This window comes from Centropristis striata, chromosome 21 (genome assembly GCF_030273125.1).
Source record: "Centropristis striata isolate RG_2023a ecotype Rhode Island chromosome 21, C.striata_1.0, whole genome shotgun sequence".
Classification (NCBI taxonomy): domain Eukaryota; kingdom Metazoa; phylum Chordata; class Actinopteri; order Perciformes; family Serranidae; genus Centropristis; species Centropristis striata.
In genome coordinates this window covers 33,799,617-33,871,319 of record NC_081537.1, presented here as the reverse complement: position 1 = coordinate 33,871,319, position 71,703 = coordinate 33,799,617, and the positions used below count along the sequence as shown (strand labels likewise).

At 40.6% G+C, this 71,703-nt stretch overlaps 5 protein-coding genes and 1 pseudogene across 6 annotated transcripts in view; 3 read left to right on the top strand and 3 right to left on the bottom strand.

Moving 5' to 3' along the window:
• LOC131959155 (monocarboxylate transporter 9-like) overlaps nt 1-6,888 on the bottom strand; it is a 13,021-nt gene extending 6,133 nt beyond the window's left edge. The window contains exons 1-4 of the mRNA XM_059324254.1: nt 6,664-6,888; nt 3,746-4,145; nt 3,517-3,660; nt 1,104-1,199 (exon numbers count right to left, since the gene is read on the bottom strand). Coding sequence (XP_059180237.1) covers nt 1,104-1,199; nt 3,517-3,660; nt 3,746-4,145; nt 6,664-6,888 — 865 coding nt within the window. The remainder of the gene's footprint in view (nt 1-1,103; nt 1,200-3,516; nt 3,661-3,745; nt 4,146-6,663) is intronic.
• A 1,495-nt stretch (nt 6,889-8,383) lies between these two features.
• LOC131959549 (microfibril-associated glycoprotein 4-like) lies at nt 8,384-11,695 on the top strand. The gene is made up of 6 exons (XM_059324756.1): nt 8,384-8,557; nt 9,834-9,990; nt 10,130-10,168; nt 10,294-10,390; nt 10,463-10,630; nt 11,188-11,695. The coding sequence occupies exons 1-6, from the start codon at nt 8,553-8,555 to the stop codon at nt 11,439-11,441; spliced, it is 720 nt and encodes a 239-aa protein (XP_059180739.1). The 5' UTR covers nt 8,384-8,552; the 3' UTR covers nt 11,442-11,695.
• Nucleotides 11,696-16,263: 4,568 nt separating this feature from the next.
• Nucleotides 16,264-32,769, top strand: asah2 (N-acylsphingosine amidohydrolase 2). 2 transcript variants are annotated; one of them, XM_059324938.1, is made up of 20 exons: nt 16,264-16,387; nt 18,094-18,167; nt 18,721-18,864; nt 20,153-20,329; nt 22,134-22,261; nt 22,366-22,443; nt 23,748-23,868; nt 23,977-24,102; nt 24,189-24,275; nt 24,535-24,639; nt 25,064-25,145; nt 25,300-25,415; nt 27,404-27,498; nt 28,658-28,697; nt 29,600-29,698; nt 29,805-29,900; nt 31,433-31,582; nt 31,773-31,829; nt 31,918-32,006; nt 32,131-32,769. In XM_059324938.1, the coding sequence occupies exons 1-20, from the start codon at nt 16,264-16,266 to the stop codon at nt 32,327-32,329; spliced, it is 2,187 nt and encodes a 728-aa protein (XP_059180921.1). In that variant the 3' UTR covers nt 32,330-32,769. The 2 variants fall into 2 exon arrangements, with proteins under 2 accessions (XP_059180921.1, XP_059180920.1); XM_059324937.1 differs by having other exon boundaries at nt 18,070-18,167.
• An 803-nt stretch (nt 32,770-33,572) lies between these two features.
• On the bottom strand, nt 33,573-54,600 carry fam13c (family with sequence similarity 13 member C). Its single transcript, XM_059325334.1, has 10 exons — nt 53,887-54,600; nt 49,286-49,601; nt 45,160-45,301; nt 44,670-44,751; nt 43,159-43,343; nt 41,678-41,761; nt 40,610-40,705; nt 40,195-40,406; nt 39,207-39,308; nt 33,573-37,680 (listed from the first exon to the last, which is right to left on the bottom strand). Exons 1-10 carry the CDS (start codon nt 54,098-54,100, stop codon nt 37,557-37,559), a joined length of 1,557 nt encoding a protein of 518 aa, XP_059181317.1. The 5' UTR covers nt 54,101-54,600; the 3' UTR covers nt 33,573-37,556.
• Nucleotides 54,601-62,507: 7,907 nt separating this feature from the next.
• Nucleotides 62,508-63,809, bottom strand: LOC131959153 (putative nuclease HARBI1). Its single transcript, XM_059324253.1, has 4 exons — nt 63,377-63,809; nt 63,190-63,305; nt 62,979-63,090; nt 62,508-62,878 (listed from the first exon to the last, which is right to left on the bottom strand). The coding sequence occupies exons 1-4, from the start codon at nt 63,807-63,809 to the stop codon at nt 62,508-62,510; spliced, it is 1,032 nt and encodes a 343-aa protein (XP_059180236.1).
• A 5,428-nt stretch (nt 63,810-69,237) lies between these two features.
• Nucleotides 69,238-71,703, top strand: part of LOC131959152 (GPI-linked NAD(P)(+)--arginine ADP-ribosyltransferase 1-like) — a 2,534-nt pseudogene continuing 68 nt past the window's right edge.

The following is a 71,703-nucleotide window of genomic DNA, read 5'->3' as shown; positions in this document are numbered from 1 at the left end:
TGTAGAGGTAAATAAAAAAATATATAAATGAATGCAAAAAATAAATGAAAATTCCATAGTTTTAAATTTTTTATTGTTTTATTGTTATTTTTATATTTTTACGTTATTATTTATTAGGTTATTTCTGTATTTATTAAGTTATTTCTACAATTTTCTTCTATTTAGTTTGATATTTCATGTGTATTTTTTACATGTATTTATTTAATTATTTATAATAAATAAGTATTTTGCTCTGTTTTATTTTTTGTTTTTATTTGTTCTTTGTAGTTTTTAAAATTAAGATTAATTTTAAAATTGAGATTAATTTTAAAACCCACTTTTATTTACTGTTTTTTGTTTTAGTTGTTTCTGCTTGTTCTTTGTTTTTATTGTTTTTATTGCTGGTCTGTCCTGCCATGTACAGCTAACGCTGTCTTAAAGGGAAAGATAAATAAAGTTGATTTGATTTGATTTGATAAATAAATGCAAAAAATAAATGAAAATGCCATAGTTTTACATTTTTTATTGTTTTATTGTTATTTTTTATATTTTTACATTATTATTTATTAGGTTATTTCTGTATTTATTAAGTTATTTCTACAATTTTCTTCTATTTAGTTTGATATTTCATGTGTATTTTTACGTGTATTTATTTAATTATTTATAATAAATAAGTATTTACTCTTTATAGTATGAAATACCTCAATAAAAAAGGTAAAAATATAGAACTTCCATCTATTCTTTGCATTTATTATGTTTATATATTTTGTAACTATATAATAAATAAACAAACTCACTGTGTTGTTCGTACGAGATTATTCAACTAATACAAATTAGAAGTGCTTATTGTTATTATAATATTACGTCCAGTCTGATATCTGTGTTTATTGATCTGAAAAACAATCAATCAGTAGATTTTATTAAGAAAAAAAACATTAATATATTGTTTTGTTGAAAAGTGGCTACCTTTTCTTAAATTATATTCCAAATGTGGAAATATAAAGATATAAATAAAAGAAATGTTATTTTTAAAAAAGGAGTTACATTACTAATCATTTTTTAAATTTCTGATGCCGTGCCAGAGTTGTTTTTATTGAGGTGAGGTGGTCATGTGACAGACGTACCTGTGTTGACTATTCCCAGCGCCAGGCCTCTCCTCTTGTCAAAGTAGAGGCAGGTGATGATGCTGAAGGACGAGTACAGCAGACCAGAACCCACACCTGAAACACAGACCACCTCTTTACAACACCTGAAACACAGACCACCTCTTTACAACACCTGAAACACAGACCACCTCTTTAACCTCTTTAGACTGGGAAACACACAGGACCTCTTTAAACTCTTTAGACTGGCCGTCCTGCAGAAACACAGGCCGGGACAGAGCCATGCAGTTTGTCCTCTGTCTTATTTACTAGGGCCGGGACTCGATTAAAAAAATGTATCTAATTATTTAGAGGCTTTGTAATTAATTGATTGAAATTAATCACATTTTAATCGCATATAAATATTTGACCTGAGAACAGTGAGAAGTAATTTTTTTCACATGGATTTTTAGTATACCATTGAATAATGACTGAATACATAAGCTTAAGCAACAAAAATATTGTTTATTTTTGTTCAAGTCCAACAGACCAGTGTATTTTTTGCCATTAAGTGTATCAATATCATATTTATAAATATAGAACATTTCATAAATCCAGGTAGCCTATAGGTAGGTAGACCTTCTGTAAACTAGAATACTTTGGTTTTTGAAGTAAAACACAATACTTTCAAGTACATTCAGAACATTGGAAACCCTATTAGACTATTAGAAAACATCTCTGGTGCTTCAGAGGCCATAACAGACTTTGTTGATTTACCAAAAAAAAAATCAAATTAATTTCAGTCTAACGGTGCGTTCAGACCGGACGCGTAGCGAATATTTCGCGCGACAAGATTACATACAAAGTCAATGCAAACACGCGAATAGACGCGAATTTTTGCCGGCGGCGCGAATCGCGGGTTTCGCGCGACACGAATGCCGCGATTGACGCGAATTTCGCGGCGCGAATGAAACAACGCGAATTCGCGTGAGTTCAATAAATTCAACTTTGGCGAAATATTCGCGTGACGCTGTGTCGGGACAGCCTATCAGCGTTGAGATTCTGGACGACAGTGTCCGAGATACATACATGAGAGAGAGGAGAAAAGAGGCAGGAAGGAGGAGTGGGTCGGCAGGAGGGACAGGAAAAAGGTGGAAGTACTCTGCGGTCCTCTCTCCGTGCTGAGTGCGCCTCCGGATGATGTCACTCACCCAGACACGACGGCAGAGCAGGTACAGGGACGCTATGCTTGTAATGTCAGCCATGGTTGATGACAGAATGAAATGGAGGCAATTATTTGGCGCTAAATAGTCTCTTGGGCGAAAATTCGCGTCGCGTTACTCGCGCGAGTGACGCGAATTAAATTAAATTCTCCCGCGTATCAATTCGCGCGAGTAACGCGACGCGAATATTCGCTACGCGTCCGGTCTGAACACACTGTAACTCTCTCGATAACCTTGGCCAAAACAATAAAGAGTTCAACATAAAGTGCCAGTTGCACCAACAACATAATACATAGTTCAACATAAAGTGTTCCACTTAAAATAAAATTTAAAAAAAGTGCCAGTGATCAACCTCAATCCCTTCTATTCATCCACGGGGCCAACCAAAGGTCTCATCAGCTTCTTCCTTCATGTTCACTGTGGTTTGTTGTTGTCTCAACTCATCAACGCTAGTTGGTGCTCCAGTATAATCGCTCCTCCTGAAACTCATCCAGGGAGAAACGTTCCGCGCTGCAAAAATAAGTGTGATTATCGCTTAAAGCGATTAAAATGAGTCAATTTTTTAACGCGTTAATTTTTGTGTAATTAATTCATCCTAATTAACGCGTTAAAGTCCCGGCCCTAGTTATTTTCTCAGATATTATCAAACACAACACAAGTGCTCTCCATGCAATCGCCAACAACTGGACTTTGTGGCGTTGCCATGCCGCTGTTCTGGTGTTCTATTGGTCGACGGGATCAGAAGAGATGATCTTTCTCTAACCCCCCCCCCCATATCTCCAATAGGGCTGTCAAAAGTATCCATACATACATACAATACTCATTTTCAAAAGTATCGATCCAACAACTTATTAAGCAGCTAAACCATACAACCTCAAAATATTGTTCTAGTTGTTGTTGTTTATTGTATTTATTTATTTTCTGCACTACCTCAGACCTGAAGCTTGTTATCATAGTTGCAGTTTCTTTTTGCACAACTGTTTTTATTATAAATATTTAACCTGTGGTTCTGTTCATTTTTACATGTTGCATTTTTCTTGTTAATACAAATATTTCTGTTAAATTTTGGGGTCTTTGTTTTTATCCCGGTGGTATCGAAAATGGTATCGAGTATTGAATATTTTCCTGAGTATCGGTATCCAGTTGAACATTTTAGTATGGTGACGACCCTAATCTCCAATGACATTTGTCTCAAACATATATAATATATATGTTAACAGCCTCCGTCTTACCGACCATGATGCCGTAGGAGAAGATGAGGAAGGTGACGTTGGGGGCGAAGGCACTGAGCATGAAGCCCCCCGCCACCATCACGCCGCTGGAGACGGCTACAGGCCGAACGCCCACATTCACCACACAGAGACTGCAGACCGGACCTGCAGGAGGAGGACCAGATCTCACAAACAGGGACTATTGACAGGAAGTCTCTCTCACACACACACACACACACCATCTCCTCACCCAGTATGAGTCCGGTCCCGGCCACCAGTGAGCCCACCCAGGCCGTCACAGCCTTCCCCTCCCCGAAGGCCAGCAGCCACTCTGGGTAGAGCACGCCGATGGCCTGAGGAGAGCCGTAACCCAGCAGCAACGCCAGGAAGCTGGACGCCACAATCACCCAGCCCCAACCGCCGTCCAGGGGCCGGGGCGGGCAGCCGGAGGGGCGGGGCCAGTCGGAGGGGAGGGGCCAGCCGGAGGGGAGGGGCCAGCCGGAGGGGCGGGGCCAGCCGGAGGGGAGGGGCCAGTCGGAGGGGAGGGGCCAACCGGAGGGGCGGGGCCAGCCGGAGGGGCGGGGCCAGCGCAGCACATGGCGAGGCGACGGGTGGATGACCTGCCAGGACGCGTCAGACAGCCGAGTGGTCTGTGAAAGAGGAGGCTCTAATTCAAGTAAAAATACTTCCTGTAAAACCTTACCTAGATAAAAAGTATATAGTACTCAGTTCTACTTCAGTAAAAGTACCAATATAACAATGTAAAATAATTCATTATAAGTAAAAGTACATAGGACTTAGTATTCAATCTTTAGTACTCAGTTTTACTACTAGGCTTGTCAAAAGTATCGATACTCAAAAAAGTATCCATACTGAAACGTTGTATCCGGATACGATACTCATTTTCAAAAGTATCGATAAGTTTACATAAATGTTGGTGACTGAAAAGTGTTATTTTCCAGAATGAAGCAGAGAAAAGTTGACCTGCAACCAAACAGCAACACACAGACGCAAATATTGTTCTAATTGTTATTGTTTATTGTATTTATTTATCTTTTGCACTACCTCAGACCTGAAGCTTGTTATCATAGTTGCAGTTTCTGTTTTTTATCATAAATATTTAACCTGTGGTTCTGTTCATTTTTACATGTTGCATTTTTCTTGTCAATACAAATATTTCTGTTAAATTTTGGGGTCTTTGTTTTTATCCTGGTGGTATCGAAAATGGTATCGAGTATCGGATATTTTCCTGAGTATCGGTATCCAGTTGAATATTTTAGTATGGTGACGACCCTATTAATACACAGTGGAAGTTCTCCGTTTGCCTTAGAAACAACAAACATAAGAGGTGAAATCCAGCCGGGTCCATTCAGAATGTGACAGATTTTAGTGACCAGTCTGTAGCTGACGGACATTAACATCACAGATTTCTTTCTGAATTACAACAGAATAAAAACAAGCATGACCCAGAAGAGATGATGTGGCCAGCTGAAGGTCTAAAGGGGCATTCACGCCGTGGTGGGTTAGCTAAAGGTCAGTGTTTTCTCAGAGAGTTGACCTTTGACCTCTGATGTGTAGATCACAGTGTTAAATGATCACAGTTCTAAGAAGTTGCCACTGGACCCCGAGCTCTTCCTTCTGGGCAGATATCAACTATCCCACACTTACTAAATAAAGAATCTAGATTTGTAGATATGTGTATATTACAAGCTAAACGTATCATTTCTCTTAACTGGAAAAACGTTGATGGACAAGAATTGGAAGATGGATTCAAGAGACGGCATCAAACATGACAATGGAAAAAATAACATACATTATTAGACGGAAACAACATGTTTTTAATAACATCTGGAGACTTTTTATGAGTTTTATAAGACAAGATGCTAATGTTGGTAACTTGCTTCAGCAGGAGGCTCTGAGGGAGCAGAATGTTTATTTATTAGAAATCTGTCAGTGTTATAACTATTTTCAGTATTTGTCTATATAACTACATTTAAATGTGTGTATATATATGTATATATATGTTCTTTTTGCTTTATTTACATCTTTTTTATAGGTTTACCGTGTTTTTCTTATACTTATTTGGTGAGGGGATGGGAGGGAGAACAGGGAGAAAAAGTTTGCTTTGTTGGTGTAATAATGTCTTGTTTGACTAGCTGTGATCTGCAAACAAAAATCTAATAAACACATGTTTAAAAAAAAAAAAGATCACAGTTGTTGTTGTTGACATGCAGTCTGTTGACTCTGCTCTGAATGAATCAAGAGTTTCATCAGCTTCAACAGAATCAGAACAGCTGATTAAAATCCTGCACCACCACTGAGAACACGACCTCTCCTTATCTACTTTACCTCGTTTTAACTTGAGTATTCCTACATTGTCGTATCAGTAGACCTCTTTAACTGAAGCAGAGGACTTCAGGAGAATCTATCCCACTACTTTTACTTTTGATAATGTGGGTACATTAAGCTGATACTTATTTATAATATATAATATGACTTCAAAGCCTATTTAACTTAAGTAGGATTTAAAATTAAGTATTTTTACTTTGTATTGTTAAACTGAATTAAGTACATTGATTTGAGTACTTCACCACAGAGAACTTTTACTTTTGATACTATGGGTACATTTAGCTGATAATACTAAATATTTATAATATATAAAACTATATAAATACTATATATATTTAATACTAAATACTATATATATCATGCACTTTCACTTAACTCTATGGAGTCTTGGGCTATTTTGTCCATTTTTTAATTCTTTTCATGTCTTTGTAAGTCATTTTGTGTCTTTTTTATCATTTTGTGTCCTCTGTGTTTTTGATTATTCTGTCTTCTCATTTTGTGTCTTTTTTTTAGTCATTTTGTGTCTTTTTGGTCATTTTGTGTCTTTTTTGGTCATTTTTTAGTCCTTTAGTCCAACATAAAATGTGATTTAGAATCTTTTTTTTTTTAACTTTCAAACACTATCATGCTCAATAAAGAATGTTAAATGTGTCAAATGTGACCAAAGAAGTCAAATCTACCATATAAGAGGGTTCCATCCAGTTCTATCATTTGATACTAAATCTATTTGAGCTTGTCTCCAGTTTTACTTGGTATATCATCATCAAACTGAAACTGGCCTCATGGAGTTTACAGCCAGAACTTTAGAGGTAAATGTACAGTAGTGCGTCCTGCCGCAGCACCACCGCCGACTAATAAACTCTCTTGGTCTGCAGCGTCCTCGCGGTGCGCCCTGCGCCGCCACAAACCGGTTTGAAGCGGTTCCTTCCTGCCGCTCTCCGGAATCCGCGAGCGACGCGCGCTTCGCTCTGCTCCGTCGGCGTGCGCGTGTCCGCTCTGTTGGCGCATGTCCACGTTTTCCGTGGCCTGGTGGCCCTGGGTCATAGACTGTATATAAAGCCCTGGGTCTGGTCTGCAGCTACAGTCTGTGGTCTGAAGGGTTGAAGAAGTGCTATTGCTGTATAAGTACAACAAGAAAATTGTGAAAGCAGCAGACAGAAGTAAAAAGCTAACTTTATGCTATTGTGAACTACAGCACAGTCTCATAACCGTCACTACTGTTAGCTTCAGAAGCTCTCCGACAAGCTAACCAGCCGTCTTGACAAGCTAGCGAAAACATAGCCTAATAAATTGTTTATTAACCAAATCGACAATCTATAACAGTTTGTTGGAGCACTGACAAACACAACTAGAGGTTGTGAGGCCGTGTCTGTGTCCAGCATGATGACGTTTAATGTCCCTGACAACCACTGTAGTCTCATTTAGCCGCTTGTTAGCAACCGCCTTTTTAAGGCCTTTTTATAACAAAATACAAACATCTCTTCAGCTTGTGATAATGGCAGATCTTATTTCAGGCATCTAATCGCCAACCCATTGAAAATCATCATTGGGCTCTAAAATGCTAACTTACTTCCTGGTTTAAGAATTCATTCCTGCGGCGCCATAATGTGCTATCACATGAACCAAGGCTAGGCTAACAGGCTACATGCAAGACCATTCTTGAGCTCTGTTATGACAGAACGTTACATAACGTTAAGTGTGTCTGTTGAGTCATATAGCTACACTCAAATTTGGAATGGTAACGCCAGAAAATATGTTCAGGACTTTTTAGAATTTTTGATTTGATTCTGTAGCTAATTTCTGTATTCTAGACCATATTTGTACATACAAAACTAAATTCACCCTAGTCCTGTCTAATTTCTTGGCTTCACCAGGAATCATTGGGTTGAGCCCTGTCAGCATTCATGGCAGTTCAACTGGAGCACTCAGGTGTTCAGTTGTCCGAGTGCATTCTTTGCATTCAGAGATGAAAGTTGACTTGAGAGGACAGTGAGCATCAGGAGACATGGATGGATGCTGCTGTGGACAATAAGCTATAATAACATAATATAAGCAATTACTGTGCATGTCCCTGATGTGGGTCTCTAGTTTTAGGACCATTTTTGCATGGAGCCCCAAGAGTAATAGTAGTGAATAGTTTCCTTGTGCACCTCATGATGATCTGTACCTGCACTGCAACCTGTGTGTGTGTTCGTGTGTGTGTGTGTGTGTCTACACTTTTCTCTGAGCCACAAACTCATTTATTATCATCTGAAGGCAGCTTAACACATGTCAACATATTTATTGTGTCCCCACACCAAACAGTGTGTCCCCAAGTTTTCAAATCAAACATGAAAACGTATAGGAGTTAAGTAAATAGTAACCCTAACCCTAACCTAAAAAAATAAAAGAATAATAATTAATTAAAGTCTGTGCTGAAGCCATTTCCTCCCACTAATATTAACTCACTGTAAATACGCCTTTAAAAAGTTAAAGAGATGTCTCTTTGTTCCCCAACATGTGGTAATGTGTCAATAATGTTGTGTAATCGGAACAAACTCAGCCTCAAGGACTCATGTTTCCTACTCGCTTCTCAAATTGTTTTAGTGGTGTGAAACAGCAACTGTTCAGTAATTTATTAAACTCTGGAAATATAAACAAGAGCGAGACACATAAGAGACACACTGGCATCAGGATTTTCATCAGATCACTTCAGCAGAACTCTGACCATGAGGTTTGTAACATTATATTTGTTTATACTTGGTTCAGTATGTTAACAAGTTCAGTGTGATCATTTAAAATATTGACTTTTACAATTTAATTCCCGTTTCTGAATGTAGCACTTTTTAAATATATATATATATATATATATACTAACTTTTTTCTTAGAGTGAAACGTAGCATCTTATCAGTTTAATAACTTGATGCTGTGAGATTGCCTGATTTCCACCAGGCGTGTTACAGCAGCGTCACGTCAGCGCCGCGTTCGCCGTTGCAAATAGGTAACACTCTAATCAATAATAGGTAACACTCTAATCAATAATAGGTAACACTCTAATCAATAATAGGTAACACTCTAATCAATGAGAGCGTTTCCACCGGGCGCGCTGCGTAACGTTACAGCAGCGTCTCAGCAGCGTCTCTACGCGAGCATTAGGTAGGACTTCTATTTCTCCGCGAGACGCTGCCAAACCGCGTAAATCTCAACAGAGCAGATCACCAGACAGGAAGTCCGACTCAGAATCAGTGTAAAACACTTCCGCCCCTTTCAAAATAAAACACAATACGCAGTTCATGCGGCCTAAAACTACTTCACATCAACATTATGTTATGACCGAGGCACCAGATCAGCAATCAATCAATCAATCAATCAATCAATCAATCAAAGGGTCTCAGAGGATCGGAGACACGGACGACAAGAGACTGATTGTTGAAGTGGAACATCATACAATCATTTATGACATAACATATTGTTTTTATAAGGATAGATGGTCAGATCAACATATCTTTCACCTCAGAGAAGCAAAGTAAGCTGTTGGTTGTTGTTGTTGTTGTTGTTGTTGTTTACTTTATACACACAGTTTATCCATAGACTGTATAAATAGAGTTTAGAGTTTATCACGGGATCTTGCGGTCTCCCGTATGGTCAGGATTATCGCGTGATCTCGTTATCTCGCGTGGATACGGCCGGCTCGCTAAGCTGACGTGCTGCTGCTGTAACGCGCCCGGTGTGAATCCCCAGTTACACAGAACCAACTGGAACACTTTACTTAGATATTCAGCTACAGATTCATTCAGAGATTATTTGTAACATTCAAAAGCTAGAAGCTTTGAAGCTCCATTTAGCTTTTGAATGGTTGGTTGGTTGGTTGGTTGGTTGATTTATTGGTTGATTGGATGACTGGTTGATTGATTGGTTGATTGGTTGGTTGATTTATTGGTTGATTGGATGACTGGTTGATTGGTTGGTTGGTTGGTTGATTGATTTATTGGTTGATTGGTTTATTCAGCTGGAACGTCTACGTCCTCCTCCTCCTGGCTCCCCCGTTGATCAGCTGCACGCCCCTCCTCCTCCCGCTTGACTGCAGTGACATCTATCACCATGACAACAGCACACCCAGCGGAGTGTACACCATCTATCCCATCGGATCCACGTCTGCTGTCCAGGTACACTTCATGCTCTCTGGGACGCAGGTCCACCTTTAGATGATGAAGCTCTTCTTCTGGTGAGACAGATGGTATAGTAGTAGTAGATGGATATAGTTTAAGAATCACATGAACCAATGACCATTGTGTGTGTGTGTAGGTGTTCTGTGACATGGATTCATTGGGAGGACGGTGGACAGTAAGTATTTAAACTTCATCAGAGGGCTTTTCTGGAAGAGCACTTCCTGTTGGACCTTCACAATAAACCTGATGTGTCAGATATGTGGTGTGTTGAGCTAGCTGACCCCCCATCCCGTCCCCCAGGTGTTCCAGAGGAGGATGGATGGCACGGTGAACTTCTACAGGGGCTGGGATCACTACAAGGTGGGCTTTGGTAGCGCTGCTGGAGAGTACTGGCTCGGTGAGGAACAAACCACACTAACAGTCAGGACTTCATCAAACTGTTTTTATATGTCTGTGTGTTTGTTTTCAGGTCTTGAGGCTCTCTTCCACCTGACTCTGAGGAAAAAGTACGAGCTGCTGGTCGACATGGAGGACTTCAGTGGGAACAAAGTGTTCGCTCGTTACTCCTCGTTCGCCATCGACCCAGAGTCCTACGGATACACACTGCATGTTTCTGGCTTCACTGATGGAGGAGCAGGTGAGTTAGTGGGAGCAGGACTTGTTTTATGTTTTGGCTCTTAAAGTAAAGTGGTCCAGGGGAGGGGCCAGACTTAGAGTCAATCACAGACCCTGTAGTATTGGCCAAGAAGAACAAGACCAATAAGTGATAGCAAACTGGAGGACTTAGAGGCATGGTTCACTATGAAACTAGAAACAGTTCATCTGAATCATGAAGCTCTTCGATAAAGAAATTAAGGAAAGGGGGAGTGAGTCAACTTGAACTGAATATTCAGCCGTTTTCCTATCCTGTGGAGTAGAGCAGGGAGTCTTTGTGATTACCTTTTTGTATCGCATATGACAATCTAACTTTGGATGAGGAAAAGGAAAAACTTAACCCTTTAACATAGAGAAAAACATTCAGTATAGTGAAAGTAATAAAACGTTGGTTGACAGTAAAAGGTTAGAGAAGTAGTCAGTCTACAGCTACCAGGTGGGATCGTGTGAGACTTTCATCAGTCCTACCCAAAATAAACATCCTTTAAAAGTATACTACTATCATAATGTTTTGATTTTATGCTTGTTGTGTTTCTGTAGGAGATTCCCTGAGTTTTCACAACGGACAAAAGTTCACGACCTTTGACAAAGACCAGGACCACTATCCAGGGAACTGTGCAAAAGTTGACCTGGGTGCGTTTTGGCACAACAACTGTCATAGAACCAATCCAAATGGGGTTTATCGTTGGGGGGCTGATGACACTATCGAATGGGCCGCAGTGATCTGGTACCATTGGAAGGGTAAAAACTACTCCCTGAAGACCATCAGCATGAAGATCCGTCCTGTACAGTAGTTGCCCATGTTGGCAACTTCATTATCTGACAGCACAACTCATACAAAAAACATATTAAAAAGAATAAAATCTCCTTAAGATCAGCCAGTCAGCATTGATGTTACCTTCAGTAAACACTATCTGCATTAAAGTCAAACTAACTCCCCTGAACACAATGTTTTATGGATGTGTGAAACCCTGATGTGATCATTATCTGCAGTAAACTGAAAATAAATGAGAAGCTGAGCAGAAAGCTGATGTCCTCTGATGTCTTCTCTTTGTCTCTGTGTCTTTCTGTCTGGACTCTCTCTGGTTCCTTCCTATTCACAAACATAAATGATGATGAATCACTGCCCTCTAGTGGTCACAGAGAAAAACTACAACTCCACATTTAGGGGAAAAATATACATGTTAATACTTCATTAGTTTATTAGATTTATCAACACCAGTATTAATAGTCATGCTAGTGTCAATCTCTGAATATACATTCAGTGATAAAACAATATGAACCATTCAAACTGCATTTAAACTACTGTTTAGCTGTTTGTGTAGTATGTGTTAGAGGTTGTCTGACTCTTGGCTGGAAAGCTACTGAGGAAATAGACAGAAACGTGTGCATATTAAAGGCATTGTATCTGGATAGGCCACCTGTGATTAGACCTCAAATATTGTGAAAACTCCCTTTATTTAAGGAATGGTTTGAATAATAAAGATTTCATCCTATGAAATAATGGTAGCAGAGAAATATATAATCAGTAAGTGGGACAGCTGTATCAAACAACTCACGTTATAAGAATAATGAAATAACCTGTACTGTAAAATAATATTTTATTTGTTTCTTCCTCTTCTTCTACTTCTTTGCCATCTTCTTTTATGGCAAGTTCAAACTCATCCTCATCTCTTTCATCATCTGACAGCTCCAAATCTGCCTCAACTATCAGTGTTCACAGTGTCGAGTTATTAAGTACATGAAGACGGTCTTAGTGTCCACTATAACTGACATTAAAAAAAGGCTATCATTTCAAAACATGAATAATATAACTGCTTTCAGAACTAAACATATCACTTCTCACATGTTAATAAACAAGAAAATATATCTTTATCATAGAATAAAAAACAATAGATAAACAATATTTGACTTACCTCTCCTCTTTCCATTAAATGAGTCTGCTGCTATGCCGTCTACTTTGGATGGAAAGAAAGAGGAGGAGTTCCCAGCATCTTTCATTTCATTTTCATTTCACCTTTATTTATTCAGGGAGGGCCAATTGAAGCAAGCTCTCATTTCCAATGGCGCCCTGATTACAGTACAAATACAATTTTAACACATTACACTACATAATCATAATAATATATAATCAACAGAAGCACAATAAATTCAATGAGTACATACACATTCAGAAATCATAAGATTAATAAGAATGTCTTTAAAATGATTAAAATGAATCATTGTATCGAACTGAAGCTGTGACAGTAAATTATTCCATTTAAAAGGAGCAAAATAAACAAAAGTGAATTTCCCAACCTCCGTTTTAATAGCAGGGATGTTTAGAGCCAAATCACAACATGTCAGTGGGAAGCCAGGATGTCTCTTCACAGGACAGTGGGGATCTATAGAGTAGTTCAAAACAGGAAAAGAAGATGCATGTGAACAAAATGTCCACTATGGAGGACACAAGTCAGTGGATCACTGGGTCACAGGAGGATATATTTAACACACACACACACACACACACACACACACTTATATATAAATATGTTTAGTTGTGCATCTTAAATGTGTGTACCCTCCATAATATATTCATTCAGTAGGCAACAAATATAGTATTTAATATCGTTCAAGTGTATAAGTATTTACTATGTCAAGAGTATTAAGTTATCAAAAGTATTTGGAGTAAAAAGTTAGAGAGCATTAATTATAATTATGAGAAGGGGAAGGGAAATGTATATGTGCACGTATAGGCTCATATATATATATATATATATATATATATAAAAATATATGTGTATATATATATATGTATATATATGTATATATGTATATATATGTATATATACATATATATATACCTATATATGTATATATGTATATATGTATATGTGTGTGTGTGTGTGTGTGTGTGTGTGTGTGTGTGTGTGCATGTACTGTATGTATGTATGTATGTATGTACCCCAGTAGGGATCTGTGACTGGTCCAAATTTCATTTCCAAATCAAAGGTTCTGGTCTGTGTGACTAAATGGGACCATCATTTTCTGCTGTATTAAAGAAGACTTGAAACCATAAAATCCCTATGAGAATGTTTACTGACATCACAGATCATTTCCCCATAGACCTCTATACAACCAGACTTGTTTGCAGCTGGTGGAGCTGCCCCCTGCTGGACATTAGACAGAATGCAGGTTTAAGGCCCGGAGGTCTGCCTGACTTTTTTAAGATGAAATGTGTGCCAGTTTAGAGGAAATCACAACTCCTGCAGCCTCTTCTTCTGAAAAGTAAAGATTCTGAACAGGAAGTGGATTGTTTGAACCCTTTAGCAAGACTCAAATTCTGGTGTTAGGATCGCTGTTATTCAAAAAAAGTTCTATTACAGTTCAAAGATCATGTGATACAGTCAAAGGCTCTGGAACAAGCCATAAAGTGGACCTTGAGTTGAGATCTCCTGTTTCCAGGGTCAAGAACAAACAGACAGAACCAAACCGCTTGATAAGTTTATTAATTTTATTACTTACTGTCGTCACTGATCTAATCTGTGATCTATAATCTGAGTGACGCTCAGGTGAGTGACCTTTGGAGTGAGAGAGGAGAATACCTGCAGGCTGTTTATCAGTTAGATAACAGCTCAAGTGTTCAGGTGGATCTGAAAAACACCACACCAACACTTTCCCTGCTGGTTTCACACTGAAGGTGAGTTTGATCATGTTGTTTAAATCCAGATTCTGACTGACTTCAGGTCTGTTTCCTCCATGGCTCCCTGGAGTCTGGGACGTTGTTGTTTCTCGGTGGAAACAGACCTCAGATCAGCTTTCTGAGCTGTAGGAAGTTGCTTAATGCCACTGTCTAACTTGTTTCAGTCCAAATGTAGTGTGAACGTTTCATGTATTAATCGTTTCAGATCTCTTCATCCTTCATGAACGTCATCATTTACTCACAGAAAGAATTGGATATTTCCTTGTTTACAGAGTTGCATGTTCTCTGATTGGACGCTGAACAGATGATGACTTAATGACTAACTCAGGGTCTTTTCACGGCAACCCTTCTGACTTTTCAGTTTGATCTACAAATGAATCCCTGTCAAGTTCAGCTCACTCTGGGTCTTCAGTGTGCTGGCACAATTGTAATGTTAGGCCTAAACTGACCTGATCAAGTGTATATAATTCAACAAAAACATGAACCTTGGTTTGGACACGCAGGTGTGATAAAGGACCAAAGACATATCTTATATTTGACTGGTGCTACCCAAGTTAGAAAATAGCTGGTATTTACTACGAACTCAAGAAGGATTTTATGTTGTTCTGATCCCGCCGACAGGTTTGAAATAAATGTTTTCTTTTTAAAAAATCCCAAATATTAATCTTTCATCATAGAAAGAAACTGTAAACAGACATTATCGTCAGAGGTTGACCTTTCCAAACGGCCTTGAAGGGATTATAAATGACGAAAGCTTCTATTAGGAAAAGAGTAACCAAATGAAGGTTAAAGTTGTGATATTTCTGTCAAAGTCACTTCATTCATGACATGAATTCACGACCAAAAATAAATGTTTGCACTAGCCAGATCCTATTAAAAACATTAAGTTCTGCACTCATGGTTGATTCTGCTGAGACGGATGTTCACGTGACATGAAGTCTCTTTACAACTTAAAACATTTATTACAAAAGCAAATGAACAGACAAATATGTGAAAAATATTACAAAATGAGGAGTAGATGTCAAATTTTTTTTGCCTCATTTAATGCACCTCTACATGGGCACCAGTAGGTGCACAATGCACATCAAGACGGTACTTGATGTATTTTTCTGTAGCAGAGCCTCATCAATGGTTGCAGTGATCTTGTGCTTTAGGTCAGTGATGTCCGTATCTTTGTTCAATAAACGAGATCTTTATCATAACTCCACAGGTCTGCATATCAATAAGCCATGGTACACATTGAGCCTTTTTTATAATAGGGTTTCATTTACCACTACCTATACCTATACACAAATGCAATGTGATTAAAAGCTTTGATAACCACTGACTACATACAATACTTTTTAAAATGTATTTTAAAAAATATTACAGAGACTTTATGGACACCCTGTATATTAACAAAGAAAAATGCTGGAAACATGGAAATAGTTCAATATATAGAATATGTGGAGCAAACTTTTTTTCAACCTTTGTGACACTTGGAAAAGTGTTGTATGTGTAGATTCCATTTTATTCCATTAAAAAAAAAAAAAATCAGGGTTATTGAACTTGCATCTTTTAAAAAAAATACTTTATGTCATGTGTTATTCTACACAAAGGATATATTTTATCTGTTCCCACTTCTGGCCTCTATTGTGCAGATTCCATAGAGCTTCAGGACTTATACATTATATTTATATTTTATATAATGCAGTGAGGTACAAGGCCACAGCAAGTAAAATGAAAAAACAGTAAAAAACGCCTGATTGGCTCGTTGAAACTCAGATGTATAACACATTCACACCTGGGACGGCTGGTGCAACACCTCGGGGATCATAACATCCAGTGAGCCGATAGTTTGGTTACATAACAGAGGAGAGACAGTTTGTTTTGGTGATTATTAAAAGAAACGGTGATAACTGACTCAGTGCTTCCCTCCAGTGCTGACAGACAGGATGGCGGGAAGGAAAAAGGTGTGCTGTGGTCTCTCTGCTCTGGAGATAACGCTGACGGTTCTGTTCATCCTCATGACGGTCGTCAGCGTGACGCTCATCACACTGATGGTTACCTGGGAAACAGGTGAGAACACACACAGTGGATGACATGTTTACATCTGGAGCAGAAGCCATGAATCAGGAACTGGAGAATGTGGATTCATCTGCCGATGAGAATAGTCTCCAACAAAGGCACTTTTCCTTCCCGTTTGTTTGATAAATGATTAAAGTGAGCAGCTTTAAACTTTTTAAAATGCGAAACTATAGATTTGTGGTTTTGAAGATTTGAGTCTTCTAGTAATTGTATATAAAATGTCTCAAAACAACAAATGTGCCCAGTTTAGTGAGTCTTGTGAGAGTGAGAACAGGATAAACCTGCTTTCAGATCTAATTTAAGAATCATACTTAAACTATATTTTTGTGAGGTGTAGTTGAAGTAGCATCATCAGTAGCAGCTAATAGGAGGGCTGTGTGTACTTTTTATTTAAAATGTGATTATTACAGCACCATGACAGTTATTCTGACAGCATACTGGTGCCAACTGGTGCGGTCTATAAGTGTGTTTTTCGGGAACTGCGTCTACCAGACAACAAAGTCAACATCAAATGGATGTTTCGTTATTTGTTTCAAGGATATAACCAGTGGTGTAGAGGTGGGTATACGCAGGTGTAAGGGGTAAACCCACCAATCAGTTAAAAAACCACCGTCATATACAGGAGAGTTAGCCTACTCTCGCCTTGATAACCTTCCTATCTACTAGCCTGGATAACGCCAGACTATATCACAGATGAGATCTAGTCTGGAGACCACCTATTCATTTCTCCGTAGAGGAGGTTTACGATCCTCCAGAGCCGTTTATTGGGCGATACGTATGTCTGTCATAAGCGTCTGTACTTAGCTCTCAGCCAATCAGATCAGTTATACCAGATGACGTATGTAGAGTGACAGAAATTCAACAAGGAAGCATCGAGGAAGAAGACGGCTGATGTTTACATGATGGCGCCGAACGATTATTGCCGTTTGTGCAAGATATATATGAAGGAAGAAGGACACTCCACATATGCACACTCTCCAGACATATATTTTTCCCCCAAAAAAATAACGAGCATATCAGAGAGGTTATTATTAGGAGTGGTAGTCGCTCAACAGTAGGGGCAATCAATTGCCAAATCCTGTTGGAAGCCCGGCTAAAACCTTTTTGGTGGTGATAAAGGAGTTTAAAACCAAACATGGTTCTTCTTTTTAAATAAACTTTTGCTCTAAACTATCTAGAACTCTGTCTACAGCTAGATCGAAAGAGAGCTTCCCGTCTGCTGCAGCCATGTTGGATCTGTAAGCAAACTACAAGCTTCCGGCTGTCGAATAGTACGCGTCATAGTCTCGCCGGGCTAAGAATCGGCCATGGACACCGTGCCGCCTTGCAGTTCCAAACGAAATCGAGCGCACAAGGCAGCATGGGTATACCCAGGCTACCTATCTGCCTCGTCGTTTACTCACCTCATCAACAACCATTACACCACTGGAAACAACCAACCACAAAACACGAGACATACCCCCTAAAATCATTCACTTTGATGTATTATCTCTCTGCAGAGTGGTTTAGGTCAGTTTTATGAAAGATAAACCCAAAAAGCCTGAAAATGTGAAACCCTAATCCTAACGTGAAAAATTCATATTTATATCACTAGAGAGTGGCGGTATTGTCCTTTGAAACTAACTTCTCTGTTGTTCTGTCAGACCCGAAGCCGACCCTTCCTCCCAGTCCAGGGCCGACCCTTCCTCCCAGTCCAGGGCCTCAGCACCAACCCTACCTGATCGGAGTGGGCCGAGCTGACTGCACTGGGCCTCCAGCTGAAATCCCTCTGGTCAGTACAGACAAACTGGATACCCCAAAAGCTAAACTGAACCTGAAGCCATGTATCAGACTGCGTGGGCACATATTTGGTCCTCTCACTGAATACTGAGCGAAAAAAAACAACACACAAATTCCTTTTTGATCTGCAGAGAATCAAACTCCAAAGTCTGTAGCAAAGGCCAGACAATTAATGTGCAACTGGGTGTGTTTGTATTGATAATCTTTATGATTTCTCTGATGAAATCTGAGAAATCAAATGGTCACGGGACCATAAACCCTTTAGGTCAAGCTGGAGGAAACAAACAGTCTGAATGAACGTCAAGTTTTAGCAACAGCTGAAGTTGTGTGGTAGTGGACAGGACCATAAGGTTCTGGTTTTGGGGACCTCTGAATCACTATTCTACTTTATGCAGATGATGTGGTTCTGTTGGCCTCATCAGACCTCCAGAACAAAGGAGTGATGGAATGTAACTACGTACATTAACTCAAGTACTTACAACTTTTCACAGGATTCATGTTTGTATTGTGTGTGTGTGTGTGTGTGTGTGTGTGTGTGTGTGTAGATGGGTTATGCGAACCCTCAGCAGACAGCTGCAGGCATACACACTCGCCTGTTCAGCCGAGCCTTCATCATCGACGACGGGAAGAAGAGAGTCGTGTTCGTCACTGCAGACATTGGGATGGTATCACAGAGACTACGACTGGAGGTGAACACACACACACACACACACACACACACACACACACACACACAATACTGCATAAATAAAAATGTTAAAATAAAAATATTTAACTACACTTTTTAAAACAAAGCTTCAAAGTTCTTTTCCTGTTCAGACCAGGATTAAAACACTTCTCAAATAAAATAAATTAAAATACAAAAATAACATTATAAAACAAAAACAACAACAATAATAATAATAATAATAGCAACAAGAACAACAATCCAATATTATTTTAATAATAATGATAACAATAATAATACCTTTATTTTTATAGCACCTTTAAAAACAGTGTTCACAAAGTGCTTTGACAGAACATCATGAATATATATATATATATATATATATATATATATATATATATATATATATTAGGGCCGGGACTTATTAAAAAAATTAATCTAATTAATTAGAGGCTTTGTAATTAATTAATCGAAATGAATCGCATTCTAATCGCATGTAAATATCTGCCCTGAGAACAGTGAGAAGTCATTTTTTTCACATGGATTTTTAGTATACCATTGAATAATGACTGAATACATAAGCTGAAGCAACAAAAATATTGTTTATTTTTGTTCAAGTCCAACAGACCAGTGACATGTAAGCCATTAAGTGTAGCAATAGCATATTTATAAATATAGAACATTTGATAAATCCAGGTAGCCTATAGGTAGGTAGACCTTCTGTAAACTAGAATACTTTGGTTTTTGAAGTAAAACACAATCCACGCTAGCTAGCACACTAGCCGCTAGCTGCTATATGTTTAGCATCCGTATATATATATACACCACACAAGTTAAAAAGACCAAAATCATGTCAACTATATATATATATATATATATATATATATATATATATATATATATATATATATATATATATATAAAACTTACTAACTTTTTAACTTGTGTGGTATATATATATATATATATATATATATATATATACCACACAAGTTAAAAAGGCCAAAATCATGTCAATGCAAAATTTGTTTTGAGAAGTGACTTAAAAGAATTCATTGATTCAGCGAGCCTTAGGCCGCCTTGAGTCAAAAATCACTCAAATAAATAATCAAATATAACAATAATTGTAACAATAACAACAACAACAACCCAATATTATAATAAGTAAATAAAAAAGAGAGAATCATTCAGAAATCTTTTAGAACATGTAAAAGTCCCCAGAGGGAGAACAAAAAAATAAAATAAAATCAAAAGAACAAAAAAACCCAATGTAATAAATAATGTGTGTGTGTGTGTGTGTGTGTGTTCAGGTTCTGCAGGCCCTGCAGGTGAAGTACGGGGACCTGTACCGCCAGGATAACGTGGTTCTGAGTGGGACTCACACTCACTGCGGACCAGCCGGATATTTCCAGTACACGCTGTTTATGATCAGCAGCAGCGGCTACATCAGGGACGCCATCCAGCCGCTGGTCAACGGCATCGTCAAGGTGTGTGTGGGTCTGTGTGTGTGTGTGTGTGTGTGTGTGTGTGTGTGTGTGATATCACAGCTGCAGAGATCAAATAAAACAACACACATTACAACATTTTACATCATGAGCAAAATCATTTTTAAGAAAATGTGTCCAAAACTTTAGTTTTCAGAGTACAGACATCACAACATAAAACTGTACTCAAAGTTGAACCTTGTTTCCAGAATATAGACATGTCCTTGTAATGTAAGAATATTCAGGATATAGACACAGCCGGTCTTTTAATAAAAAAAAAAACAAAAAAAACAATTGGTTTTGTTATTTTGAGATTACACAATAATTAACTTGTTAATCTCGAGACACCAAAAGATCATTTCCTTTGATTACTCTTAACGTTTGGTGTAAATCTGCCAACAGCAATAAAAGGAAACAATCTTTTGTTATCTCAAGATTATGGCATAAAAAAAGATGGGGAATTTGCCGACCATATAAAATTATTCCCAGAATATAGACTTAACACGATGTAACCTGAAGCTTAATTTATGAATACATCACTTTTCTCCAGGGTATAGACCTAACCAATCATAACGTTATCATTTATTTTAAAAAGTAAAACTTTGCTTCCAGCATATAGACAGAGCCCAATGTAGCATGCATCAATACCGTTAACTGTTATTCAGAGTATAGGCACAACCCATTATAACATGAAACTGTATTTCTAAAAAGTATAACCTTGTTTCCAGAGCATAGACACAGCCCTTCATAACATACAGGTTGTTGTTTATTTGTTTGTTTGTTTTTTAAAGTAAAACCTTGTCACCAGAGTATAGAAAACTCCCAAAAGAACATACAATTATATTTTTGAAAGTTAAACATTGTTTCCAGAATAAAGACAGACCTGATTTACCATTTATAATCTTATATATAAATATATAATATTTCTTTTCTCCAGAGTATAGACATAACCCCACATACAGGAGCATCTCAATACATTTTAATATGATGTAAAAGTCCATTTCCAGTAGTTCAAGTCAAACAGCTCCAACCAAGTATTGAGTCATATAGATGACAAACTGTTCAGAGGAAACATTTACGTATTAAACAGACTTTTAAAATTGGTCTTTTGTAATATTAGACTTTTTATTGACAAACTGGATTTTAGGTCTTCAATAAATGTAAGCCATAATCATTATAATTAATGGATCTATATAATGTGGTATTTCCACTTTTTGAATTGAATTACTGACATTAATAAACTTTTCTATGCTACTCTAATTTTTTTAGAGGCACCTGTAACATAAACTGTATTATGTATTATTTATGTATGTATAAAGTATTACCATATTTCCAGAAAAGACCCAACATAACATTAAATGGTATTTTTTTTTAAAGTTAAACCTTGTTTTCAGAGTATGACCCATCATTGTATTTATTCTCCTTGGCGTTCAGTCCCAGCTAGGCAAGAATCCTTGGCTTTCTTTTTTACTTTTTTACCCTTTTATTTGTCTTTTTTATCTCTAACTCTGTTTTGGATTGAGCTTTTATTACTATTTTATTCTATTTTATTTTATTGTTTTACCGTTTTTAGTATTTTATTGTTTTTCATTGTTTTTTATTTATATGTGTGTGATTTATTTTATTTTAATAACTGTACAGCACTTTGGTCAACTGAGGTTGTTTTTTAAATGTCTATAAATAAACTTTGACTTGACTTGACATTGTATAAAACTCTACTTCTTAAAGTATAACCTTGTTTCCAGTGCATAGATGTAACCCAACATACCATTAGACTGTATTTGTGACAGTAGACCCTTGTTTCCAGAGCATAGACATAGCCCACGGGAACATGAAGCCCGGCAGGATCTACCGGAGCAGAGGAGCGCTGGAGGACAGCAGCCTGAACAGAAGTCCTCACTCCTACCTCAACAACCCCGAGGACGAGAGGCACAGGTACACAACCATTATGTCATTGTTATCACATTTCTATTTGAACTTATAACTTATAACTTGACATCTAAAGATGTTATGGATGAGTGCTGTTATTGATCCTTCAGGTATAAGTGGAACACAGACAAACAGGTGTTGGTGCTCAAGTTCACTGATCTGGACGGAGACGGGATCGGCATGCTCAGGTACAACAACAGCTCCCTCCTTCACAATAATAATAATAATAATAATAATAATAATCATAGAGTCAAAGACTTCACATCAAACACTAAATATTAATGCGGCGCACATACAAAATCAATGCAAGATGCAAATATGTGCCGTTTCCTGCGCAGCAGAGCATTAAACTACATTCAGTAAAACATCATTTTAAAATGAGTTCTCTCACAAAGCATGAATTCAGACTTTTTCCATGTCAGCATCATGTTGTAGTTATTTCATCATCCTTTGATCCGTTTAAGGACATTAAATCACAGCTGACCAGAGACCAGCTGTTACTGAAGTGGATGCTGTCTTGGAGTTGTATTCTATTTTATTCTATTTTTATTTATTTAGTCAACCAGTTCTACTCTGTACTTGAGCCCCTTTATTTCCCCCCATGGGGATCAATGAAGGAATATCTTTATCTTTATATTTTATCTTTAACCTGACTAAGGCTCCGTTTCCATGGTGACGGTCTGAACAGAAGACTAAAGTGGCGTCGCGTCTTCACTTTTTATTCCTGGTTTAGACGAGCGTTTTCAGGAGGAAATCTGCTGATACGGTGATCTAAAGTGTGTGAAATGTGATTGTATGCAGCCAGGCGGCATCACTTAAAGCCATAAGAGCATCTTTGGGCATGCAGAAGTTTTCACGCCACACATTTTCATCAGCTACTCCTTCCACAAAGTTCTCCTCCATCACTAGATCTCCCAGGTCTCGTTCACAGCCGTCTGGCTCCTCCCACCAATCGCTGCATCCAGAATGTGATGGAGGTAATTCCAGATCCTTCTCTGTTCACTAATACTATCTGTACATATCCTGGACATTTGGTGGAAAGACTCCTGTAAGTTTATTAGAGCTGCCAGAGCAGCTTGAAGGTCCCACCATGGAAATAATCCCACGTTTCTTTATTTCCTGTCCTGGAGCATGTATGTGACGTAAACACATACGTGACGTGAGCAGATCAGATCAGAGTTTTGTGTCTTGTCAGTGTAGACGACACGCTACGGAGGAGCGGATTACACTTTTACACTTTGGAGGCTGGTTTCAGATTTTAGCGTCTTTAAGCCCCAAAAACGCCGTCACCGTCTAAACGAAAGGCACTTCCCATAAAATATTTTGTCGTTTTTACCCGCGAGCGTCCTGGTGTGAACGGGGCCTGGGTTCAGGGCAGGTAGGGGTTCAGTGTCTCAGGATGATGGTTTTATCTCCGGTCCCATTCGAGTAATGCAACATGAAAGTTCCCCCCCACGCTGACCTGACCGTGTGACTCCGCCCCTCCCGACAGCTGGTTCGCCGTCCACGCCGTCAGCATGAACTACACCAACCGCATGGTGAGCAGCGACAACATGGGCTACGCCTCCTACCTGCTGGAGCAGGACAAGAACCCCGGAGAGCTACCTGGACAGGTGAGACAGGGCCTGCTGACACCAGGAGGTGGTCGCCATGACGACCAAAGATCTCACCACGTTTCTCTCTTGATTTGTGTGTGTGTGTGTGTGTGTGTGTGCTGTCAGGGAGGCTTCGTTGCTGGTTTCTCCTCCAGTAACCTTGGCGACGTCAGTCCGAACATCAAAGGGCCTCACTGCATGAACACTGGACTGCCCTGTGACTACCTGAACAGCTCCTGTCCTGTCGGAGGGGTAAACACACACACACACACACACACACACACACTCAGAACATTCTCCCATCAGCAGACAGTAAACAGGAAGTGTGTGTCCATCAGACTAAGATGTGCAAGGCGTTTGGACCTGGAGACGACATGTTTGACAGCACGAGGATCATCGGACACAACATCTACAGTAAGGCCAAGGTACCTGTCTGTCCTTATTAATACTGTTTCATTTAATAAAAGTGGATGAATGCAATTCATAAAAAGTCCTCACAAGTATCATTTTTTGTTTTAACTACATTGTGGAAACACTAGATTTTCTCCTTAGTGCTTTCTGGGGACAAAAACTAATGTCCCCACAGATTTTATTCTAAGATTAGGATCTGTTTTCTGGTTAAACCAAAAGTCAATTCAGTGTCTTCGCATCTGACAAATTGTGTGTGTGTGTGTGTGTGTGCAGGAGTTGTATGCTAACGCGGTGGAGGAGGTGACAGGCGTCCTCCACTCGGCCCACCAGTGGGTCAACATGACGGACGTCACCGTTCAGATCAACGAGACACACACGGTCAGCAGCGACTCAGTCTTTAGTTGACCATTTATATTTAGTTTGTTAGGTGCAGTTTCTTTCTTTTCTTCTTCTTCATTTATCCTGGGAGAAGTTGCTGGGCAGCTGCTGCAGTACAACGTGGGCAGGAATACAAACAAAACAAAATGTAAATGATTATGGTGTTGTTGAGAGAAGACTTTGATCTCAGGCTGAATATTAAGTGATTATTATTATTGTTACATGTGATATAGAGTTTTTCTTATTTAAAAAATGTGTCTCTGTGAATGCAATTAAGGACAACGCAACGCCTGAGAATTGATTCTGCTTTTCACCGTGTTCATTGTTGTTTGTTATTCAAATTAATTTCAGAACATTAATATGTGAAATATCTGTGTGTGTGTCTGTGTGTGTGTGTGTGTGTGTGTGTGTGTGTGTGTGTCAGGTCAGTACATGTAAACCAGCTCTTGGTCACAGTTTCGCAGCAGGAACAACAGACGGAGGAGGAGACCTCAACTTTACTCAAGGTGATCTGCTCACACTGTGTTTCTCCACCGTTATTCAGCCGATCCTTTTAATAATCCTACTGTATTTATGGTTTAAATCCATAGAAACCTGTCTGTCTCTCTGTCCATCTGTCTCTCTGTCCATCTGTCTCTCTGTCCATCTGTCTCTCTGCAGGCGCTGTGGAGGGCGACCCGTTCTGGGACGGCATCAGAGACGCGCTGGTCGGCGAGCCGTCCAATCAGACGCAGGAGTGTCATCACCCCAAGCCGATCCTGTTCAGCACCGGAGAAGTGAGCACAAGCTTCAGTATTAGTGACGCCTAACTGTAAAACTTTTTACTGTAAAGTTTATGGCGTCATATTTGAGTCAAAAGTTGCGCGAGCAATAACACATCTGCACGCGCATTTATTTCGTGTCACGCGCGCACTTTTTTGATCTTCGCGCAAATATTCAGCAACCGCGTGAAGCAGATTCTCCCCGTGCTCGCTCGTGGTGGAGCTCTGCTCGCGCGGAGCGAGGACTTTTGACACATTGGGGGCGGGGCCAAGGCTGACCCCAGGCCTCTTATGATTGGTCATTTTCCAGCCCTCCACGTGATAAATTCAGCACAGAGCAGATCGTTCGGGACAGGAAGTCGTGCACAGACACAAAATAAAACATTTTCAAAATAAAGTACCTCAGGTTAACGTATTTCACAACTTGAAGATGTCATGATGGGCGGCGACAGAGCTGAAGTTTATTTATATAGTCTATGAAACAGAGATCGCTAAGTGAACAACTCCTGCAGCAGCAGCACATACACACTGTACTGCTACAGAGCTAACTGTTAGCCTGTTAGCACATACACACTGTACTGCTACAGAGCTAACTGTTAGCCTGTTAGCACATACACACTGTACTGCTACAGAGCTAACTGTTAGCCTGTTAGCACATACACACTGTACTGCTACAGAGCTAACTGTTAGCCTGTTAGCACATACACACTGTACTGCTACAGAGCTAACTGTTAGCCTGTTAGCACATACACACTGTGGTGCTACAGAGCTAACTGTAGCTAACTGACGCTAACGAGGTCGGCCGGCTTGTTAACAAGAGGCTCTTGCGGCTCCGGCCAACCTCGTTAGCGCTCGTTAAGACGGAGTCGCTGGATTTGTCTCCAGTCGTTAATGAGGAGATGTTGATTCTCTTCCGGTTATAACACTTCATTACGCGGACTGCGGAGATACTGTATGATCATTTAGAAACAAGAAACAGCATTTTTTAACCTTTTTATTACCAGTGATGAAGCGTAGAGTTGTGGTCGTGAACGTCATGAAACAACCGTTGTTGTTGTTTAGATGATGCCGCCGCTACCAGCTGTCAGCAGTAAACTGAAAAGGCCACGTGGAGGGCTGGAAAATGACCAATCATAAGAGGCCCGGGGTCAGCCTTGGCCCCGCCCCCAATGTGTCAAAAGTCCTCGCTCCACGTGAGCAGAGCTCCACCGCGAGCGAGCACGGGGAGAATCTGCTTCACGCGGTTGCTGAATATGTGCGCGAAGATCAAAAAAGTGCGCGCGTAACACGAAATAAATGCGCGTGCAGATGTGTTATCACTCGCGCAACTTTTGACTCAAATATGACGCTATAAAAGTTACAGTAAATTACTGGCAGCAGTTTCTCCAGTGAGTCACTGTGAAATGTAGAGTTCCTCTACTGTTTTATAGAAATACAGCTCCGTCTACTGACAAACTGTCTCGTAACGAAGAGAAAAAAATAGTAATAGTGTGACATTTAAATGTTTAACTCTAAATTATGTTACAACTAATCCATTTAAACTCTATATTAGTATTACTGAAAAAACAACACATTGTGATTATTTCAGCCCTGACAAAAAAATAAATAAAACAAAACTTGTCTTATTCTCGAAAATAATGACTTTATTTTCCTGACATGCTCAGCTGAAAACAGTAAATTCCTGAAAAAATATAATTTTGTCCGTTGGAATGCCTGAGCAATCATGATAACTCCCACAATGCATTGCTTTCACAGCAATATACAATCATACAATCATAATACAGCAAGTTACTGTTAGAATCTGACTGTAAATTTACAGCAAAGTCTTACAGTGTGTCTAACTGTGTGTATGTGTGTGTGTCTCTGTGTGTGTCTCTGTGTGTGTGTGTGCGTGTGCGTGTGTCTGTGTGTGTGTGTGTCTCTCTGTGTGTGTGTGTGTGTCTGTGTGTGTGTGTGTGTGTGTGTGTCTCTGTGTGTGTGTGTGTGTGTGTGTGTGTGTGTAGATGAACTGGCCTCTGCCGTGGCATCCTCAGATCGTGGACGTTCAGATCATCTCCGTTGGTTCTGTCGCCGTGGTCGCTATTCCTGGAGAGATGACGTAACAACACTAAACTAATATAACTGAATTCATTAATATAACTAATACTACTAACACTTAACACTGCTTATTTAAATAAAAACTGCTGCTAATATATAAACATAATACTGCTAATATAAATACACTGTGAATAATGGCTGTGAAATCTACAGTTATTGACTGTATTATTCAGTTCATCACTGTGTTTGATTTTTACAGTATAGTTTTGTATAATTTACAATAAAAATCAGTCCTTGTGACAAAATTACAGTAGTTAAAACATTACTGTAGAAAAAACCCAGTAGACAGTGTAGTACTGTGAAAAGTAAATTAGACTACTGTATTTTTCCATTTTTATCATAATTTTGATCAGAATCAGTCCCTTACAAATGCTGTTTAAATAATCAACTTAAAGTAAAGCATGGAAATCTATTGTAAAACAGTAAATGTATAAATATTATTTTATTTAGTGTATAGAGTAATTACTTGCAATTACTCGTTATTTCTATAAAAAATAATGACGAAATTATTATCAAATTAACAGCAGTTTACTGTGCCGTATTGCCATATACAGTACCATTAAAAATCACAATATTTAAGAGTTTTTTATTCTTACAGTAAACAAATCAGTACTGTAAACACAACTAAAAAAATCTGTGTTTATTTTAATTTTATTTTACGGTATAAAAAACTACTGTAAATAAAAACACAGTAGTTCTACTGTAAATAATAAACATAGTAAGTTACTTGTTAATTGCTGCCAATAAGTTGCTGTAAAAATCACAGTAAATTCTTACAATAATACAAAATACAAAAATACAAACATACAATACAAAATACAAAATACTAATACTGCTAACATATATCCAAAAAAATACCAATATGTACATAGTACTGATATATATACATATTTCTACTTAGATAAATACAAAATACTACTAATATAACATAATACTGCTAATATCATTACATAATGCTACAAAGAAAAACACAAAACATTGTTAATATAAATATAAAATACTGCTAAATTTGTCATTTATATAATGATTACAAAAAGCAAAAAAGAAAACACAGAATGCAAAATTAAAGGAAGAGAGCAAATTATAAATATAAGTATTTGCAATTATAACCTTCCTATATATTATATTAACTGTGATGTCTCCTGCTTGTTGGCTGACAGCACCATGGCGGGGCGGCGGCTAAGAGAAGCTGTGAAACAGGTGAGACACACACCTGCACTGCCGCACACCATAGACTGTCTATGAATAATGGAGGTCGTCATGGTGACGTCACCAGCTGGTTTGTGGCCCGTTGGAAGCATCAGTTCAGCGTTCCACTGGTCTCCATCTTTCTTTACGATACGTGGAGGAGGAGAGGGATCTGATCACTGACTACAGCCTGCTAATTCATGTTAGCATTAGCTGGAGCATTAACTGGGATGTTAGTTTTGGCTAGCAAAAAAACAAAAACAAAATGTATCTTTCTTACCTCAGAAAACTGAGCAGCGACTCCTTGGAGTGTCTGTTAGTCCAACCAAACACTGAACAAGACATTTACTGAACAAAACGTTCAAATAAACTGTCATTAAGTGGAAATACAGTGAAAGGGTCAAAGTTATGAGACCAAACCGCTAAACGTCCTTTTTAATATCTATATAACGTTATATATAACTTTATTGACTCGTTGCCGTGGATACGCATTGTTCTGCTTCTCTCCTGATGACGGCTCGCCTTGTCAGTGACCTGTCAATCAAAGGTAGCCCCGCCCCAAATCATACGATTCTTTATCTTCTATTTTCTTCTAAATGGGGCCATTATTAGAACTATTGACATCAGATTGTCTTGAAGAAGATGTTTTACTAGCGATTGAGACCATAGTGTTGTCCTGAAAAAATGTTCTGAGGTAATAAATCAAGTGAGAAGTTTTCAAATTTAGCACTGAAATGAATGGGCAGATTTTTTTTGCAGCCAAACTTAGCACCCCCTGCTGGAATTTCCGGTGAATTGCAGCTTAAGGCACTTCCTGGTTGGCCTCCATGCTCAGACACGGAGGTTGCCGCCTGCTACACACCTGCAGGGTGTCATCTGACCTGATACTGTGTGTGTGTGTGTGTGTGTGCTAGGAGCTCCAGTCTGAGGGGGCGTTCAGGGACTCAGAAGTGGTGATAGCCGGGCTGAGTAACATCTACACTCACTACATCACCACCTATGAGGAGTACCAGGTACAGCAGCTGAGGCTCATGGGTATATATATATATATATATATATATATATATATATATAAAGTATATAATATATATATAAAGTATATAAACACCTGTGTTCCAGGTGCAGCGGTATGAAGGCGCCTCCACCATCTACGGTCCTCACACGCTGACTGCCTACCTGGAGAAGTACCGCGGCCTGGCCAGAGCCATCGCTCAGGTGAGACGGGGCGGATCACACCTTTACCATCAAACATTCAGCAGTTTTCTTTCGTAGACACCTTCCTTTTATGATGTGTTAAATCAAATTTCACTCTCTGAACTCACTGTATTGTTCTATAAAGAATTGAACCGAGATGAGCAAGTGGGTTAATATAACCCCGATTACCTATTTTAGAGTTAACAAGGTGACAGTTGCAAAAGATACATTACGCCTCTTAACGCTGGCTTATAAAGAGCTATAGCATTAACAGTTACTATGAGCTCTGAGCACCAGCCTGCAGACTGTAATAAACATTATTTATTTAACAACGGTGTATATTTATCATTGTAGTTTGTGCGAGCTCGGCTCAATCTTGAGTGTTTTATTTGGATTACACCTTTAATAACTGATAATTGTTTATTGAGTACTTGGTCAATGTAGTGTGACGTATTTCAGTTTTACTTCTTTTATTTGGAAGGAGTCGATGGAAAACTGTTTTCTTATATTAAACTTAAACTGTTTTACTGATTGCTGCAGTTTGTGTAAGAAATTGCACTCCTCATAGTCATAACTCAATAAAATCAATCAAATCAATCAAATCTGAACACACAAACATGTTGTTTTTAGATTTATACTGGGGATACCATTATATCTGATGTTCATCCACAGTAATCGCCTATAAATCCACTTAAAAATCACATATAAAAAACTTTAAATGTTACTTCAGCATCACAGTAATTCACTGCAAACAGGAGCCACTGGCACATCATTCTGCTCACTTTATCATACATTATCATTCTTCATAAATGCTTTTGCATATTCACGTGAGATGGTACATGGCAGATACATTTTCTCCAATGATTGGAAGCAAAGATTGTCCTAATCCCAATCTGGGCTATAATTAGAGTTAAAACTAAAGTAAAACGGGAATTTTGGGACAGAAGTTTACCTCAAGAATGCACCACTGGATTATCCGCCATTTGATTTTTTGTAAAAACACATTTTTAACCAGTCCTCCAATTTTGTGCAGATAACAATCATCAAGAAGCTTGCAGGATATGTCCACATATGTACCCTAAATATGCCCTGAAGGTTTAATTAATATCGACTACTAGGGGGCGCTACTAATCAAATAAACACAAAACTGTCTCATTTCGAAATCGCTTCACTTTTACACGTTTCCAGCAATGAAATCTATTTCTCACTCCATCTGGTGGGGGCGCCACTAGTTTCAAACATATGCATGAGCTCTGTGCAAATTTGGCCATAAATTCGCAGCAGTTTGTCAAGAAATCGCTTAAGTCAGTGAATATTTTTAATTAAGCTGTCGAAACATGTCCCCAAAATGTCTTCATACGTGACCAAAAGGGGGTGATGGTTTGCTGAAATGTGAATTGTGGCCTTCCATAGATTTGGATGTAAATTATATAAATAGTTATCTGTGATGCAGGAGTCAGAAACAGTCTAAAGCTTTAAACTTCTGTCTGCATTGGCTTGAACCCCGGGATCAACAATTTTGGCTATATCTGTTTTTCGGTTGTTTTTTTAAGGACAAAGTTCTGGAGCTGCCGGTCGGCCCTCAGCCTCCCTTCTTTGAAAAAAATCTCTTCAACCTGCTCCCTGCACCGCCTGTTGATAAAAAACCAGAGAACACCAGCTTTGGAGAAGTCCTGCAGCAGGTCTACCCCGTCTACAGACAGGTAGGACCTGCCTCTCACTGTGGCATCCCTCAGGGCTCGGTACTTGGCCCAGATTGTGCCAGTCTGAAGATGCTGCTGATTGTTACCTCAGATTGTTTCAGTTTAAACTAAATTAATTTTCTAACATTTCTATGCTGATGACACGCTGCTGTTTTTCTGTTAACATAAAGTAACTTTGTGTGTATTTCAGGGTGATGTTGTCTCTGTCACGTTTGTAGCAGGAAACCCAAGAAATTCAGGAGACATCGTAAGACCAAAAACTGCCATATTCCTTATTTTTGTACTTTGTTTGTTTCCTTGTTTCCTCGCTAACCCCGTCTTTTCATGCATTACAGAGAGATAAAACTTTTGTAACTGTGGAGATTTATGACAACAGAACGGAGACCTGGGAGGTCGTCCACAATGACGCATCATGGGAGACCAGGTGGGTTAGTGTGTTACTCCATGTAAAAGGCAGTGATGGAGGAAATATTCAGATACTTTATAGATAAAAGTCCAAGTGACACCAACCTCGAGCTACAGCTGATATTAAACTCTTCTCTCTGCAGGTTTCACTGGCTGAAAGGTTCGAACCAGCAGAGTAACTCCACCATCGAGTGGCACATCCCCCCGATGGCCCGCAGCGGCATCTACAGGATCAAACACTTTGGACATTACAAAAAGAGGGTAGCCTTTAGACCCGTCATCACGCCGTACGAAGGCACATCTGACGTCTTCAGAGTCAGCTCCAGCTTTTACTATCAGTGAGATCACATGGTCCTGCAGGGTCCTGATCACTGAGGAACAGAAACAGATTCAAAGAAAAAGAAAGCATGCAGGACTTTATGGTCCAGCCCAGTCTCTTTCTATTTCACAACCTGAAACCAAACTCATTCACAAGTTCATGATACAGGTATCACACCAAGAATCTGCCAAAATAAAACAACTACCATGCTTATGCTTATTATTTTTATGATTCAACTTTTATTGAATTTTTACAATTTTTTTACAAAACCACACTAACAACCAATTAAGGAAAGGGAAAAAAGGAAAAAAGGGACAAGATTAAGATACACAATCTTATGATAATAAAACATAAATAAAAATAAATAAATAAAACTAATAAAATAAAAATAAGTACATTCGCTGTCTACAGATAGTCTTCCAGTAAACATTTCCCTGTAATGAACCCAGTCTGCCTCCACCTTCATTCCCATAATGATCAGTGATACATTTCAGCTACCCTGTAAAGAATATAGTCTTAAAAACATTCCCCATTTCTCATTATATTCATCAATAACATTTGTTATACTATAGGATATCCTTTCAAAAGCAGCTACTTTACAGCCTAACTCTGTAAGCCAGTCCTCTGCATCTTTCCACTTTCTCATGATCATCTGTTTACCAATCATTATACTTGTCTGAATCCAGCTGGCTAAGGGTTTTACAGTATGGGCCATGGGTTTAGGGTTACCTGATATGTAAAGACTGGGGCAGAACTCAAAATCCACTCTTATGACCTCTGTGATAATCTGCTTATGCTTATTATTAAACATTTTGCTCTGAAACTAGGGGGTTACTCTTGTGTCTTTATTACGCGAACAAAATACGTTCGAGAGCAAGTTATGTAATAAGCGTTTGTGATTTTATAATGAAGTGATTCCATATTAAAACCTGTCAAATTTTAACAAACCGAGTCTAAAAATATCTAAATCAGCGTATAAAATACCCCAATTTTTCTTTAACTGCAGACTGTTAACCCTCCCCATGTTAATAAAACAAACAGATGCGACCTTATACCATGACACCAGTAATAGAAGAACATTTCTCTAAAAAAATCTATCAGCCACATGTACTTTAAAAGCAGGACTTTTGCTCCTTTCGACACTGTTTACTCAGTACAGTATTTTTCTATTGTACAAAACTTATGTTTCACCTCATATTGAGCAGCCGTGGGCATCATCAGGTTATACTGCAAGTATTCCAATATAAGAAAATGACAAGATTGTGGTGATAGCAAAAATATTTATTTGAAACTTGTCTGTATAGAAACGAGTACAGCACAACAACACGGTCGTTTTTTTAACCATCACAGCATGAATTCAGGCATGAAGAAAGTTAGAACATCGACACTGATGTGCATTAGGAGTTCAACAGGCAGAAAACCTTGAGAACGTCAGGGACATAATATAAATCACCTCTCTCATGTTTCCAGGTGTTAGCTCAGTGGTGAACCACGTTGACTACATGTTAAGTTTTTTCCAATGAAAATGCAGCTTTTTCTCTTCTTCACAGGAAGGATGTCGAGGTAAGGGGGGGCCTACAAAGTTCAGGATTTTATCAGGATATATCGGCAGAGTCCACACGTACACGGGTATTTTTAAAAACCTTTTTTCCCTTCGCTTAAAAAAAGCAAAATCCCGCCCAGACAAGGTCAAGAGCAAACCATAGCAGCAGCGACAAAGAGTAGAGCCGCAGTATCAAGTTCCCACCCAAACACCCTGCCCGACCAATCAGGAGTCAGTTACAGCTGTCAATCATGACATCACAGACCCGTTTTATAGGTTCAAATAACTAATTGAAACCAAACTGATCAGAAAAATGGACAAAAACATTTAAAAAAACGCGGTGAAGTGCAGCATACGGCGAGCTGTTGTGATATGTCGCTCTGAGTTCAGTTTGATTCTGAGGTGAAGTGAAGCCAAACCAAGCTGGAGATAGAATACATTTTGGTGGTAAATTGCAGCCAGAGAAAACTTGCAGCCAAGGGTAAACATTTTCGGATTCAAACAGGTTTGATATGAAGACAATCACCGGACCGGACTCGTATACCGACTGTTACAACTAGGTGTTGACTCAACAGCTGCTGTCAACTCAGCAACTTGTTTCCCCAAATTTTTGCCCACATAACAGCAGCAAAAAACAACATTCTCAAACTTTGTTGAGGTTTACAGTTAAAAATGTTTTTTTAAACAAATGTCCGCTTGTATGCAGATGATACTGTTGTTTACCATTCGTACGACCTCAGAGAAGCTTCATGTTATTCAAAAAACATTAAATTATTTAGAACCGGGGCGCTCCAGATGTTTTGGTCTCACTAACAGAGATCTGTCTGTGGGTCTGACATATGTCACTTAGATGATGACACAGGTGGACTCAGGGACAGAACAACATTACATCACACTGACGTTTTATGGCAGACTGCAACGTTTCAAGGTTGCAAGCTGACACCTATTGACCAGAAGCCTTTTTGTATCTCACTAACGTTCTAGCAACTCATCAAAATATAAGTCCTTTGCTATGTTTTTCTTGTGGGGAGAAAAACAATATTCCGTGTCCCCACAAAATCTACGCCTGTGTCCACCTCAGAAATGCTGCTGTAGGCACAACGTAGCTTCATAAAGTGAATAGCTGATTATCAACCAGCTTTATTTCCCATCAGTCTGGAGTCTATGTGTTTCTGGATAGCAGTGTAAAATTAGCTCCGTGAAGCTGCAGAGATTTTCACACTTTGTTTGACGCCACTAAAATATGTCAGTACATTTTTTGACAGGTCCTGGTGAGTCACCTTATGCTGTTACATTGGGGAAAAAACGCCTGTAAATCAGAATGTCACAACTCATCAAATGACTTCACTGTGATAATTTCATCCTTTTGGTCTGATAACATTTGGAAAGTCTGGAAGAAATTAAATCATTTTATTCACATTCAAGTTAGCGGTGCGCTAAACGGGAAGTAGAAGTCTTTAGTTCGCTGCTCCATGGGCCAATAGATGCAGAAGATCCATACAGGGACTTTTATACACAGAAAAATAACTTTTTTGACTACATGCTCCACTGAGCAGCTTTCATAGGAATGAACAGAGCCCCGCCTCCAACACTGTATCAGTTCTCAGAAACGATAAGGCTCAATGTGACTCAGTGAAACTTAAAGCTAACATAGCATGGCTTCTACTATGCTCAAATGATAAATTAACGTCATCCGTAGTCGTGTGACTGTGGCGCATTAGCTTTTAACTCCTGGTGATTGCATTTACACTTCAACAATCATAAAAGAGTCGTATCTGTTATTTATTATCATCTCTTGCTGAACGAAATGTGTTAGTATCATAAACTTTTGTTTACCACAGAGCTACAATTCAAAATCCCGCTGGCTTTTTGTGGAAGGAACGAGGGAGATTTAACTTCTGGGCTGGTCTCCAAAAACACACAAACTACAGCACTCTGATGCAGTGAGTCATAGAAATGTATGGTGTTCCCAAAGCTGGTTAAAGTCGACAGAGTGCAGGTAAAATTCAGGTTCAGTCTCACTAGCACTAATGTCTAAAATCAGATCATATTGCATATTAAACTTTAACGTTTGGATAAAAATAATTTCCCCCTTTTCAACATAAAGTGCAATGATATAAATACAGATGCAACCATCTCTCCAGGTCATCTTCAAGCATATCTTCACATATAGAATAATACTTTCTTTATAATAATAAACATTTCCAGTCTAAAGACACAGTTTCAGTTTAACCTCATCAGCTCCTTTAGAGGTTAACTGAATAAACTCTACTTCTTGCAAAATCCCAGACAAATTAAAGTGCTTTCAGTTTCGACACATTTAGTCCTGTATAAAAAATGTTTTGGTCCATTAAAATCAAACAAGACAGAGGAGATACATGTTTAAGGTTACAGTTTACAGCTCTGCAGGTTTCGTCCCTCCAGACTGTAATAAACGGAGCTGTACAAAATGTTTCAGACTTGAGAATGCAGATGAATAAATACACTCCGTAGGATGCTGGTTTACATGTTTCCACTGATGCATCAGCAGACTGAACTCTTATACTTTATAAAACTTTTCTGGAGTATTAACAGTTTCTACAGTTTGGAGAGGAAGTAGTGAGGAGTTGGCTATCGTCAATGTTCTAAATGTGCTGAAAAAATATTGTTTGACCCTCTGAACCCCAACAAGCAATTTCAGGGCATTTTTGCTCTTTTTACATACACTGTGGCCTTGTATTTTACTGTGATAAAATCTATATAATATAATACTATATACTTTATAAGTCCTGCAGCTCTATGGAACCAGTACAATCATGGCTAGAAGTGGGAAAAACTCAAAAATGTCTTTGGTGCAGAATAACAAATCATAAAAGTATAATTTCCTCAATAAATTATTTCTTAAAAATCTGAATAAAATAGAATCTATATATACAACACTCTTCTAAGTGACCACAAGTGTCAAGAATGAGACATTTTAAATTAACATGTAGAATGTGATTTTGACAGAAATATCACAATTTCAAGCTACGTTTTGGTTGCTTTTTCAAATGGAAACGTTTGCAACCGATGATCAGATCAGGGAAAGGTGAAAACTCATAATAATATGATAATGTCAGTGTATTGCTACGATAAATGGTGTATTTTTGGCAATCTTTTAAATAAAAACATATTTTTACTGGGGTTCAGAGGGTTAAATAATGAGATTTGATCAGCCTTTAAAACATAAAAAAACATAAGCTTTGACAGCTCACTACTATGACATTAGCATTGTTAATGTAATGCTAGCGCTAACAGAGCAAAACTAGCTGTTCCTCTGTTTCCAGTCTTTATGCTAAGCTAAGCTCATCACTTCTTTATCATGGTTCATATTTACTATGCAGGCGATTTAACTCTCCACAAGAAAGTAAATATGCACATTTATTGAACATAAATGTTGAACTATTCTTTATATCAACATATGTCTTTGATGTACTTATAAAAGCTACGCTAGCTGCTGCTAACAACCTCTGATTACCAGCAAACAATGAACTCAACAAGTATCAGACTACGACTGACTGATGTTATCGACTCTGCAGCTAACGTAGCTGAAAGATAAACAACAGAAAGGAGAAAGTGAAGCACAGCTCAAACACCACTTCCTCTCCTCTGAACTGGACAATATAAAAGAGCTTCTCCCATAATCACATGGAGACAGATGGAGAGTTTCTGTGAGCTTCAGTTTGGCCTCACATGGTCTGGGTGACTTCCTGTTTACTGAGGAGGACTTCCAGCAGACGGAGTTTAGCTTTCAGCTGTTTGTATTCCTGGTATTCCTCTTTCATCGGACTGCGGTCCTCTTTCTGGCAGATTCTATCAGTGAAACACAACAAGTAAGAATCAGTGAAACCCCAGAGGAAGCACAGCAGCAACAAAAAGACTTATGTCACTGAAACAAATGTTTTTGGCTTTTGGATTTTTGGAATACCCTGAAGAAGACTTTCCTGTCGAAACATTGGTCATTTATTAAACTATTTATTTGCATCATGGTGACCATTTTTTCTTTAACATAATGAACTGTTTAAAATGTTTTTGTAGTATGACATAGGGTTGAATGAATGTTTTCATTAGTGTTTGATCACATGAAACTAAGAATCATTGGCCCTCATCAAACCAGCATAGAAACCAGCAGATCTGAGCGTATATTTGGTCTTTCGACAGGGCTGACGTCCAACTGCTGCAACAACAAACTGGTTTAGTTTGGCAGCAAAAAAAGTGAAAAGGAAGGAAATCAGTGGTGCTGTAAGCAGAGTAGCAGTGGAGCATTAAACTCCTGCTGAGGATGGAATATTTAATTTATACGTTGTGATATATAAAGCCTAATAATCTATATAATATCCAAATATTGTTATTATTATGATGGAGAGATGTTATTCACCTCTTTACATTAAGTCATAATTCTGTCCCAGACAGAGGAGCGTGTGGCAACGATGATTGGAAATGTTTCTATTTGGGTGGTGAAGGAGACACTGTCCAGCAGGACAATAATAATAATAATAATAATAATGATAATAATAATAAAGGTAAATAACAGAAGACAACAACATTTAATATCCTCGGCTGGTATTCTGTTTAAAGAATTTCACAGTCGCAGGGTGTATTTATTTTAAATGATGTTTTAATGATAAATGTTGTGGCCTTAACATGTTTTGCTTTGTCACCATTAAAATTAAATAAAGTTTTATCAGCTCCAGGCATCGATCAATAGTCTCAGATCAGATCTCAGACGTGTGGACTTCACGCTGACTCAGACCTGCTAACGAGCTGAGAGCAGACTGAGATCTGATCTCACGTCCACATTGATAAATGCCGAGGCTTGGGTAGAAATGATCGTACGCCCACTTTACGCTCACTTTCCGTCGTACGCTCGTTTGATAAATGAGGGCCAGTGTGATTCCAGCAGGTTGCAACCTCACCACTAGATGTCACTAAATCCTCCACACTAACCTTCTAGTTAAAGTATGCAAGGACAGTTTTATAAGTAAAAGTACTCATTGCAGGAAAAAAATACCTTTAATTCATAAACATTAAAATAATGAAAAGGAAAAGCAGCAAATCCTCACATTTGTGAAGCTTGAACCATAAAAATGTACTTATTACCAACTTATAATCCAATTAATTTTATGTTAATTGATCAAACATTGCTGCTGCAGCACTTGTACAATTTTTTAAAAGTCTTAATTTGTTTAGTAATTAGTCACTTAAGTTACCAGATACACATAGTGCAATAAAAGTATAAGGTTTTTTTACTCAAGTACTTTTACTAAAGTACTTGAGTGAATGTACTCCATTCCACCTCCTCAGCCCCTCCCAGGTGGAGCACTTCCTGTTTAACTCGCCTTCCAGTCTGACGGTGGAACTCGTCCTCGAACTCTCTCAGAGCTTTACGTCTCGTCTTCTTCTCGGCTCTCGTTTCCCGCAGACACGCCAGCAGCTGAGACCTGGTTGAGACGCAGCGAAGACGTTAATGATGGCAGGACGGAAAACACAAAGACAGATAACACGTCTGATTAAAATGACAGGAAGAAACTCAGAGTAACACGGAGAGCTGGAGTGAAAGGCAGAAGAACCTGTTTCATCAACATTTAGGTCACTTTCACATGAAGCTGGTGGACCCAAAATTGTTCTTTTTTTATGTGGTTTGGTTTGCTTTCACACTTTGGTCTATTGGACGATATATGTGAGGGAAAGTAGTGACACTTTTTAGATTCAAGACTCAGACTTTAATGTATTGTTGGCAGAGTTTTTTCCCCTTTATGTGGCATTGATCTGCTGTGTGATGAATCACTTAGCCACCATTTTACCACTACATAACTTGAAGGCTTTTTTTTTTTTGGGTGATACCACAAGCAGCTGTGTTGTGTGATGGTCTGACCATATTTCAATAACCTCATCTTCAGACCACGTCATCTTCAGACCACGTCATCTTCAGACCACGTCATCTTCAGACCACGTCATCTTCAGACCACGTCATCTTCAGACCACGTCTGTCCATGAGACACAAAGCTGCTGCTACGCTGCCTGGTGTAAACAGTCTAATTTCTCAAACTTAATCCAGATTTGCTTCCTTCCTTTGGTTCGGACTGCGTTCTCACCTGCAGTGAACCAAACTCTGGTGCAGTCAGAAGCAAACCGAGGCGCCCATGTTTTAGTGGACTAGAGTTCGGTTCTTTGTTCTTTTGAGCATTCACACATATACAGTCTATGATTCACACCAGCAGAAACCAAAGGCTCTATCCGACCAACGCACCAGGCTTGGTTTCAAGCGGACCAAGCAGTTCAGATGGAGAATAAAAGATATATAGATATATAGATAAAGACTGAGACCTGGAGGCTTCGTGCAGGTTGGCCATGGTGAGAGCTGGCCGCTGGTGGACGGCCTTCACCTCGTCTAACGGGGACACGAAGGCCGGGTCGCTGTCCCGGTCGCTGTCCTCCTCGCTGAGGACCGGGCGAGGGGCTCTGAGAGGAGGCGGGGCGGGGGGCTCTTCGACTGTTGAGATGCTCATGGAGTCTTCATCAGAACCGTCCTCTTCCTCCTGAGAGACAGAAACACCACCATGACGTTCACTGTTCACAGCAACAACAACTCAACACAGAAACTCATCATGAATGTTTGTTTAACTGATAATTCTGTTTCCATCCTTTCAACCATGAGAATCAGATGAAACTAACAGTAAAATAACACTTCTTCAGCCTTTATTTGTTTAAATGTAATGATAAAAAGCCCTGGGATGCTCACGATGGTGGTGATGGTGGGGCTGGCGCACAGTAAGCGTTTGATCATCTGGTAGCGGTCGTACAGCGGCTTCACCAGGCTCTTCTCCTGCTTCGCTCCCTGAGACCCACAGGAAACAGGCTTTATCATCACAGTTTAACTTTCCCAGAAGTCCTTGAACAGATCATGGGCAACGAATGTTTCTGTTAAAAAAGTTACCAAAACGATTTATTTTTATTTTATTAGTATTATTATTTTCTATTATTTCCTTATCTATTTATTTTCTTACATCTTTTTCTTTCTTCCATGTATTTCATCCTTTTGTTTGTTAATCCTTTTTTTAAATTTATTTTTATATATATGTGTGTATGTATATGTGTATGTGTGTGTATGTACATATATATATATATATATATATATATGTGTGTGTGTGTGTGTGTGTGTATATGTGTATGTATGTGTATGTGTGTGTATATGTGTATGTGTGTGTATACTATATATATATATATATATATATATATATATATATATATATATATATATATATATATGGGCAGTTGTTTGTGTTGTATCATGGGTGGATGTTGTACAAAAAAATCTAAAAGTTTCTTCCTGTACAGTGACTGTCTCATACATGCGTTGTCATCAATAAAAAAACCATTGAAAAAAAAAAAAAATTACCAAAACGAAACAAAAGCTTAAAATTGTGATATTTCTGCCAATGTCACTTAATTCTGCATGTTTCATTAAAACATGTCAAAAAAAGAAATGTTTGCACTAACCAGATTCTATTAAACACGTTAAATTCTGTGTTTTCATGTTTTGTAGAGTATAACTGTTTGAATTTGAATATATTTCCACAAATTCTCTTGGTGATATTTCTCTGCAAAGGTGCTTAAAATATTAAATTCTTTACACTGTTCAACCATCTTCCTGAAAACCCAACACTCTGTTAAAACAACTTCTTTTAAACATCTGCTGACTCTCCAGTCCTCCTGTCTGTCTGTACCAGCTGGACTTCCTGTTCCTCTGCAGTTCCTGGAGCAGAACACCAGGTGGCGCTGTTCCTGTTTGAAGCTGCTGAGGACTCACCGGACGGCCGTGCACGCTCTCAAAGTACAGCAGACATTTCTGCAGAGTGATCTTCTCCAACACCATCTGAGCCTGAGTCATCTCCTGCACACACACACACACACACACACACACACACACACACATAACACACACAGGCAGAGGAAATCAAACGGAGTCTGGTGGGATGCATGTTAGCACATTCATGATTAAATGTGTTTCTATACAGGCGGGTTAAAATGAAATATTTTTAACACTTAACTTCTCTAAACCAGTAGTTCCCAACCTTTTTGAGTCGCGACCCCCAATTTAACATGCATGTTGTCCGCGACCCCCACTCACTGAACACAATCTCACACGCACAGTTCAGATCACCAAAAAAAGAAACAAAATGACCAAAAAAGACACAAAATGATCAAAAAAAGACACAAATTGACCACAAAATGATCAAAAAAAGACACAAATTGACCACAAAATGATAAAAAAAACACACAAAATGACCAAAAAATACACAAATTGACCACAAAATGATCAAAAAAAGACACAAAATGACCAAATAACACACGAAATGACAAAAAAAAACCCACAAAATGACCAAAAAAAAGACATTAAGTGACCAAAAAGACTAAAACACATGAACACATGAACACTTTAACACAGTGGAGACAGAGCTGACTTCCTAAATGATTTGGCGACCCCCAGAAATCATCTCGCGACCCCAATTGGGGTCCCGACCCCAAGGTTGAGAATAGCTGCTCTAAATGATGTAAGAATGATGTAAGAATATAAATGTATTTAATTGGATTTTCTTCTATACTTCAGTGCAGGACATATGTTTACATATCTTGTTCTTCATACGTGTGGGATTTCTGTAAATGTATATGTTTTATAGTAAATAACCAATAATTGTAATATTAGAATAAACATTAAGGTAAATAAGTAGATAAAAGAATAATGAGAATAATAAGGTTGAAAAGAGAAAGAAATAAGTCAATTAAAAATCTGTTTAAAAATGAAAGGAAAAAAAATAAATAAATAAGGGGAAAAACATATTTCAGGGCTACATACTGTAATATTATTTAATTGCGATTATCATATTTATTCAAATTTATCCTTAAATATTCTTATTCTTGATTTCTGATTCTATAGGGCATTCTCTTCATTTTTAAAGTACAATTTACTTTTGACTTCCAGCTGTTAAATGAAGGTTTTAACCATTTTTATTGGTTTCACTTCATTTTAAAAGAAATATTTGTGCCTTTTATAACCAGAAAATGAACACACACTGTTCTCAACACTCTCAAACGTGACTAACAACTTGTTAAGTCATTTGAGTACAGACAAGTGTCATAGCAGATTATAAACTAACAGAGAGGGAAGCTAATGGAGTAGAGAATGAACAGGTGAGGATGCATGTCAGCATGGATTATTTAACGCTTGTATTATTAAATATGTTTCTGTACAGGTAAGTTGAGATGAATCAGGTGTGTGGCTGCTCTGACCTTCATGTTGTCTGGCAGGCCCAGCGCCTGTCTCTTCTCTCTCAGGCGTCTGAACAGCGACTCCACCGTCTCCTCCAGCGTGGGCTTGTGGTCCGGCGCCCCCTGCTGGCCGGAGCTGGACCTGCAGCTGTGCTCCGGCCCGGCCGGCTCCTTGGACTCAAACACCGACTGCCTCAGCCTCATCTCTGCAGAAACACACAGGCACACATCCAGGCTGTCTTCTGCCCTTTTTCCTGTCTGAGGTTGTCTTTTTTTTTTTTTACTTAATGATTAGATAGGTAGATAGATAGATAGATAGATAGATAGATAGATAGATAGATAGATAGATAGATAGATAGATAGATAGATAGATAGATAGATTACAGTGTAGCAGCAGCATTACACACAGAGACAATAACAACACAATTAAATAAAAAGAACAACCTAGGCATACTTCAAGCAATAAAATATAAAAATATACAATAAAATACAATAAAATGTAATGTAAAAATAAAAATAAAGTGTCTAAAGAAGGAGTATGTATTAAGGAGTAGAATTCCAGTGCAGAATAAATATGAATATGCAGTATAAACATGTTGGTGCTATGAAACAATAAGGTGCAATGAACAGTGTGCATAAAGAACACATAAAGTGCATAAAGGGTGCATTCATAACGACGGTATGTAATGAACCTGGCTATTTGTTATTGTACAGTGTGATGGCATGTGGCAGGAAAGATTTTTTTATATCTGTCCCTATGACAGATATTTTTACATATTTTTACACATTTTTCATTTTACATATTTAAGTTTTGCTCTTCTAAATTCCTCCATTTTTCCTTGTTCATTTGTGAACACAGGTGGGAAAGTTTTGGTTCAGGATCATTTTTCCGGTTTTTGTTCTTGTAATATTAATTTAGACCACAAGACCCTGAAAACGAGAATAACAATATACAAATAATATATATAATATATTCAAATAAACACTTTGAAAAATTCACCAGTCACCAGAAACCTTTTTTCCACCTGTTACACAGATACAAAAAAAACTTATGATAGTAATAATCTGAGGAGTGAATGAGAGTGTGAATGTCTGTCTCTATGTGTCAGATCTGATAGTCTGACACCTGTCCAGGTGAACCCGCCTCTCACCCAATGACAGCTGGGATTCAAATAAGCGGTTAATATTATATTCATTCATTCATGAATATCTGACATTGGGTGAGAGGAGGGTTCACCTGGACAGGTCTCAGACTATCAGAGCTGACACATAGAGACAGACAATCACACTCTCATTCACTCCTACGGGCAATTTAGAGTCACCAATCAAACCTAAGCTGCATGTTTTTGGACGGTGGGAGGAAGCCGGAGAACCCAGTGAGAACCCGGGAGAACCCAGTGAGAACACGGGGAGAACATGCAAACTCCAGACAGAGAGCGGCAGGCGGGAGTCGAACCAGCGACCCTCTGGCTGTGAGTTGAGAGAGCTAACTACTTGTGTAGAGACGTGAACTCGTCGGGTGATGTTTTTACCTTTGAGTTGTTTGCGAGCCTTGGCCAGTTCGCCCATCACTCGGATCATCTCAGGGTTGGAGTATTTATCGTTGTGTGACGGCTGAAAACACAGAAACACTCTGTCAACACAACATGTAGAAAACTGAACTAAAGAAGAAGAAATATGCTTTTTAACTCCTTCTGCAGTCGCTGTATCTGGTTTATGAACCCCCTCTGGGTCCAGGATCAGAGAATCCTAATCCAAATCTGGTTTACTGCCAAATGGACTTTAAAAATATGGATTAAATGGATTATGGAATAAATTGAGGAAAATAAATAATTAAAAGAAATTTCCTAAAAAATACAATTTAAAAAATACAACAATTCAATACATGGAGGAAAGTAAAATACATTTCCTACAAAATACCAATGAAATAAAAAGATCTACTGATCTGATTAAATAAGTGAATAAAAGATAAGAAATAAAAACCAGACTGTGGTCTGGAGTCCTGGGCCCTGCTGGGCTTACCTTATAGTTCATCTCCTGCTCGAACTGGTCCTCAAACCGGCGGACTTTCTTTTTCAGGGTCTGGATCTGTCGGGTGAGGAACGGGATGGAGGAGGGACACTCCAGGTCCTCGGAGACCTCGGCCCGGTCCCGACCCCGACACCTGGACAGGTAGACAGAGAGTTAGAGGAGCAAAGAAGAAGAAGGAGAAGAAGGACGGGTTATATAAGACGTGATACAGATTACTGCAGACGGACAGAGACAGACGGACGAACTGCACTCCGACAGGATTTTATTTATAATACTTTAATACCCTGAAATCACATGTTTCCCAAAAACAAGGATGTTTTTTGGATTTATGCTGACAGAGATTTGTCTTCAGACATTAAAAGCTTCTGACTTGTATATAAAATTCAAAACAGAAGTTTGATCATTTAGAGTTTCCTAAAAAAAAACATTATTCTCTTAATGGGGCTTAAAGATACAGGCCAAAAATATGTGGACACTTGAGTATCGGTGCCACGTGTTAATGAAGATATGATGATGTGGAAAACACATTTTATAAGTTCTGATCAATTAAATCTGATCCACGAGGAAATCTGAGGTCAGCTGACCAACGAGTTCAAAGTGAAGACTAGAGTCTCATGTCTTTTCATTATGTAGCGAAACATAAGAAGTTTCAAGTGAAGAACAATTTAAAAGTCTCAACTAAACCAAAGAGGCTCAAGTCGAGCCCTGAATCAGGACTAACAAGTCCCAAGTCTAAATCCAGATGAAGACCAAGAGGTCTCAAGTCAAGACCAGCAAAATTCAAGTCACGATTAAAGAGTCCCAAGTCTAGGCCCACATCAAGACCAGAAAGTCCCAAGATTAGCCCGGAATGAAGACCAAAAAGTCTTTAGTCAAGTTTCACGTCCCAAGTTTAACCCTGAATTAAAACCCAATCTTTAGGTCAAGACCAACAAGTCCAAAGTCTAGTACCAAATCAAGACCAAGAAGTTTCAATATTTGAATTAAAACCCAAGAAGACTCACAACAAAATTAACAGGTTCGAAGTTTGTCCCCAAATCAAGAAAAAAAGTCTTAAGTCAAGTCCAGACTCAAGAACAAGAAGTCTCAAGTAAAGTCACAAGTCGAGACCATAAGTCCCAAGAAATCAAGACCTATGTCCATTATTGGGTAAAAATTTAATAGTCCCAAGTCCTAACTAAGAAGTTCCAAATCCAGTCCCAAGCAAAACCAGTAAACATAGAGACGGGTAGACAGACAGGCAGGTAGACAGACAGACAGACAGACAGACAGACAGACAGACAGACAGATAGGTAGACAGACAGACAGGTAGACAGACAGGTAGACAGACAGACAGACAGGTAGACAGACAGACAGACAGACAGACAGACAGACAGACAGACAGACAGACAGGCAGATAGACAGACAGGTAGACAGACAGACAGACAGACAGACAGACAGGCAGACAGGCAGACAGACAGACAGACAGACAGGCAGACAGGTAGACAGACAGACAGGTAGACAGGTAGACAGGTAGACAGACAGACAGACAGACAGACAGGTAGACAGGTAGACAGACAGGTAGACAGGCAGACAGGTAGACAGGTAGACAGACAGACAGACAGACAGACAGACAGACAGACAGACAGACAGACAGGCAGACAGGTAGACAGGCAGACAGGTAGACAGACAGACAGACAGACAGACAGACAGACAGACAGACAGGCAGACAGACAGACAGACAGACAGACAGGTAGACAGGTAGACAGACAGACAGACAGACAGGCAGACAGGCAGACAGGCAGACAGGCAGACAGACAGACAGACAGACAGACAGACAGACAGGTAGACAGACAGACAGGTAGACAGGTAGACAGACAGACAGACAGACAGACAGACAGACAGACAGACAGACAGGCAGACAGACAGACAGACAGACAGACAGGTAGACAGGTAGACAGACAGACAGACAGGTAGACAGGTAGACAGACAGACAGACAGACAGACAGGTAGACAGACAGGTAGACAGGCAGACAGGTAGACAGGCAGACAGGCAGACAGACAGACAGACAGACAGACAGACAGACAGGTAGACAGACAGACAGGTAGACAGGTAGACAGACAGACAGACAGACAGACAGACAGACAGGTAGACAGGTAGACAGACAGACAGACAGACAGACAGACAGACAGACAGGTAGACAGGTAGACAGACAGGTAGACAGGCAGACAGACAGACAGACAGACAGACAGGCAGACAGGTAGACAGGTAGACAGACAGACAGACAGACAGACAGACAGACAGACAGACAGACAGACAGACAGACAGGTAGACAGACAGACAGACAGACAGACAGACAGGTAGACAGACAGACAGACAGGTAGACAGACAGACAGACAGACAGACAGACAGGTAGACAGGTAGACAGACAGACAGACAGACAGACAGGTAGACAGACAGACAGGTAGACAGGTAGACAGACAGACAGACAGACAGACAGACAGACAGGTAGACAGGTAGACAGACAGACAGACAGACAGACAGACAGACAGGCAGACAGGTAGACAGGCAGACAGGTAGACAGGTAGACAGACAGACAGACAGACAGACAGACAGACAGACAGACAGACAGACAGGCAGACAGGCAGACAGACAGACAGACAGGTAGACAGGTAGACAGACAGACAGACAGACAGGTAGACAGGTAGACAGACAGACAGACAGACAGACAGGTAGACAGACAGACAGGTAGACAGGTAGACAGACAGACAGACAGACAGACAGACAGACAGACAGACAGGTAGACAGGTAGACAGACAGACAGACAGACAGACAGACAGACAGACAGACAGGTAGACAGGTAGACAGACAGGTAGACAGGCAGACAGACAGACAGACAGACAGACAGACAGGCAGACAGGTAGACAGGCAGACAGGTAGACAGGTAGACAGACAGACAGACAGACAGACAGACAGACAGACAGGCAGACAGACAGGCAGACAGACAGACAGACAGACAGACAGGTAGACAGACAGACAGGTAGACAGACAGACAGGTAGACAGGTAGACAGACAGACAGACAGACAGACAGACAGGTAGACAGGTAGACAGACAGACAGACAGACAGACAGGTAGACAGGTAGACAGACAGGTAGACAGGTAGACAGACAGACAGACAGACAGGCAGACAGGTAGACAGACAGACAGACAGACAGGTAGACAGACAGACAGGTAGACAGACAGGCAGGTAGACAGACAGACAGACAGACAGGCAGACAGGTAGACAGACAGACAGACAGACAGACAGACAGGCAGACAGGTAGACAGACAGACAGACAGACAGACAGACAGACAGACAGGTAGACAGACAGGTAGACAGACAGACAGACAGACAGGCAGGTAGACAGACAGACAGACAGACAGACAGACAGACAGGCAGACAGACAGACAGACAGACAGACAGGTAGACAGAGAGACAGACAGACAGACAGGTAGACAGGTAGACAGACAGACAGACAGACAGACAGGTAGACAGACAGACAGGTAGACAGGTAGACAGACAGACAGACAGACAGACAGACAGGTAGACAGGTAGACAGACAGACAGACAGACAGACAGACAGACAGACAGACAGGTAGACAGGTAGACAGACAGACAGGTAGACAGGTAGACAGACAGACAGACAGACAGACAGGCAGACAGGTAGACAGACAGACAGACAGACAGGTAGACAGACAGACAGGTAGACAGACAGGCAGGTAGACAGACAGACAGACAGACAGGCAGACAGGTAGACAGACAGACAGACAGACAGACAGGCAGACAGGTAGACAGACAGACAGACAGACAGACAGACAGACAGACAGACAGGTAGACAGACAGACAGACGGACAGACAGACAGACAGACAGACAGACAGACAGGTAGACAGACAGACAGACAGACAGACAGACAGACAGGCAGGTAGACAGACAGACAGACAGACAGACAGACGGACAGACAGACAGACAGACAGACAGACAGACAGGTAGACAGACAGGTAGACAGTCAGACAGACATACAGACAGACAGACGGACAGACAGACAGACAGACAGACAGACAGACAGACAGGTAGACAGACAGGTAGGAGACTCACAGTATGTACTGCTGGCTGCAGGGCGGTGACGGTGCGGTCTCGGGGTCGGAGTTGAACCTCAGGCTGTGGCTGAGGCTGGAGCAGCGAGGGGAGGGCAGAGGGCTGGGCCCCCCCGCCAGGAGCTGGAGGAGAGCTCCACCTCCTCCCTCCCCTCCACCCTCACCTCCAGGGCTGCTCCTCTGTGGGGAGTAGGGAGAGTGGTGGGGGCTGGAGGGCAGGGCCCCATCGGGGGTCAGCGGCTGCTGGCCAGGGTGGATAGCAGTTAGTGGGTGGTGTCTGGGAGACTGTGGAGCTCTGGTCAGCACCGTCACCAGCTCTGCAGAGACACAGTGCCAAATATGTTCATATTCACGTTACACTGTTATTATGTTTCAGAAGTAAATCACACATTCACAGCAAGGGCAACTTATATGGAAAGACGGTTTAGACCTTTATGTTCTCAAGAAACATGCCTAGAACCACCACAAGGGACCACATGAATCACATGAATCACCTGACTGACTCTACTCAGTGACTGGAACCACCCAGTAGAACTAACTCAAGGACCAGTAGAAATACCTCAGGTACCAGAGGAACCTCCTTCATGACCAGTAGAACTACCTCAGGTACCAGAAGAACTTCCTTCATGACCATTAGAACTACCTCAGGTACCAGAGGAACCTCCTTCATGACCAGTAGAACTACCTCAGGTACCAGAAGAACTTCCTTCATGACCAGTAGAACTACCTCAGGTACCAGAAGAACTTCCTTCATGACCAGTAGAACTACCTCAGGTACCAGAGGAACCTCCTTCATGACCAGTAGAACTACCTCAGGTACCAGAAGAACCTCCTTCATGACCATTAGAACTACCTCAGGTACCAGAGGAACCTCCTTCATGACCAGTAGAACTACCTCAGGTACCAGAAGAACCTCCTTCATGACCATTAGAACTACCTCAGGTACCAGAGGAACCTCCTTCATGACCAGTAGAACTACCTCAGGTACCAGAAGAACCTCCTTCATGACCATTAGAACTACCTCAGGTACCAGAGGAACCTCCTTCATGACCAGTAGAACTACCTCAGGTACCAGAAGAACCTCCTTCAGGACCATTAGAACTACCTCAGGTACCAGAGGAACCTCCTTCAGGACCATTAGAACTACCTCAGGTACCAGAGGAACCTCCTTCATGACCATTAGAACTACCTCAGGTACCAGAGGAACCTCCTTCATGACCAGTAGAACTACCTCAGGTACCAGAGGACCTCCTTCATGACCATTAGAACTACCTCAGGTACCAGAGGAACCTCCTTCATGACCAGTAGAACTACCTCAGGTACCAGAGGAACCTCCTTCATGACCAGTAGAACTACCTCAGGTACCAGAGGACCTCCTTCATGACCAGTAGAACTACCTCAGGTACCAGAGGAACCTCCTTCAGGATCAGTAGAACTACCTCAGGTACCAGAGGAACCTCCTTCAGGACCAATAGAACTACCTCAGGTACCAGAGGAACCTCCTTCAGGACCATTAGAACTACCTCAGGTACCAGAGGAACCTCCTTCATGACCATTAGAACTACCTCAGGTACCAGAGGAACCTCCTTCAGGACCAGTAGAACTACCTCAGGGACAGGGAGAACTACAGGTGCTTCTCAATCCATTAAAATATGATGGAAGTCCATTTCCAGTAGTTCAAGTCAAACATCTCCAACCAAGTATTGACTCATAGATGGACATACTTTTCAGAGGCCAACATTTACATATTAAACAGACTTTTTTAAAAATTATCTTTTGAAATATTTAACATTTTTGAGACACTGAATTTTAGGTCTTAACCATTATAATTAGAAGAAATTAAATGAATGAAGACATGAAATGTGCACTTAACCAGATATGATGAAACTGCAATTTTAAATATGTGTACAGTGCAGTAACTTAACATATTTCATGCTCAAATGCATGTAGAACAGTATAAATAGGAATACAAAAGGGTTGAAGCCAATAAAAATCTGTGATTTCTTTTTTTTCAGTGCAAGAACAGCAGACCAACATTAATTGCAAGAAGTAATTTTGTGCATTTTTACACTGCACTTTTAAGATTTCATGCTCAAATGCATGTAGTTGTACTGAGGGCCACTTCAGGTGAGGGTGAGGGCCGTATGTGGCCCCCGGGCCTCCTGTTGCCCATCCCTGTTCTAATTCATTGAGATGCACCTTTATCTCAATGACCACTTGAACTACTTTGAGGACCAGTAGAGCCACCTCAACAACCCACAGGACCTCTTTAGTGACTGGAACCACCCGTAGAACCTCAAAAACCTCCTCAAATACCAGTAGAACTACTGCAAGGACCAGTAGAACCTCCTCAATGACCAACAGAACCTCCTCAGTGACTGGAACCACCTATATGATTCAAAAACATCCTCAAGGAACACTAGAACTATCTCAAGGACCAGTAGAACCTCCTCAATGACCAACAGAACCTCCTCAGTGACTGGAACCGCCTATATGATTCAAAAACATCCTTAAGGAACACTAGAACTATCTCAAGGACCAGTAGAACCTCCTCAATGACCAACAGAACCTCCTCAGTGACTGGAACCACCTACATGATTCAAAAACATCCTTAAGGAACACTAGAACTATCTCAAGGACCAGTAGAAGCTCCTCAAAGACCACTTGAACTACTTCTTGGACCACTAGAACTACCTAAGGTCTTCTAATAATCACTAGATCAACCTTAAGAATTTGACAAATTCTGTTTTTATCTTTTACATGGCATCCCACGGCGTTTTACATGGCGAACTGGGGGTATTTCTTTTTTTTTTAAAGATACTTTTTGGGCCATTTTTTGGGCTTTATTGATAGGACAGAGTGAAGGGGGAGACAGAGGGGAAGACATGCGGGAAAGAGCTCCGAGTCGGGTTCGAACCCGGGCCGCCCGCTTACGAGGACAATGCCTCCATGGTACACGTTCTACCAGGTGTGCCACTGGGAACGGCCCAAGGAACTGGGGGTATTTCTGTCCCCAAGGAACTGGGGGTATTTCTGTCCCCAAGGAACTGGGGGTATTTCTGTCCACAGTTTTCACAGAACTCCAGTCACACCACCTACACTTCAGAGAGATGCAGTCACGACTTCACTTTTAACAGTATGTGTGTGGGCCAACAGGGACTTTGTGGTGCATTCAGGTGCACCTCAATAAGTACAGGTGGATATATATTATTTTCTATCATGCTTTCATACCTTGAATGTCAGCTGGTGTGTGTTTTCTTTTACATAAATACAGACATTTCAACTATAAATTGATGCAGAAACAAATAGGTTCATAAAAACCCTGAGTGACCAACACATCTCTCCCAATATGATAAACCAATTATAAAATATACTGTGTATATATACTGTGACAGAATAAATGTCTTTGTGGAAAAACCCTCGTCTGTAATTAGCAGGATGTATAAATACTGCAGCCATGGTCATGTGAAGCAGATTTTAAGGCGTGCAGCCAGTGTGTTTCACGTGCCGCAGAGGGTTTTACTGCTATAAATAGCAGCATACACACACACATGGTTTGTGGCGGGCTGTGCAGAAGAAGCAGAATCACCAGAAATGTTTCTGTACCACATGGACTACTGTGAGTGATTTTACTGTGAACCTGCAGCTTTTTATCTCAGATAATATGACCCGGATGTCTAGTGTGAACTGCTTTAACTCCTGGAGGACTTTTAGAAGTAGCAGGCTTTAAGATTACAGAGAAGGTATCATATATAAATATATAAAACTAGAAGATCTGAGGGAGCCATTGTCGTGATATCTTGTCAGGAAGGAGGTGAAATGATGCTTGGCTGAATTTCAGCAGGAAATTTAAAGGGAAAAACTGACCCACGAGTTTTCCTCTTTAAAATGTGTGATCTAGTCCTATTGTATGTGACTATTTCTGCACACTGGGCTCCTTTAACAGTCTCTGAGTGGAAAGCTGAGACTTTTGTGGATTCAATGTGCCCAATTTTATTCAAGTGTGATGATGTTGGTCAGTGAATCTTGAGCTCAGTGTATAAAATGAGCTGCTGTGACCTCATGGAACCACCAACCACCAACTAGAGACCTAGAGCCTTCAGAGGATGGCTCGCTTTCCACAGTATGTTGACAATAAGGTGATTTTTTATTTCAAATTTAGCATCAAATATGTGAAATAAATGGTATAAACCCTAAAGCTGCTAGAACAATAAGACATGAGAATGGACTCATCATAACGTTCTAAACACTATCTGACTATAACATGTTGACACACAGTGCTGAGCTGCATTTAAAATTACTACTTTTGACCTGCTGTCTCCCCCTAAAATGTGTGTGGTGTGGTAGGAAGAGGTTAAACCTGTTTGTGAATTAAAATATATTACAATTTATAAAGAAATATTCTTTAAAATGGAGTGGTACTCCCCCAAATACAGCTGGAAACATGCTGATAGTCGTAGTATTTCCACTACTACTCTCGTGTGCGTGCTCTCCATACTGTACACACTGATGACAGTGGGGGGGGTGAACAGACAGACAGGCAGACAGACAGGCAGACAGGCAGACAGACAGACAGACAGGCAGACAGGCAGGTGCATGTACCTGGGGGGCTGTTTTCGTCGGCGGGCACGCTGTGGCAGAGGGCCAGCGTCTTGCCCTCCTTCCCTCCGAGCTCCACCGGGCCGCAGGGGCTCTTCTGCTCCTTGCTGCCCAGGGCAGGGGGGCTCTCCTCTGGGGACGGACCCAGCGAGGGGCCCCCCTCCACCTCCAGCGCCTGGAGCTTCAGCAGGGAACTCTGCAGGCAGAAACAGAACATGCCAGACACGCCGATCCGAAGATCAACCTGGTCCCAGGAGGAGGCTGTCACACAGGAGGGAGATGTGGGGCAGTGAGGCGCTGCAATGGATCACTGATTCCAGATATTAGCTAGATCCCAGCCTCTGAGGCACCACATGTGGAGGAGTGGCAGATTTTTCTAGGCTTGCTGTTCAGGACGTAGCCTCTTCTGCAATCCAAAAGATGAGACGATGAATCTCTTATCCATGAATTAGTTGGGTATCATTTTGTCCAGCTCTTCCAGGGATTAGTCAGTTACGCTCCTCATGCAAGTGAACAGTCCAGGAATAAATCTTTCTCTCTTCGTTCCGGCAATCAGCCAGCTCTGGTTACTGTAAAGCACTCACAGAAATATTAATCCACCTTCCGTCTCTGTGTGTTTCCAGCGTGTGTCAGTCCAGGAATTAGTCTGCTCCCGTGTAACAGAGGAGCTGAGGGGTTTCAGTCTTCATCCTCTGGTTGTGCACGTTCACTGGTGGTGATGCTGATGCTGCGTTGTAGCTCCCTCCCTCCCCCTGCTGTCTCTCCCTCCCTCCCTGGTTGGATTACTCATCCTCAGGCTCGTGAAAGAGGGAGGGATGGGGGAGGAGGGGAGAGAGAGAGAGAGAGAGAGAGAGAGAGAGACGTATGGGAAGCATGAGGACACCGCTCTCTTTCTGATCGTGAGGTTTTTCCCGCATCAGTGGGGGATGGGCTTGTTGCTGACATCACTGTGTGTGTGTGTCTCATTCATAAAAAAGGAGGTATGACGATGAAGGGGAGGAGGAGGAGGAGGAGGAGGAGGAGTTTAACCCTCTAACATCCGCTCTGTGTGCTGGAACGCTCTGTACAAACAAGAAAATTAATATTAATGAAACAGGCACACACCGACACCAACCTCAACTGCTCTCATAGACACGCGTTTCACACAATAGAATTATATACCAGCACTTTATATATATATATATATAAAAACACAAATATGCATCAGTCTGTACGACATACGACCCTCTGTCCTCAAAACAAGGATTCATATAAAGAAAAACACTCACAAGTAATATTTCTCACACAATATTTCACGATACATCATGATTCTTTTGACAACAATACAATATTTACTGAGCTGCGATCGATGTAAAGACAATCAGTGACATTCATATCGACTCACAAAAAGCAGCTAAAATATTATTTGACAGTTTTATGACTGAGAACTAGTAGTTTTGATAACGAGAATGAATATAAAGTAGTATTTCTAAATGAAGGCACATCTCAAAGGTTACATGTATTGATATTTTTACTGTGCATCAATATTATTGTTTTGATAAAACAATAATATTCAAAACTGAAGCAATTTTTGGCACAAATTTTGTGTTGAATTCTTGTTCCAGTCAGAATTTGTGCTGAATTTAATTTTACTTGACACATTCACACTTGATGAAGGTCACTCAGACTGAGACGTTGTGTTGTCAGTGTTTATAATCATATTTTCATTTATAGTATTTTGAATAATGAGTACTTTCCCTTGGTATGTTAAGTATATTATAATGGTAATACTTGCAATACAATTTAGTATGCAGGGTTTTTAGTTGTACCTTCATGTTTTGCAGGTGTCAGTTAGGTCGTCAACATGTTTGGGGTCTAATACGAGGACAGAAATGTGACCCTGTTTATTGGAAACTAGTTCATTTCTTTTTAAGGGATTTTGAGAAATGTTTCCATTCCTCTGTCTTCAGATTAATAATCATAAAGCAGTATTCACGGTAGGTGAATGAGGCCGAGACAAACAAATCGTATTGCCAATCGTATTGTCGACTGTATGTGTGCCGAATTAGATATAAATAGAGCTAGATATAAAAAAAAGAAATAAAAAAAAAGTTTGTTAGTTGTGCTGACAAAATGTTAAAGTTCGCCCTAAACAAAAGCAACACTCATTTATGTTGACCTGATGGTTAACACTATTGTAAGCTGTTGTTTTAGACACATTCTTGCCTTTAAATCATATTCAGGTCTAGTATTTGTTCCTGGTTTTACAGGGACTTTGCTGCAGGGACGACTTGGCTCCATCTGTTTGAGGAGTGGCTCACCAGACAGGAAGCGCCTTTATTGCCAACTGATTCATGGTTCTTAAACGACTATGACGGATTGACTGAAATATGTTGATTTTTGGATGAATTCAGCATATGATAATCCACCAAGCAAAAACCTGTTGGAAAAATAACTTACATTTTTTATGGTTAGTTTGCGTTGTCCACTGGGAGCTACAGCCATGCTTCTTCAGTTGGGAAAAGTGCAATTTAATCTAATTTATTGCTGCTGATAGTGTACTTTGTTCATGCCAAATTTCTGATTATAACCTCTACATTTAGAAAAAGTTAATTAGTCTTGTGCCTGAAAGTCTGCCAAAAAAAAGTGAAATCTTCAGGATTTCCAATTTATACTCGTTTGTTGTGTAAATCGCTACGTTTCAGATAGATTTGTTGTTTTGGGGCTTCAGTCTTGTTAAAAAGACAACATGACATTTATTTACTCATCATATTTATTAAACACCAACATGTTTTTAGTGCTAATAACAGTCCCATCCAGCAGCAGGATCACTCTCCTGTTCAGAGCGGGGACACACTGCCACCTGGTGGCCAGGCGGTAGAAAGACTCCACTCCTGCTGCTCTGCAGTGAGAGCTGCCGCCAGGACTGGAAGACAACAACAGCAACATATTTCATCATGTGAACAACTGAAAGGACTTCACGTGTAATCTGAGGCCTTAAATGTATGAAAGCCTCACCGCTGCACTGCCAGCAGGTGGAAGGGGAGGGAGGAAGGCTGGCTGGGACACCTCCTCCTGTTGTCCTTCCTCAGGTGGAGGCTGGGATGCTGCTCCTCCTGCTGCTGCTCCTCCTGCTCCTCCTGCTGCTCCTCCTGCTGCTCCTGCTGCTGCTGCTGGAGGCCGGGAGGAGGTGGGAGGAGGTGGATGCTCTGGGAGCAAGAGGGGCCTATACATCTTAGGCTGAGAGAAGTAAAATGTTTCAGCACCTTTAAAGAATGAGATGTTTTGTGTTCGTGTTGGATGATTAAATGAACACATTCAGCTAAGCTGCAGATAAAAACTACAGGAGCACAGCAGGAGGTTTGGATGACGACACAGCAGATTACAGGTCTTTGATGCAGGCTGCAGGTGGAGAGGTTATGCAGGTTACCAAGGAAATGATGATGGAAAAATGTTTCTGTGCAGAAGCACCAGTGTTAGCAGTGATTTGACCAGATAGTTTTCATTTTATTTTACTAAACTTACCTTGTTTCCTCTCGTCCTCTGATTACAGAAATCAGTGAAAGAATAAAAAAGCCAACAATGAATTCAAGCCTTTGTGTTTGTAACAATCTGCTCCACGTATGTTTGTTTTTTACTCCCACTGCTCCATGTGGCCTAGCGCTTGGACCAGCTCTTTATCGAGGGCTCCTCAGATGGTGTGCCAGCCTAGAACTCAGAGGCCTGTATATATATATATATAGTATGAAGAAGACACAGACAGAAGAAGGACACACAACAACATCTATCAGGAGACAAATGCTCACATTCCTTCACAGAGCGTATCCACAGACATCAAACTCAGACAGCTTTACAGTGAAACACGTCCTGAGATGAGCTTCTGGAGCTTCCTGCCGTCCTCCTCAGGTAGTCCACAACGCTACAAATCAGACAAATGAGTCCATTTATCAAACACCCTCACCATCCATGCTCACCACACTATCTATATCCTCATCTTTACCCCGTCTGTTTGGGGTCCTTCCACTCGTACAGGCTCTGCAGGGTCTCCTGTTTGAAGTCCCCAAAGCCAACAAGGGCCCGCTGGAACCTGACTGCCTCCACAAAGTCAGGGTACGCTGAGGAGTAGCGGGTGGAGGCGTCCTGTCAGTTCACAAAGGGAGGTTAAATCTGTGGTCACTCTTTGAAATGTTCTGCATGAATCAGATTGAAGGACTCCACCTTGTTGGCCATGAGTGGGGACTGAGACCCTGTCCTCTCTGCTCCTTCTGCTGGGAGGCCACCAGGTGGACTGCATGGCCCACGCCATTCTCCAGGAGCCAGTGGAAGGTCTCACCCTGGGACCGTCCAAACTGGACCAAACTGGACCTTCCAGCGGCTCAGGACCAGGGTGGCGTTGGTGGTGACCCACCCTTGGAGCTGACGTGGGCCCATGCCTCAGCATCCACCTCCTCAGAAAATCAACTTCAGCACAAGTACTTACTACTACTAACTAATGATCATAATAAGATATTTCATTTGGGTCACACATGTTTACTGTAACATCATGAGTAAGAGTGGTAAATGTTAATAAAGGTGAATAAATGACAATGTGCTACTTACGTTGCTTGGTTGAACAGTTGAAAAAAACCAGTCAGATAACAGAGGACACAGTCAGGACACATGCCATATACCAAGAAGAGATCTCATTGTTGTTTCTTTCATTTCTCCTAGACACAAATGAGCTATTTTTGATACTAAGGTGAGACCAAAGGCTTTTTCTCCTGCTTCTCAAATTCAACTCAGGAGAAACAATCACATATAATCTCATGTTTGAGCAAAACATGAGATCTCTATATGATCTAAAATAAGTCTAATTTCAGCCTCCTAAACATGAGACCATGAGATCAAGGAAAGAGCTCAAATAAAACTCAGCTATGACTCCCAAGATCTCATTATTCTTCTCAAATATGTCTCAGTTTTCTCATAGTGACCTCAGGATAAACAACCACATATAGCTCCTCTGTGTCTTATCTGAGCAAACGAAGAGATCTATATATGATATTAAATAAGTCTTATTTAAGTCTCCCGAACATGGATCAGAGGAGCTCCATGAAAATAAAAATTTGAGTTACTTGCATGAGTATTTTGATTTTACTGGACTAGTTTTACACCACTACATTTCAAATTCTGTATTGTAATTATTGTATTATATTACTTAATGCTGTAACTGACAAGAAAACAAGACAGAAAATAATGCACTTTTAAATTCCAAGTTTCCCAATTTATTAATAAAATAATAAAAGCCAGCATAAACTACCAACCACTTCAACATGATCTTTAGAGATGCTGTACTTGGCCCTAATTCTGACCATAACAGTAAAGGCATTCAAATATTGGCATAGTCAATAAGCAATAAGTAATAACAAAAATGCAAAATGCTCCATCATAAGCATCCTCTAACCTGTTGATTCTTGAACTGCAGCTCAAGCACTTTGAACATGCTTAAATTGATTGAAATTGAGATTCAGGTGTCCGAAACAGCAACAATCCTACTCTCTATAGCTTATTATGGTCGCATATCTGCAGTCATAAACACTTGTATACTGCTGTATAACGCTGTAAAGAGGACCAGAATGACCTAATTTTGAGTGTTTTATTTCTCATAAAAAATTAATATGAATTATTTGAGTATTAAAACTTGACACGTACATGTAAGCAGCATTTTAATGTTGTCAACACACAACTAATTTAAATACCTTATTCATAAAATCAAGATGGCGCCGTACTAGTGGCAGCCTGTTACAGCAGCTCCGTGTATTTCTGTAGTTTTTTGTGTTTTTACTACGTTTGTTGTGTGTTTTTTATCTTTATTTTTGCACTGTCCTGCGCATCTCCGCAACGCACAACAGCGGGGTGCTTTTTGTAACTTTTGGACACTTTATAACACTTTTAATTGCACTTGAGTCTCTCCGGATCACTGGAAGCCATGCCGACACCACTCGTCAGCGTTGTTTACACCCACGACCAGCTGATGGCCCTGAGGCACAACACGGCCGGAGAGACGTACAGACACACCATACCGGAGGAGCTTAAGAGGCTATGGCGAGGCTGCAGAGCGGGGGTTAAACACAGGATGGGGAAGAGGAAGTTTAAGCCCTATGTCCCTGCAGTCATCACTGGAAACGTGAGAAGTTTGGCAAATAAAGTGGACGAACTGGAAGCACTCGGCGGGACACAGAGGGAGTACAGGGAGTCCAGTATCATGTGTTTCACGGAAACGTGGCTGCACGACCTGATACCGGACTCAAACGTCACCATTCCCGGCTTCCAGACGGTGCGAGCCGACAGAGACACCGCCGCGACCGGTAAGAAGAAAGGAGGGGGGCTTGCCGTGCTCGTAAACAACAGGTGGTGTCACCCCGGGCACGTCACGGTCAAAGAGCGGGTCTGCAGCCCGGACATCGAGCTCATCGCCGTCGGACTTCGTCCATATTATTTGCAGAGGGAGTTTTCCAGTGTCATCGCCATCACTGTTTACATTCCTCCGTCTGGAAACGCAGAAGCAGCTTGTGACATCATCCACACTGTGACTGCAGCACTACAGACACAACAACCTGGAGCCTTCATGTTCATTACAGGTGACTTCAACCATGTGTCTCTCTCATCCACTCTCCCAACCTTCTTCCAGTTTGTTAAATGTGCCACCCGGGAAAATAAGACTTTGGACCTGCTGTACGCAAATGTTAAGGATGCGTACAGCTCCACCGCCCTGCCACCGCTTGGCAGGTCGGATCACAACCTTGTCCTGCTCTCACCATCATATAAGCCTGTGGTTCAGCAGCACCCAGTCACAGTGAGGACAGTGAAGAAGTGGTCTCCCGAGGCCATGGAAACACTGCGTGGAGCGCTGGAGGCCACTGACTGGGATGCTCTGTATGAGCCACATGGTGAGGACATTGATGGCCTGACTGACTGTGTCTCTGAGTACATTGGGTTTGTTAGAAAAATTGCATGAGGAAACCTTGAAAATTGATAATCTGTCACCGACATAAAAAATCTGTCACCAACAGAAAAAACCTCACCATTTTTCTGCGCATTCTTTGATGGGGAAATGAAGAGCTGGAGAACGTCCAAGTTTCTCAGTTTAACAAAAGTTTTATTACAATACGTCAAAAAATGTGCACTTTACAGAGATCTCTGGGTTCAACCTTAACTCATGTCCCTGAATACAAACAGACGTGTTTCAGTTCGTGAAGTCTGAACCACGACTCCCTCCCTGGAACCATTAAAATACTAACATTTGTTTACAAAACATGCTGGTCGATTTCTTCCAGGAAGTCCCGCCTTCCCCCTCCGCTGATTCGCCAGTTTTAATGCATACAACGGCACGTCATGCCAGCTGGTTGCTTGCTGCCGAAACCAGGGGCCTATTGCACAAAACTAGGATAAGGGATTAAGCCGGGATATGTTGGTTATCCTGGCTCAACTTATCTGTGATCCGGTTGCACAAAAGCAGGATAGGGGGCAGTAGGATATGTTATGGTATAAGTTACCATGGAGATTTAGTCTGTGGAGCAAACCTGCCCCAGACCAGGTTATGTTCCAGGATCTATTTAATCTCATCCCTTATCTCAGTCAGCAGTCACCACAAACGGACACCAATAGTTATTCCACTGCCCTTTACACATTGTTATCACATAGAACTAGACCCACTGTCATTATTTAAACGTTTGTGATCATTCATTTCAATCATTTTGGATAATTAATTATTTTAGATGATGTTGCAATCATTAGATAATTTACAGTTTCCCATAGACTATAAGGCTTGAGAGTTGTTAAAATGAGGGCCGTGAAGCTTTTTGTGGAATTGTACTTCAGTATAGGTTTCACCAACAAGGAGATACTTAATCTTTTGGCACATCAGCCAGCATCAGATTTTCAGAAGTATCAGGGCTTCAGTGTGTCCCGGTGGCTCACACTGGTAGAACGTTACCATTAAGGCTGAGTCCTTGCTGTGGCGGAGCCGGGTTCGAATCCAGCCTGTGCTCCCTTTGCCGCATGTCACCCCCTTTTTATCTGTCACTTTCAATAAAGCATGAAAAATACCAAAAAAATTATCTTAAAAAAGAAGTATCAGGACTTTAAAAAGATGCAAGACAATACATCTGTTCCGCAGAAAGAATCAGTCTCATAAATTTATGACTTTTGTTGTCTTCCTCAATGTGGCCCTAAAACTCGGTCGTATAAAATACACATCCCATATAAATAAATATGTACACAAAGTGTAACATTATGTTCCTTTATTGAATAAGGATAAATCAAAACAGGTAAACTATCAGCTCCTTTCAAAACTGAAGACACAGTGACTCTTCAAGATAGAAAGCACAGAGTCAAAGTATATTATACAACACAAGGATAAATACACATTAAAAGGTCTGAATATATTACACCCTGCATGTCTGCACACTGAAATAAATGCAGGACAAATCCATACACATGAAATGAACAGACAAATGATGCAGTAGCCTCCCTGCAGGCTTGTATACACACAGTATACAGCACAATCATCATAAGAGGCCAAATAAATTTAAATAAAAAATAAATAAATAAACACAAATTCCTCTGCCACTGCAGGACATATTTAACTTAAATTGAAAGTATGCATATCAACTAAAATAATTCAACACATATTGCTCCCTCATGAGACGACCACTGTCGTCATCTGGGATTATTGCTGGATTGTCCCAGTCCATGGCTGGGGGCACTCTGGGGGCCCTCTCCTTCCTCAGGCAGGCCACATTGTGGAAGACAGCACAAGCCACAGTAATGTCACATGCCCTCAAAGGGCTGACCCTTAATTTATGAAGGCACTGAAAGCGTGCCTTCAGGAGGCCAAAGGTCATCTCAACTCTGGCCCTGGTCTTGGCATGGGCATGGTTATAGGCCTGCTGTGCGTCCTGGGGGTCAGCGAATGGTGTCAAGAGGAAAGGCTGGCAGGCAGACCCCCTGTCTCCCAGCAACACACCAGAGAATTCACCTGTCAGCACAAAATCTCATCATTACAACATCATTAACAGAGTGACATTCTAGACACAGCCATGATGTAAAAAGTGGTTATTAATGGTTGTGTGGCTCACCTTGTGATAGGCGCTGGCAGATTACAGAGGTCCGAAAGACTCTGGAGTCATGGACTGAGCCAGGCCATTTTGCCACAACATTGCTGATCAGTAGGTCAGCATTGCAGACCATCTGTAATTATAGACAGATGAGGATTATTAAACCAATCAATGCACATTGCAAGCAATGAACAGTTTTCATCAATTGACAATATCAAAAAGCTATATTCACCTGAACATTAATGCTGTGAAAGGATTTCCTATTCACAAAGTCCCCCTCATGGGCACCTGAGGGGGCCTTTATCCTTATGTGTGTGCAGTCCAGTGCACCAATGACATTGGGGAAACCTGTAACACAAAGTAATGAGTATCCTACTATGACTGGTAACAGTTGTCTTGTAATTTGTAGATTCTCTCACCTGCAATCCTATAGAATTCCTCTTTGATGTCACGGAGTCTTCTGTGGCCAGGGAACGAGATGAAAACATCAGACAATGCCTTAATAGCAAGGCACACACGCCTTACTGTGCGGCAAATTGTGGCCTTGTTAAGCTGTTCTGAGTCCCCCACCGAATACAGGAAGCCCCCACTTGCAAAGAACCGCAAGGCCACACAAACCATCTGCTCCACAGTCAATGCGTGGCTCCGTGCTGTGCGGTGTTTTATACTGGGACCCAGCAGTCTGCAGAGATAGCGGATGCCATCAGCTGAAAACCTGTACCTCTCATACAGATGGTCATCAGGGAAGGCAAGGGGGTCCAACCGGTCCCTGAAGACCCTCTCTCGCCTGAAGGCTCTCCTGAGCACAAGTGCTTCCTCATCAATAATGTCATGCAAGAATGGGCACGCCATTGTTAGAGTAGAAAGGAACTCAACACTTTGGGCCTTCTTATAGGCAATTGGCTCATTTGACTTTATGAGGGACACCTTTGCACCCTCACATGCTGCAAATGCTTAGACATGATGATACCCTTTTTTTTTTTTTTTTTTTAAAGTCATCATTACACCCACTACCTTTAAGAATAGATAATGAAACTGTTCCCTCTCCTCATTTTTTAAATGTTTATAATGTTTTTAATGTGATAAGGTGTTTTGATACATCAGGGAAATTGCATTTCAGGGTACATTATGTGCCTCTCTACTAGCCTTAATACAGTCTTTCAACTTCCAACTAATCATAGCACTTAGGATGACAGATGGAAATTCCACAGTACGTGTGCTTTGTGTCATCTCTATGGTAGCCCTAACTGCATACATTAAACAAATAGACAACACAAAAATTCAGATTGACCTTTTATTTAAGATGGATCATCTTCTTTGAGCTAGGGGAGGAACGGAGAATAATGATTAATACATTTGTGTTACAGTCAGCATACAGTGTGCATTGAAGGCATAACTCACCTCCCGCTCAAGTTTTTTTATTTCAAGGTCCAATTTTCTTATGGTCCTCTTTTTTATCTCTGAATCAAGCGCAAGGTCTTCCATCCTTCTTCGCTTGTACTGCATCTCCAGTTGGGACAGCTGTATCTGGCACTTGAGGTGTCTTGCATACAGCTGTCTGATAGCTTGTGAGTTCTGTAAACACATGACAATTAGCACAGCGGGAATTTTGCACAATTGAGTGTCCTTCCATTAATACTCACTATGTCACCAGGCTGGCTTTCCCCCTGTACAGCATCTGGGTCCTGTTACAGAATTAAGAGTTTGTGATTTTGTGTGGGCTCCAAATGATGACTCCTCACCATTGTAGACTGAATAGTACTTTCACAGGCTTGACATGATACCTCATGCCATCTGGAATCCAGAGAGACGGTCTCCTCCTCCTCCTCATCATCATCATCATCATCATCATCAGCAGCAGCAGCAGCAGCAGCAGCAGCAGCAGCAGCAGCAGCAGCAGCAGCAGCACTGGTGCCTTCACCCTATCACATTTAATGGGATTCATATTGAAGCTAGTAAAGAAAACATGCCAGGCCTACAGTATGCCTTTGATGGAGTACTCACTGGATCAGCATCGTCTGGTGCTGGTGGCTCCAACAGTGACACAGTGGTGCCAGAAACTGCAAGGCAATAGGCAAACCAAAGTCAGACAGTCCAAATGGATTCAATATGAATGTGGTTGTGTCCCATGTAGAGATGGAAGAATATACCTTGTATGAAGCGGGTGGCATCTTGGGAGGGACATGTGCTCGTCTCTGTCCCCCCAGGGATCCCCTCCAACACGGGCCTGCCTTTATTCATCCCTAAAGCCATGTCCTCTGCTGGGGTGAGGTCCGCTTTTGGGATCCCACCACCTGTGCCTTTTATATAGTTTCTCTTTTTAATCGCTAAAACAGTACAGACAGTGTGTGAGCAGGCACCTTCTGGGAACAATATGTGCTTGTGCATTGTTAAGTAGTAGTCAGGGCCCTTACCATTCTGCAGAATGTTTTTATATTTTGTTTTAACTTGCTGCCATGTCCGTTTCGGCCCAGTCATGTTTAATCTACATCACACACACAATATAAGAAAAGAACAACTTTATTTATCCCAAAAGGAAATTAAATGAAGCCAGTGAGCAAGAGACCTTGAGTCCTTTGAAAGGCGCTATATAAATTAGAGTTATTACTATTATTAGCTCATCTATTTATCAAATAATTATACAGTCTGTTGGAGTTCAATTTAAACAATTTCACTCATATTTGCAGTCGATTTCAATTAAAAATTCAACTGACTCATTCTCAGAGTACAACTGCGTTTTTTAAATTGTGAATTAAATATTTTGGATTGTAATTGTGAGGTTTCAGCGGAGCGGTGAGTGTGTAGTTGTGTTTACTTACGCATTCAGACGGTCAGCAATACTTTGCCACGCGTTTTCTCTTTGCTTAATAACTGTGGCGGTGTTTCCTTTCTTTTTTATGATTTCTTTGACCTCCTCGTACGCCTCCATCAGGATTTCTCCCTCCGACGGGGTAAAGTACGCCGCTCTACTAGTCATGGTGAATCAATGAATCAGTGATCGGTGGCGGGGTCTATCTGAGGAGCCGCGAGCGCGCACTGATCCAGGATAGGTTTCACCTGGCTTGATGAATCCGTGTCTGCTCATCCTGGATTGGGCTTTGTGCAACCAACTGAGCCTGGACGCTGTTGTTTTGGATTCTTTGAGCCCGGCTCAGTCACTGATCCTGGATGTCTTAATCCTACTTTTGTGCAATAGGCCCCAGGCCTTGCCCTGACCTACTAACAAACTTGTTAGCACAAACATTTTTCCTTGTTATGATTTACAGAGATTCTCACACGGGATTTTCATTCGGCCTTCTGTGGTCTCCCCTCTCCAGACACACATACACACACACACACACACACACACACACACACACACTCACACTCACAAACGCACATACACACACAGCAAAAACTGTGCACCAATATATCTGGATGTCATTCTTTGTGATTTATAGAATCTTAATCAGTTTAAGCAAATGGAATATATGTAATTAAAGTAATCATAGTTTTCTACATCAATATTAACACACAAACACAATCAATGTATCAAATCATATTGTCTGACTTAATATAAATGCATAGAGATATTTATTACAGTCAAGGTTTGACCTCTGATAGTGACCTGCGTCACTCACAGAGAACAGAGACAGACCACAGAGAAGCAGAAATAAAGCATAAAACCATTTACCAATATAGAAAATAATCAATTATTTTAACATCGTCTACACACTGAAGAGTACAGAGAAGTCTGTTTCCAATCTGAACTGTGCTCTTTAAGTTTAGCAAATTATCTTGAATCAATATTTATGTGAATATGTAATTGTTGACAGTCATATTTGAATAATTCAGCAAAGTCAAATTGACTTTAAAGGTTCTAGAATAGAAAATGCATGAAATGAAACACTTAAAATTGTGTCATTGTCATAGTGGATCTGTTTAAATGTTTAAATGAATATAAACTATTTGTTGAGTTGAATACAATTAAAGTAATACATTGTTTTATTGTGAACTGTATTTAAATTTTAATGTGTCCTACAATGCTACTATATGAAAACTGTGTTTGAGAGAATAAATAAACACCCTCGTGTTTCTCAAGTTGCATCTTTGTTCAATGCTTTTACATTTACAGTATTTTATCATTTATCATGAAGAATTTTTTTTCAAAACTCTTTAAACTGTCTGCATTCAACTCACTGCAACCACCAAGAACACACACACGTCTCTGAACAGACAGAATACATTTAGAACTGCAATAATCGTGTTTAAAGCAAGGGGGCAACATTGGATAATGTTTTGTGACAGGGAGGAGGCTAGAATTTAAGAGGAGAGTTTCATTTTAAAACAAAGAAGAGTTTGTGTCTCTCAGGCTGTGGGGGGATATAGTGGAATAGGCTGAAACAAAGCACAGATATGAATCAATTCTTTTTTCAAGTTTTTTATTGAGAACAATTGGTATATACCTGAACTGCAAATTTACTAGGCATAGTCATTCATATATGTTTTTAGATATGTATTTCATTTGGGTTGTAAGTAAATTGGGGATAGTATATTGGTTGGAAATCAATTTGGGAATTTATTTCAATAAAATCATAATGCAAATACATCATATAAAATGAATATGGTTCTAAGGCCATAACAGAAAGTTCAGTATTCACTCGTCCAACTATTTTATATTGTGGTGCCCTCAGCTTGAAGACAACATCCTAAAATATAAATAGAAACAGTTTTTTGTCCTTTTTCTTGCATTTTTTTAAATGATGCAGCAGAAACCTGGAGACAGAGCTTATACCAGCATGTGTAGAACAAAAACGAAGTCTGTTATAGAAGATAATCATGAGCAGAAAAGGAAACGTCATCATTCCTCTTCACAACCCAAGAATGCAAATTCAGTTTCGATAGAGATCAGAGAGCCGAACAGTCTCAGGCCAAAGAGACTCCAAATGAACACAAAGAACCACAAACGTCTGCACAGAGACAAAAAAAAATCATGAAGAGACATAAACTCACATTTTATGAAGGAGAAATGAGAAAATAAAGTGAAGTTTTGTATCTGTCGTTTCTGACCATGAAACTAAAGATGACTTGTTTGACAGTTGCTGCTCTTGTTCCAGTTCCACAGAGTCTCCAGGTTATCAGATTGCTCAGGACACGCTGCTTCATTGTGTTGGTTCAATTCAAATCATCCCAATGAGCTGGAGTGGTGCAGCCTGCAGGTAAAGACAGACACACCTGTATTCTCTCTGACCTGAAACAGCCACTCCAGATCTCAGGTGTGAACCTTCACCTGCACAGTGACAAAGTGAAAAAGGTGCAAACATCAGGAAGAAATGCAGAAAATGTACACTGTGTGCAGTTAGACACAAACAGCTTTCCTCTGATATTAAACTACCACAACTGTGAACAACTAGACGCTAACATCAGTCAGTTTATATGGTCAGAATAAGTTTGATTGTCCCTAAAAAACTGCAGTAATAGTTTATATTATATTTATTATGTTCTACTACAGCAACAACATGTCTGATCATTGACTCTGATGCACAATACATTTCTAAAAATGTAAATAAACTACTGAACATAACAAATATTCATTCTCTGTGGCAACATTTTGTGAAACATGTTTTCAATGTACAAGATGGTAAACACCACAACATTTAGCTGGCAGCTGTAATTACTGTTCAGGCCGAGATTTTACATGAAAAACTTAAATGAAAATTTTAAAATGCTGCTTATAAAATGCATCAATAATAATAATCCAATAATATATTTAGAATATATAAAATATTCTGCATAAAGAGTACTTTTACTTTTGATACTTTCAGTACATTTTGATGCTGATACTTTTGTACTTTTACTTCAGTAAGTTTTGGATGCAGGACTTTTAATGGTAGTGGAGTAATTTCACAGTGTGTATTAGTACTTTTACTGCAGTAAAGGATCTGGATACTTCTTCCACCACTTGTCTCTGTTAATGTTCTCTGTGGTCATTTTGAGTCTCTTAGGCCCGTTCAGAACAAAGGAGTGATCGGATCTCTTACCCCTACGAGCTGGAACTGAATTTGCATTCATAGTTTGCAGATTTGTAAAGAGAAGCGATAACTTTCCCTTCATGCTCATGATTATCTTTAAAACAGTCCCCTCTTGTGTTATACAGCCACTGTTTAACCTCCTTCATTTCTGCCTATATAAGTGCTCTCTACCCAGTTCATGTTACCAGTTGACGGGTTCTTCTGTTCGACTCCACGGGTTCTCAGATTATTTGATCTAACAGCTGTGTCTCCAGGGTTCTTGGTGGAAGATGATGAAGCTGGTGGTTTGGGCAGCAGTACTGCTCACTTATGGAGTCCCTGCAGGAAATGCAAAGATAGAGCTAGTACTAGATGGTATTGTAACCCAGGTAACCCCAAGGACCTCTGCTGATGATGTGTTCTTAAGTTGTCTGTTTTTTCTTTGAAGGACCCTGCTGGACTTGGAGCTGTGGTTGGAGCTGTGGTTGGAGCTGTGATTGGAGCTGTGGTTGGAGCTGTGATTGGAGCTGTGGTTGGAGCTGTGGCTGGAGCTGTGGTTGGAGCTGTGGTTGGAACTGGAGTTGGAGCTGTGGTTGGAGCTGTGATTGGAGCTGTGGTTGGAGCTGTGATTGGAGCTGTGGTTGGAGCTGTGGTTGGAGCTATGGTTGGAGCTATGGTTGGAGCTGTGATTGGAGCTGTGGTTGGAGCTGTGGTTGGAGCTGTGGTTGGAGCTGTGGTTGGAGCTGTGGTTGGAGCTGTGATTGGAGCTGTGGTTGGAGCTGTGATTGGAACTGTGGTTGGAGCTGTGGTTGGAGCTGTGGTTGGAGCTGTGGTTGGAGCTGTGATTGGAGCTGTGGTTGGAGCTGTGATTGGAGCTGTGGTTGGAGCTGTGGCTGGAGCTGTGGTTGGAGCTGTGGTTGGAACTGGAGTTGGAGCTGTGGTTGGAGCTGTGATTGGAGCTGTGGTTGGAGCTGTGATTGGAGCTGTGGTTGGAGCTGTGGTTGGAGCTGTGGTTGGAGCTATGGTTGGAGCTGTGATTGGAGCTGTGGTTGGAGCTGTGGTTGGAGCTGTGGTTGGAGCTGTGGTTGGAGCTGTGATTGGAACTGTGGTTGGAGCTGTGGTTGGAGCTGTGGTTGGAGCTGTGATTGGAGCTGTGGTTGGAGCTGTGGTTGGAGCTGTGGTTGGAGCTGTGATTGGAGCTGTGGTTGGAGCTGTGGTTGGAGCTGTGATTGGAGCTGTGGTTGGAGCTGTGGTTGGAGCTGTGATTGGAGCTGTGGTTGGAGCTGTGGTTGGAGCTGTGATTGGAGCTGTGGTTGGAGCTGTGATTGGAGCTGTGGTTGGAGCTGTGGTTGGAGCTGTGATTGGAGCTGTGGTTGGAGCTGTGGTTGGAGCTGTGATTGGAGCTGTGGTTGGAGCTGTGGTTGGAGCTGTGGTTGGAGCTGTGGTTGGAGCTGTGATTGGAGCTGTGATTGGAGCTGTGGTTGGAGCTGTGGTTGGAACTGGAGTTGGAGCTGTGGTTGGAGCTGTGATTGGAGCTGTGATTGGAGCTGTGATTGGAGCTGTGATTGGAACTGTGGGTTGAGCCAGAACGAGAGCTAGAGTTGGACTTGTGGCTGGATTTGGAGTTGTAGCTGTAGCTGCTGTTGTAGCTTTGGTTGTAGGTCAAACTGGAACTGTGGTTGGGGCAAACAGTCCTCTTCCTCTGGACATGGCTCCAACCTCTGTTGACGACATGTACGATGGCTGCATTGAAGAAATGTATGAGGTGGTGACAGACTACCTGGAGGATTAGAAGAAGAAAAACAGTAAATTTGTGGGATAGAATGTTGGAGCAGACAACAAAGAAAACCTGTATAAAGATTTAAATGATGCCATTCGAAGCCAGGGGCCTGAGTACAAGAACTTGTTTGGGTTTCACTCACTTCACTTTTACCTGACCAGCGCCAATCAAGATCTCACTCCATCTCACGAGTGTCTCACTGTCTACCAAAGAGACAATGAGTACTTTCGCCAAGATGCTGTCAACAAAGAGATTCGCTTCAGATCTTTCACTTCAACCTTGTGAGGTGGATACAGTGACGCTGATGAATTCGGGGACAAGTCATGCTTTGAGATCATCTCCTGCATGGGAGCAAACTAGTGGAATTTACTGTCTCAAATTGAGTGAGAAAGTGAATTAAAGATCAAGTCGATGTTCCTTTTAGTTTTCTTTATTATCAGACATCTGAATACACTGCCTAGGTACAGCAGAGGAGAACTTTGTCTAATCTCAAAGGCTTCTGAAAAAAGAGTCCTTCTCTAATCAAGCCATTTAATTCAAATGTTCCAGCCCATACCCAACGCATGGGCATGTTTCCTCCAGGAACGAGCATGCTGCTAAGTCTACTTTTTAACCTTAAAAGGAATTCACTGGAATATACTGTTTATATTCAAATTCCACAGCCTCTAATGTCTGACCAATCCCAGATCCTACAGTTCATTATTCTGGTTTAAACCAGTTGTTACAGTTCTGTACTGAACAAAAAGGTCAGACTGTGGCCCTTTAGTAAAGCAGAAGACTTAAAATAAAAGTAACATAAAATATACCACTTGTAACATAAAATATACTAGATATCATCTCTGAGTATTCTATGCATCCAGACAAAAGAGAAGTGCTGATTCCTCCTAACGGGTCTTCAAAGTCGTCGGAATAAAGAAGAGATCTCAGCAGCCAGATCTTCCATGTGAGGCTGTCTACAATGTGAAGAGTAAAGAGA

Excerpts from the sequence above, each read along its gene's own strand:
- LOC131959549 (XM_059324756.1), top strand. Across the intron at positions 10,391-10,462 it reads TGCTGGAGAGTACTGGCTCG|GTCTTGAGGCTCTCTTCCAC; the intron begins GTGAGGAACAAA and ends GTTTGTTTTCAG. Across the intron at positions 10,631-11,187 it reads CTTCACTGATGGAGGAGCAG|GAGATTCCCTGAGTTTTCAC; the intron begins GTGAGTTAGTGG and ends GTGTTTCTGTAG.
- asah2 (XM_059324937.1), top strand. The coding sequence starts at position 16,264 with ATGGCGGGAAGGAAAAAGGTGTGCTGTGGTCTCTCTGCTCTGGAGATA. Across the intron at positions 28,698-29,599 it reads TAAGAGAAGCTGTGAAACAG|GAGCTCCAGTCTGAGGGGGC; the intron begins GTGAGACACACA and ends TGTGTGTGCTAG. Across the intron at positions 32,007-32,130 it reads GACGCATCATGGGAGACCAG|GTTTCACTGGCTGAAAGGTT; the intron begins GTGGGTTAGTGT and ends TTCTCTCTGCAG.
- fam13c (XM_059325334.1), bottom strand. The coding sequence starts at position 54,100 with ATGTTCTGTTTCTGCCTGCAGAGTTCCCTGCTGAAGCTCCAGGCGCTG. Across the intron at positions 49,602-53,886 it reads CGACGAAAACAGCCCCCCAG|AGCTGGTGACGGTGCTGACC; the intron begins GTACATGCACCT and ends GTGTCTCTGCAG. Across the intron at positions 43,344-44,669 it reads GGCTCGCAAACAACTCAAAG|AGATGAGGCTGAGGCAGTCG; the intron begins GTAAAAACATCA and ends GTGTTTCTGCAG.
- LOC131959153 (XM_059324253.1), bottom strand. The coding sequence starts at position 63,809 with ATGGCGTGCCCATTCTTGCATGACATTATTGATGAGGAAGCACTTGTG. Across the intron at positions 63,306-63,376 it reads GGAATTCTATAGGATTGCAG|GTTTCCCCAATGTCATTGGT; the intron begins GTGAGAGAATCT and ends TTTGTGTTACAG. Across the intron at positions 62,879-62,978 it reads CTGCCAGCGCCTATCACAAG|GTGAATTCTCTGGTGTGTTG; the intron begins GTGAGCCACACA and ends TTGTGCTGACAG.